The 72,089-nt window shown below is 46.1% G+C and overlaps 1 long non-coding RNA gene across 1 annotated transcript; it reads left to right on the plus strand.

Annotated features, from left to right (window-relative positions):
* The first annotated feature begins 9,601 nt into the window (after positions 1-9,601).
* Positions 9,602-31,341, plus strand: LOC129645055 (uncharacterized). Its single transcript, XR_008711144.1, has 3 exons — positions 9,602-9,739; positions 9,845-9,962; positions 31,066-31,341. It is a non-coding gene; the product is annotated as an uncharacterized LOC129645055 (long non-coding RNA).
* Positions 31,342-72,089: the final 40,748 nt, after the last annotated feature.

Genomic DNA, 72,089 nt, shown 5'->3' on the forward strand with positions numbered 1-72,089 from the left:
CTTTATTGACTATGCCAAAGCCTTTGACTATGTGGATCACAATAAACTGTGGAAAATTCTGAAAAAGATGAGGATACCAGACCACCTGACCTACCTCTTGAGAAACCTGTATCCAGATCAGGAAGCAACAGTTGGAACTGGACATGGAACAACAGACTGCTTCCAAATCGGGAAAGGAGTACGTCAAGGCTGCATATTGTCACCCTGCTTATTTAACTTCTATGCAGAGTACATCATGAGAAACGCTGGGCTGGAGGAAGCACAAGCTGGAATCAAGATTGCTGGGAGAAATATCAATAACCTCAGGTATGCAGATGACACCACCCTTATGGCAGAAAGTGAAGAAGAACTAAAGAGCCTCTTGATGAAAGTGAAAGAGGAGGGTGAAAAAGTTGGCTTAAAGCTCAACATTCAGAAAACTAAGATCATGGCATCTGGTCCCATCACTTCATGGCAAATAGATGGGGAAACAGTGGAAACAATGGCTGACTTTATTTTTGGGGGCTCCAAAATCACTGCAGATGGTGATTGCAGCCATGAAGTTAAAAGACGCTTGCTCCTTGGAAGGAAAGTTATGATCAACCTAGACAGCATGTTGAAAAGCAGATACATTACTTTGCCAACAAAGGTCTGTCTAGTCAAGGCTATGGTTTTTCCAGTGGTCATGTATGGATGTGAGAGTTGGACTATAAAGAAAGCTGAGCATAGAAGAATTGATGCTTTTGAACTGTGGTGTTAGAGAAGACTCTTGAGAGTCCCTTGGACTGCAAGGAGATCCAACCAGTCCATTCTAAAGGAGATCAGTCCTGGGTGTTCATTGGAAGGACTAATGCTGAAGCTGAAACTCCAGTACTTTGGCCACCTGATATGAAAAGCTGACTCATTTGAAAAGAGGCTGATGCTGGGAAAGATTGAGGGCAGGAGCAGAAGGGGACGACAGAGGATGAGATGGTTGGATGGATGGCATCACTGACTCAATGGACGTGAGTTTGGGTAGGTTCCGGGAGTTGGTGCCGGACAGGGAGGCCTGGCATGGTGCGATTCATGGGGTTGCAAAGAGTCAGACACGACTGAGTGACGGAACTAAACTGAAATGAGGTCACCCAAAGTACTTTTAAGAAGAGGGTTAACAGCTAAAAGATGTATGGCTCTTTGCTCAGGCTCCATAACATGATGCCCCTCTGTTACTTCAAACCTTTAGTAAGGTTCTGCTACACACGTAAAGGCTTGTGCCAGTGGCGTTTTGTGAGGGTTGTCAAGAGAGGGTCTTTTTTTCCTGCTATGGAGCAACATAGTGTAGATAGGGGTGGCACGGTCTGCAACAAGACAATCCGCAGATGAAATAGTTCAGTAGGAACTAAAGCTTGGAGTCAAAAGTGACCTGGAAACCATAAGTCATACTTACTCAGAATTCCCAGAGAGACAGGAAGAGAGATTTGTGCTATTCCAGCGGCACACTGGAGTTTGAGCCAATGTCTGACGCCTTAGCTTCTTTGGGGCCTGCATTCCCAAGGCCCAGCAACGCACATACCTCCTGAGGGCACTGTGCACTGTGCATACTTGCAGAGATGTCTGTCTGCTGAGCAGTGTTGCTTAAGGCCTGTGTTTTCACCTTTACCCTACTACCTGCATCACACGTTATTCATTCAACTCTTAACCTTGTAAGCAGTTCGCCTCAATTTGGGAGTCAATCTGAACCAAGCTGGACTAATCTTCACAGTGGCTTCGTAAGACCTGCCCAAACAGATAATCATGAAACTGATTCACTTATTCAAAATAACAACAATAACAAAAATCCCTGCTGCTGATATGGCGCTTACTACATACTGGGCACTATTCTAACCATTTTACTTCCTTTTGTTCATCCAGTCTTTATAATAACAATAGGTACTTTTATCATCATCCCAATTTTATAGAGAAGGAGACAGAGGCACAGAGAGGTCAAATAGCTTGCCCAAGATTGCACAGCTGGCAAATATCAGAGGAGCAGTTTTAATCCAGTCTGGCTTCTGAGTCTGAGTTCTTAACCATTAGGCTGTTTTAGCAAACTCCATGGAAGAAGAAAGGGCTAATATAGTGGAACAAATTAAATCCCTAGTTTCCATGAGAGCAGCCAAGGAAGGAAGGCTGGGAGGCTTTTCTTATTAAAAAAAGAAAAAAAGCGTTTTTAGTCTGATCAGTATTTCTGATATAGTCACATTAATAAATAGGGCCAGGACCAAGACTTCAGACATTTGATCAAAATGAAGGAAACCCCCCGAATCTACCCTCAAACCAACCTAACCAGTGAATTGCTCCAACACAATTGGCTCCTGAGGAGGCTACCTGATGAACGGAAGTTTCCCTCTGAATTTTGCCTGTTGGAAGGTCTTCCAGTCCTTTCCCCAAGTGTTGGCGTCACATCTAAACTGTTCGACAGCCTCATCTTCAGGCTGGGCTCCCACTGCTGGCTCCCTACTCACGCTTGTACCCCTCCCAATCGCTTTGAAACTGTGTTTTTCTGAGTCAAGAGGTGTCAGTGAGCAGAAGTTTGCAAAGCAGAAAAGCAGAAGCTGTTTCACACTGTGGAGGAGTGAAGAGAAAAGGCTGGTGGAACTCTCCCAGCCCTAGTCACCCTCACCTTCATGTCCATAGTTTTGTTCTTTCCACATTGAAATGTTTTATTTTCCTTATCCATTTTTGATACCTCAAGAATGCATTCCCCTTTCTAAAGAAATTAAAAATATTCAGGGCAAAGTTTAAATCCCCTCCAACCATCAGCTCTGCACCCAGATCCCTCCGCAGAGGTAACACACTGTTGGCAATTTGGTATGAATCCTTGCAGACCCTTTTCTAGGCTTTCTCTTTTGGATACTTATATGCAGTGTTTGTGATTTGTATTTATTGAAAGTACTGGTGCTAAGGGAAAATATGCACTCCTTTTAGTATACTTGTTAAAATACATACTATGGATACTTATGCTAGATATACTATATATAGTTAATATAGCACATGCTGTAGTTCAGTTGCAGAGTTATGTTCAACGCTGCAACCCCAGGGACTGCAGCACGCCAGGCTTCCCTGTCCTTCACTATCTCCTGGAGCTTGCTCAAATTCATGTCCATTGAGTTGATGATGCTATCTAACCATCTCTTTCTCTGCCACCCCCTTCTCCTTTTGCCTTCAATCTTTCCTAGCATCAGGGTCTTTTCCAATGAGTCAGCTCTTCGCATCAGGTGGCCAAAGTATTGGAGCTTCAGCTTCAGCATCAGTCCTTCCAATGAATGTTCAGGGTTGATTTCTTTTAAGATTGACTATCTGCTTGCTGTCCAAGGGACTCTCAAGAGTCTTCTCCAGCACCACAGTTCAAAAGCATCAATTCTTCAGTGCTCAGCCTTCCTTATGGTCCAGCTGTCACATCCATACATGACCACTGGAAAAACCATAGCTTTGACTATACAGATCTTTGTCAGCAAACTGATGTCTCTGCTTTTTAACACACTGTAGATTATACATATTTATATATAATACTTTGTTGTATGTTTTTAACATAAATGATATCATACTGTATACATCTTGGAACTTGGTTTTCTTCCTTTAACAATATGATTAAGAGACTTCTAATATCAGTACCTGCTGCTGCTAAGTCGCTTCAATCGTGTCCAACTCGGTGCAATCCCATAGATGGAAGCCCATTAGGCTCCTCTGTCCCTGGGATTCTCCAGGCAAGAATACTGGAGTGGGTTGCCATTTACTTCTCCAATGCATGAAAGTAAAAAGTGAAAGTGAAGTTGCTCAGTCATGTCTGACTCTTAGCAACCCCATGGACTGCAGCCTACCAGGCTCCTCCGTCCATGGATTTTCTAGGCAAGAGTACTGGAGTGGGGTGCCATTGCCTTTTCCGAATATCAGTACCTAATAATATCAGTACCTAGTGCCTTTTAACTGTGGCATAATTTTGCATATTATGGATATGTCATAGTTCTTAGCTATTCCCTGCTAAACGGACCTTTAGGTTGGTTTCACTGTTTAATTGCTACAAATACAGATGGTGAGCCTGTCTAATCAGAGCCACGTGAGTGTGTTTCTGCAGTGAACACCAGAAAGTGTAACTACTGGGTCATGGGATATGCACTTTCAAACTTTAGTAGAGAGCAGGAAACTGCCCGTAAGTGCTGTACCATTATATACCAGTTTACAGCTATGAGTTTGTGTACTCACTTACCTAATATTGATATTATTACACTTGAATTTGCCAGCCCAATAGGCAAGAAACAGCATCTCATTTTCATTTTACTTTTCATTTCCCTGATTGCTGATGGAATCGAGCCTCTTTTTGCTGTCTGTTGACTGTTCAGGTTCTTCTTCTGGCCTGTTCTTAGCCTTTGGCCACTTTTCTTTTGAGTTGCTTGTCTTTTGTATATTGTCTCATGGGAGTCTGACTTCCTCAGCCCCTTTGGCGAAGGGTACAGTGGTATTGGTACCTCTCTAAAGTTCTAATCCAAAGTGATGAATTACTTACCTTCAATACCAAGAATTTCTTTCCCTAAATTGAAGAGATGTAAGCCACAAATGAGAGGAAAGGAAATCTCTGGTGTAAAGATTGACTGTTGAACATTTGAACATCAACCCCTTCCTAGACATCCTCCTAAAAAACCAACAAGAACTCTTTTAAATCAAATAGCCCCTCACTGTCAAAGAAAGTGCCTAAAAACCCTGAGAGATCTGCTCAGGGCAACAGTGCTAAGATCCAACAACTTTTGAAGTTCTGTTCTTGCCGCTGATCCCCTCTGTTTAGAGAAAGAATACCTGTAGAGAAAAGAAGTGAGACGTCAGATGAATAAATACAACAATCACAGGATCAGCATTTAGAGCCTAGCAGGATGGGCTCAGAAAACAACTTGATCAACACAAACATAAATGAATCTCTGATCACCCTAAAAAGGACAAGCTGTTTCCTTTTCCCTACTAAGGATTTTCCCTGTGTCCTCTGTGAAACTGACCGAAAAAAATCTGTCTTTTCTTTGTGTTAATAAAGTTGTTTTCTGAGCCCATCCTGCTAGGCTCTAAATGCTGATCGTGTGAATGTTGTATTTATTCATCTGACGTCTCCCCTCTTTTCTCTATTTGGTAAACATTTTGTATTTTGTAGCTGCCGCTAGCGTTTCAGCCAGCCTGGACAAGGAAAAGGAAGTGAAAAGGCAGAACACAAGTCAAAGGAAAATCAGAAAATAAAGAAAGAAAAGACATAGTAAAGAAGAGAATACACATACTCCAAAAAAGGAGAAAGAAAGATAGTTGAGGGAAGCATTCTTTTGTCATTTTCCATATCTGGTCAGTCAACAAGTTCTGTCTGTTGTCCTTTATATTGATTCTCTAACAGAGCTTCGTTTCTGTTCATACCACTTTCTTTTAGACCATAGGACATACCGTGGGTTAAAATAAAAGCCAGGTCATGTTCTCTTCTTGTGCCTGGATGATTCCGATAGCTCTATGACTGGCATGCACGTCACCTAAATCTGCATCAGACTCTGCTGTCAGAGTATTGCTCTCTCGCGCTGCTCACAAGCCTTCCAGCATTTCCTGGCTCCAGCTTCATCATATTAAATTCTGCCTTTCAGCCTGGCTCTTACTTGCCTTCACTGTGTCACCTCGCCGGCATTGCCCTAATCAGACTGTCTCGCCGATGTTCCCTTCTCATTCTGCCTTTTGTGTTTCTGCCTTTTAGAACACCCTTCCAGCTGGGCATTTCCTCCCTGAATTCTGCCTGCTCTTGAAGGTCAGTCAAGTCTCCCCTTCTCTGTGAAATTTTCTGTCTGTTCCACCTTTATCTTCCTTCTCTCATAGACATTTCAGAGCCCAAGTTGCATAATGTGCAGCATTGGGTGGCAAAACCCCTGAAGGTGGGGAAAGAGTATAGCAAGTCTTCGGATTTACAAGGGCTTTGCCCTGTCTCCCACGCTTCGTGGTGAAGCGGGATGGCAGCCGTTCCCCTCTCTGGAGCTCTGTTTTCTTGTCTGTGAACAGGGGAAATGCTGTTTAACCTGAGAGGGTCAGTGGAAGAAGAATGTAGGTGAACAGATAGGCATCTGGTACTTAACACCACACCCGGCCCACAAAGAAAACACCCCAGATAAGGCAATATGTTGCTTCCTGTTCTCATACCCTTCCAAGAGAAACTCTTCTTCCCACAGCTCCAGTGTGATGCCCACTGTTTTGGATGCTTTTGGGATACAGGTTAAAAAAAAGTGCCTGGTAAAAAGTGATTAAGTAATACTAATTAAGAAAAAACACCTGATAAATACAAGGTCTGGAGGTAAGCAATGCCAGTGCCGGTATTGAGGCTCACGATGTCAGGGCTCTGAACCAGTACCTCTGAGTCACTTTGGTTAGTACTGGAAAGCCTGAATTATCTTCATGGAAGGAAGAAAAGAAATCTCTTTTTACATCTCTCTTTTATTTGGGAAGAAAATCTTTGCTAGTAGACTTCCTTTTATACCTTATTGGCCAGAACTATGTGATGTATGCACTTCCAGCTCAAAGGGAGTCTGGGTAAGTGTGTGTCTGGCCAAAGGGAAATGCATTTATAGTCATCAGTCTGAACTAGTCATGATTCTTCCTCTGGGCTCAGGCACATTCCCGCTTGATACCAGAAGGGAGTTCTAGGGGATGGCTATAATGTAGGTGTTGACCATGACTTTCCTCTGGGCAACTTGAGATGCCACCTGGGTTCTTCTAGCCATGACTGGTTGTATTGGAGCAAACATTGACCTAACCTGGATCAATCAGGTTCTCTCCCATTAGAATATGAATTAAGAGCTCAGGAGTCAGTGGTTCCCGATTCCAGTGCCTGACATTCTGTGATAGAGCTCAGCATCTTTCCAGTAAGTCTCCTTCAGGGGGTTTCTGTTGCTTGAAATCAGAGAGCCTGATTGAGCCTTAGACTGACTTAAACAGTCCCAATTAATAATCACTAAGATAATAACTATTACCATATTAAATGCCCTCTTTTGTTTCTTAATGGTTTCATGCATGTTTGTCTCTTCGTGCACGTCCCTCAAGGCAGAAATCAGCTGTGTACTTACTTCCCATAGTATTGGCCACAGAGGATGAAGAGTCCCCTTAATCCTTTTTGAGTAACTGTTTGATTGGTTGGTTGCTACTCTTTTCTAGTTAATATTTTTAACACTTCCAGAAGTAGATAAAAACAAAGACATGGTGATATATTATCCATCAGATTAGCAAAATGCCATTCCAGATTGCTGGTTTGATTAATTTAAAATATAGCAAGTTGACAGAAGAACAAAGCGACATAAACCAATATAAAAACAGTTGTTGTATTATGGTCTAACAGGTAGTATTATGGATCTATTATCATCATACTAATCTTTCAAATTTTCTACACAGGCCATGAAATTACTTTCAGAATTTGAAAAGAAATAAGTTCATAAGAGGCAATCAGGGAAAAATGTATTTGGCCACTTAGTACAAGTTTCTTAATTTCCTTCTTTTTTCTAAGGGTATGCTACAAATAAACTTTAACATTAGAGACACTTTGGCCTTCATTAAACAGTGTTCAATTTGAATTTCGACTTTTAATTCCAGAATAATATTAATCTCGGGCTTCCCAGGTGGCTCAGTGGGTAAAGAATCTGCCTGCAATGCAGGAGACACAGGCAATGGGGGTTCGATCCCTGGGTTGGAAAGATCCCCTGGAGGTTGACTTGGCAACACACTCCAATGTTCTTGCCTGGAGAATTCCATGGATAGAGGAGCCTGGCAGGCTACAGTCCATAGGTTTGTAAAGAGTTGGGCACTACTGAAGTGACTGAGCATGCGTGCATTCAATATTAATCTCAGAGGAAAGTTTAACCCAATTTTAAGCACACATGATACCAAATCACAAGTGTTCCCTTAAGGAACTTTAAAAAAATTCTATTTAATTGAAAACAATTTAAAAAATGAACAAAAGATTGCTTGGCTATGTTTTAAGCCAAAAATCATTTGAGTTTTATTGACATCTCACTATTGTTTAAAAGGAATGCTACTTTGTTGACAGATTGTCCAAATGTTTAATGGACATTTCTGCAAAAGCCTGACAAGTAAAAACAAAATTTCTCCAGAATCCAGTATCACAAAAGCTTTTGTTTCAAGCTACAAATTAGACAAATCTGTTTTTCTCCTAACACTCTGAACATTTTATATCAAACAGCCCCGGTGTAAAGTAAATATCCATGTCTTCAAAAAACAGATTTAATATTAGAATTCTTTTTGTTTGTAAAGAGAGCTGGATCCAACAGGTTCCAGATGTCACGACTGGACCACAGATGAATCCACAATAACAATGAGGGGAGTACATTTTTGTGTTGTTTTGATTCCAAGTAGAAACAATCTCCACTTACAAATTCACATTAGGGCCACAAAAAACCATACTCTTATTCTCAGTAAATGCTATTGTTTTAGCAAAGCGCTTCAAGACCTGATGTTATATAAGGCCCACACCTTCCTATCACAGCCTTGGCAGCAGATACACAGACTCCTCATCTTTAACAATCCGCCACTGTTGATGTTTCAAGGGTCATCAGGGGCCAGTGTTCACCCAGGCTACCTTCAGAAGTGCAGAGAAGAGGCAGCTTCTGTAAATTTAACTTTCTTCAACAGGGTCCCCTGGGGTAACAGGGACAAAGGAGGGTGTGAATGAGGCTGAGCGAGCTCCTGTGGGTAACATTTCCGTCTCTCTTAGCAGTCCCCTTTAGGGTGAACTCATTTGATTTGGGTCTTGGGATCAGATTTCTTTCCAGGGAAGCTTTCTTACTTCCTGTTTCTCTCATAAATGGCAGCTGGTAGATGCAGATTTTCTGAGGCCTCTTGTTGGAGGGGGAAGAAGGGCCTCTGATCCAGGCTGGCTGCTCATTGGTTGGAGCTGTAGAGTTGGGGGACGTGGCGATGACCCCTGGCGGGCCTGCCTGGGTCCCTGGACATGGGTAACTCCCTTGCTGTGGGGCCTGATACTCCTGTAGGGGCGGGTCTAGGCAGCACCCATCCCGAAACCATGCTGCGAGCCCCACCACGGTCCACACTACAAAACACAGCAAGGAGATGGGGCCCTGGGGGGACTTGGGGCTGGCCCTGCCCTAGCCCCTGCCTGGCCCAGTGCAGCCCCATCACTCTGCGTGCCCACCAGCTTACCTCTCAGCCTGGGGCTTTCCCTCTCTTCTTTCGGTGTATCCTGACCCTCTGGGGCTTTGTCCTGGAGTGGAGTGTCAGGATACACGGGTCTCACAGCCCATGCTCCCCTGTCTTCTCCCCACAGGGCTCCTGAGCAACCGGGGGCAACTTTTCTCCGTCTTGCCAGGTTCCAGAGGCTCTGTCGCCCTTTCCTGTAGAGGCAATGGGAATGGAGGAGAGCCAGATCACCCATGAAGGGGACATGAAAATACAGAGGAAGCGTTTACATATTCTAACTGTTCCTTGAGTGTATCTCTGCAGGCTTGATGGAATTTATGCACAGAACAACAGTGGCATAAATACGATTGAAGTTGCCTTTTTTATCGTATAAACGCCTGGAGGCGGGGAGTCCAGAGCAGGTATGGCTCCAGGAAGTCCCCCTTGACTCAGGGTTGCTTGGGTCTAATAGGTCCACCATGTGTGACATCTAGTCTCAAGGGCACCTTGTGGTCCAAGATAGAGACTCCAGTTCCATCCATCATGTCGGCACTCTGGCCAGTGAAGAGAAGGACGAGAAGACAAGGAGCAACAGGTGACTGCCAGCTGGCTTGGACGGAAGCTTTCAGAGGCCCCTGTAGGACGTGCTAAAGCACAGTCTGTGCTGTCTTCAGCATGACCATCAGCGTATCTGTTGTAGGCCGTCCGGAAGTTCAGAGGGGCACGATGCTGCTGCGGGAATTAGGTGAGGACAGGCACACTGCAGATGACGCTGTTATGTGGAGCCGATGGGACGCTCAGATGTAAATGTGCATGAGGTTTGTGTTCAGGACTGAAATTTGAATCCATTTCTTCTTTCCCTATATTTTCCTGCATCTCACTAAATCGAAAGAATAACACTGTCATACATATTTGACATGATTATATTTGACTTTGCCTTTCCTTCTTAGCCTTTGTTTACTATTGGCTTTAACACACAGATTGTTTGAATTTGTAGGTTCTTATTTGTCCAACCCCTTTTTGAAAGTGTGGTACTACTTTTGCAAAAAAGTTGTTATACAAACTTGTAGTTCTACTAGATAAGACACAGCAAATTATTTTAAAGCAAATTTTTTATTTAGGGAAGGAACACTTAAAATGGTTTTCCTTGCTTATCTAACTAGAGATTCCCACTTCTCTAGGGAAGGAGTACAAAGAAACTCTTTCCTGCCCTGTTAATATCAGGCCTTTAACATGGGCTATATTGGTACACATTAGGAAGTCAAATCATGAGGAGTTAAACTGAAAATAAAATATTTAAGTGTGATCAGGTACAATTAGTATTTTGGACATTAGTAGCCTCATATAAAGAAAAAAGGATTTTTTTTCCTGAGGAAAAATAAGCTTGAACCAAGAATAGAAGTAAGAGTACAAGGCTAGTGAAAAATCGGATCAGATTAATATTAGCTACTGTCTCTAATGTATAATAGAAAGCAAGCGTCTATTTCTTTGTGTAATTTTGATCACCTAAGATTAATACAGCTACACACCTGGATGAAAACCAGCTGGCATTAGGGTATTTACCAAGGGAGGAATGCAGAGGTGTCAAACAAGGAAGCTGGGAAAGCTACCACTCCCAAGAGTATAATCGTGAGGTTTCACAGGAGATAAGTGTGATCTAATCAGATACCTCATTTGAGCACAGGAGTAGGGGCACTGTGGGGATTGTACAGACCAGACCAAGAGTAGTATAACTAGCTGAAGCCCCACAAAAGAAAGATCACGGCAGACACTGTAGGCTGGCTTACTCAAACTCAACCTCTAACCCCCGTCTCCCTTACCTGTCTCAACTGCAAAGGTGGCAAAAGCTGAAATGCTTCTTTTCCATCCTCTGTTATGGCAAGTGGGACACACGACACACTTCGGGTTAGTGAGATACAGGCAGAAGCTCTTGAGGGGGCAGCCCCGACTGTGTCACCTCCTGAAGAAAAGGCACAGCCTCCTGAAGGGAAGCCCCTTGCCCGCCATTCTTTCTCTTTCCCTTCCACACAGTCATAAGGCTTGGAGGGGCAGCAGCCATCTGAGGACTGTGAACTGACGAGTGCAACGTGAAAATCATTATTAAAGATGGTGGTGGTTTAGTCGATAAGTTGTGTCCAACTCCTGTGACCCCATGGACTGTAGCCTGCCAGGCTCCTCTGTCCATGGGATGCTCCAGGCAAGAACACTGGAGTGGGTTCCCATTTCCTTTTCCAGGTTATTAAAGATGGAGGAGTAGGAAAAGAGAAAATGCCTGGGTCTCTGATAGCATCATGGAACTTTGCTACTAGCTCTGCTTAACTTAGAAGGCAGCGTTAAATTAAAAAAAAACAAAAACAAAAAAACTCCCTTGAATACCTAGTCATTTAAGTCACCAATTGAGGGGGTGGGGGTGGGGGTGGGTTCTGTTATTTGCCTACTTCCTGCCTGCCTAATCTGCTTGCCAATGCAGGAGACGTGAGTTTGATCCCTGGGTCAGTAAGATCCCTTGGAAGAGGAGATGGAACTCACTCCAGTATCTTTGCCTGGGAAATCCCATGGACAGAGGAGCCTGGAGAGCTGAAGTCCATAGGGTTGCAGAGAGACAGATACAACTGAGTGACTGAACGCACAGGCACACTGTTATTTGCAAGTGAATGCCATCTTAATTCTTGCTTGGAGAATCCCCATGGACAGAGGAGCCTGGTGGGCTATGGTCCATAGGCTATTGTCCATGATTTTCACGTTGCACTCAAAGAGTCGGACACGACAGAAGCGGCTTACCATGCGTGCAGTGTTAACTAATATAGCAATCAGAGAAAGGGAGGGCTTTAGATTTAAGATGATAAACAAAAGCATGCATGTTTGAGAGAACTTGTTGAGTCCTTTCAACTTATTATTAATACATCCCCTGCTGACTTTGGTTGGTTGATTGTGTAGTTTTATATCCAGGATGTGGTACTTACTCTATATAATATAACGAGTTAACATCAGTGTATGGAGGAAATCATGAATAGAGAAAGCTGGTGGCTCAGCCTTCTGGGGCCCTCCAAGACTTGGCCTGGGGTTGGAGCTCGCCACGTGGCCGCTTCCTGAGACAGCTCCCCTGCCCTTGACATTGCCTCTGGGTAGGGAGTAGAACAGGCAGTTAGCGGAGCACTGTGCTCATTGCAAGGAAGGAGCCGAGGGCGTTCTCAGAGGGAAGAGTCTGAGACCCCGACTGCTACTGTGTGAGATTCAAAGTTAGAGGAAGATGATGCGGTGGGATGGGGTGGCTTTGACCAGGCGATGTGATCCCGGTACAGAAGGACCTGTATAGTCTCAAAGACTGAGGGGAAGAGAAGGCGCGACTCGGTGACTTAGGACCCGCACCCGGTTCCATTTCTTGTGGGGCTTTCTGGCTCCGGTCCTGCAGTTGACTTACTTATTGCTTGCCGAAATTCAGGGCTCCTCACTGTAGTGCCCCTCCAAACAAGAGGTGCGTCCCCACCTCATGAATTTGGCCGTGGCTCTGAGACTTGACTTGCTTTGGCCAATGACATACAGGAGGAAGTGATGTGTGTTACTTCTGGGCGAGGCAATGAGCCAGTGTCTGGCTCAGCCTGCTGTGTCTTTCCTTCTGGGCAATGTCCCAGAGAGGAATTGCTGTCCTGGGAATCCTGGAGTCAGGGTGAGACGGAACAGAGCTGCAACAGGCCACGGGGGCGTATAACGTTGTGAGAAATAAACCTTCCTTATTGCAAGCCCATTCAAGTTTGCGGTCTTTTGTTTCTGCAACATACCTCGCCAGCCTGATTCCTCAGTTGGGACAGCTGAAGACATCTAAAGCTCAAGATAGATCCTTAGTGTGGCTGCATGCTCTGGGTGGCCTCATCTCCAAAACAGGGTGCCCTAGAGGGCTACGTTTGTGCCAGGTGGGGGAAAATTCACAGGATACTTACTGGTCAATGTCTTTCGTCTTAAATGTCTAAGAAAAGCATCAAATCTGTGGTTGTTTTTAGTTTCATGGGATAATTTATTATTAAGAAACGGTATGGCATTTCTGAGCTCCCTGCTGTTGTAGGATAACATTGTTATGGAAATCAGGTTCTTTTGGTGGGGGGGGGGGTGCTTTTCACCTCCTCCTTCCCCCAACCCAGGTAGCCAGACGTGAGCCACCCTCTCCTCTGGGTGGACAGAGGCCCCCCAAGACAAGAAAATGCATACTTTAGTTCTTGAATTCAACATGTGCTGGTAAAAGGTAGACAGTTGCTAAGATGGTGAAAAGCAGGATAGTTTAAAAGAACCCCGGGGATGGAAGAAATACACTGGGAGCGGATGTTGGAGGAAGCACTTGAAAGGGTGCAGCGTACCTGGGAGAGACCAGGAGTTCTCACCAGAATGAGTACGGTTTCCAGCCCAGGAGGCCCTCTCAAAGCCAGGTACAGGCCTGTCCATGCCTCCTGTTGCGGTCCAGAGAGGAGAGCACCATGCTCTTCAAGCCTGTGGCATGAGTGACGGCCCTCTGTGATCCAAGATCTTGTTCAGGGCCCCCTCCGTCTCATCGCAGCAGGATGACAGCCAGGATGTTCAGGAGCCTGCTGGCATGCAGAGTCGGGGTGGATCCTAGTCGAGGGTGGTGGTGGTCATGGGGGCTTGAAGAAAAGGCTCCTGCCTGAACTAACTGTGCCCAAAACAGATGTGGTGGAAGTCTTCCCTCATGCCCTTGCTCCCCAGGAGGTCACCCAGCCTGATGCATGGATGCAGGACGTTTAGTCTGCATTTTGCTGTGAAAAGAAGTGAGCGTTAGTCGCTCAGTCATGTCTGACCCTTTGAGACCACATGGACTGTACCCCGCCAGGCTCCTCTGTCCATGGGATTCTCCAGACGAGTACTGGAGTGAGTTGCTATTCCCTTCTCCAGGGGATCTTCCTGACCCAGGGATTGAACCCAGGTCTCCCACATTGCAGGCAGATTCTTTCCTATCTGAGCCACCCTGGAAGCCCCATTTTGCTGAAAGAACACCCAAGTCTATGTAATGCATTTTGTCGTAAAAATTATTTTTCATCTTAAAATTGTAATTTGGCCCAAGATAATAAAAACCATACTTTCGTGTAAAGGCGTGGATAGGAATGCTTCTAGCAGTATTATTCATAAGAGCCCAAAGTGGAAACCACCCAAATGTCCCTCAGCTAATGAATGGCCAAACAGAACGTGATGGTTCTGATTCTCCACACATCAGAATATATTCATCCGTGGAAAGGAAGGAAGTACTGGCTCGTGCTACAACATGGATGAACCTTGAAAACATTAGGCTAAGTGAAGGAGCCAGACGGAAGACCACTTCGTGTATAATTTCACTTGTAAGAAATATCCAGAAACAGCAAATACATACAGACAAAAATTAACTAGCGGTGGTCAGGAGCTGGGGGGAGAGGGACGTGCTGAGTGGCTACTCACGGGGATGGGGTTTTTTGTGGGGTGATAAAAATATTCTGAAATTGGTCCCGATGGTGGCATGACTTGTGAATATACTAAAAACCACTTTAAGAGACTGCAGTAATTATATTTCAATAAAAATAATTTGTAATAATAGTTCTCATTGCATGTAAAAATACACGATATTTTTATATAACCCTGCTCTCTGAGGATCTGAGATTGAAAAAAGAAAGTTTTAAACCAAAAGCAGGCTCAGTGGTTAGCAAATTGTGTCAGTCTAAAACAAGCAAAAAGTAAATCCTTCAAAGTGAAAATGAAAAATCACAGACTTTGCTTTCTAAAATAAAAAAGAAGGAAGTGAGCTATTCAGGATGAAATAATTGAATTTTGGAGAAGTCTGTTTCAGTAACCCCCAAATACAGCAAATCACAGTGATCATATTGTTCTTCCTTTTCTGGTAAAGGTGACCATTTTTCAGATCATAATGTTGTAAAGACAAAATTTAAGAACATACGAGGTGTTATCCTTGATCAGCAACAGTATTTCTGAGACTGAGCAGGCACCCAAGTTTTAAAAAGTCACAAAATATTATTCTTATAAAAAATGTTGATGAAATATATTTTTAAAAGTAAAATAAATGATTTTGGTTTGTTCATTCTTAACATAAAAGTGATTAACTTTTGGTTTTATTGACTAAAACATACAAGTCAAATTTTGATCTTTGGCTCAATTACCTGATCTGTGTGTTCTAAATTTTGCTGTCTTCACTAATCTGGGTATGCATGAGCTCTAATTAGTCTCCTGTCAATAAATCACACCTTCAGAGTGTTCTGTGGTGAAGCAGGTTTGGGAGATGCTGCCAGGGCGTAATTCTCCGCACACCTTTACGCCAGAAAGTTATATTTAGGGATGTGTTAGATAATGCTTGGAGGAGGGAGTGGCAACCCACTCCAGTATTCTTGCCTCGAGAATTCCATGGACAGAGGAGCCTGGTGAGTTACAGTCCACAGGGCTGCAGAGTCAGACGCAACTGAGCGACTTTCACTCCCTAGCACTAGGTGATGTTACAGGAGTGAATGATCCCCAGATCTCACTGTGTATTTCTAAAAAGTTGATTTTGAGCTCACACTCCAGATCTTAGGCACGTCAGTGGGAGCCTCCGCTCACAGCAGCTTGACGACGGTTAGTATCCACATTCATGTCCATGAGCTCCTTGGAAGGCGTTCGCATGTCCCGCGTGGGCAGTTACATGTGCTGCCCAGGAGAACGTGTGTCTTTTCTACTCACATGTCATTGACCAAAGCCAACTACACGACCACACCTAATTTCGCTGGGGTCAGGGAGCTGCACTCTTTGCATGTGTTGAAAAGGAAAGAAGCCGGCTATTGAGCAGCCCTAATAGCCACCCTCTAGTCCGGCCACTGTCCAACAGAGGGATAATACAAGCCCAAATGCAACTTCCAGTTTATTAAGCCACACTAAAAGAAAAGGACTTCCCTGGTGGTCCAGTGGTTAAGGATACACCTGCCAGTGCAGGGGACATGGGTTCCATCCCTGGTTCAGAAAGATTCCATGCTGCAGGGCGACTGTAGCCGTGTGCCACGACTCTGATGCCCATGCTCAAGAGCCCGAGATTCGCAATAAGAGAAGTCACCACGATGAGAAACTCACATGCAACTGGAGAGTAGCCCCCACTTCAGCTGCAACTAGAAAAAGTTCACATGCAGCAATGAAGACCCAGCACAGCCAAAGATAAATAAAAAAAAAACAAAATAAATTTTAAAAAGAGAAAAAGGCAGGTGAAATTACTTTTAATAATGTACCTTACCCATGGAATTCTCCAGGCAAGAATACTGGAATGAGTTACCGTTTCCAACTGCAGGGGATCTTCCTGACCCAGGGATTGAACCTGTGCCTTCTGTGTCTCCTGCATTGGCAGGCAGATTCTTCCCCACTGAGCCACCTGGGAAGCCCTAATAATGTACTTTATTTAAACCAATTTACCTAAAATATTATCGTTTCAACATGTAACCACAATAAGTTATTGAGAAACTTTATTATTTCTTGGACCTACGGCTTTGAAGTCTGTCTTCCCTTACAGCCTAGCTCAACTCTTATCAACCCTATTTCAGATGCTCCATAGCCACATGTGGCTTCCATACTGATGGCATATCACCAGTGTCATGGCTCAAGAACATAGCTTTAAACACTACCACAAGCGTGGAATTTCCTCGAAGAGACTTGTTTTAAATCTTTAGAATTTAATTTAAAAAATAGCATGTATATTTTCATATAAAAACAATGTGTTAATGAATTATTATTGCATGACAATTGCTCGGGGAGGATGGGCCATGGTAACTCCCTTGCTCTCTGCTTCTTGCCAGCATATTACCTGCAACCCCAGAGGGACTAGGCCGGGACCTGGAGGTTCCTCGTCCAGTTTTGGGGACACTGACTCGCTGGAGGGTCTTGAGTAAGTCGTGTGGACTCACTGAGCTCAGTTTCCTCATCTGTAAGACGGCCTGTTTAAGTGAAATCATCGCGAAAGCATTTTTAAAAACAAGATTTACGTATGTGCTTATTAGTTTTTGGCCATGCTGGGTCGTCCTTGCTGCATGTGGGCTTTCTGCAGTTGCAGCGAGTGGGGCTACTCTTCGTTGCAGTGTGCAGGCCTCTCGTCGTGGCTTCCCTTGTGGCAGAGCACAGAATGCAGGCACGTGGGCTCCAGGCACGTGGGCTCTGGGAGTTGCCACGTTGGGCTCACGAGTTGTGGCGCGTGGGCATAGTTGCTCCACAGCATGTGGCATCCAGGGACGGGACCCGTGTCCACTGCATTGGCAGGTAAATTCTTGGCACTAGACTGCCAGGGAAGCCCTCGAAAGCACTTTTTCAAACCTCAAAGTCTAAGATTCTAGTTAGGATAACACAGACTATCATGACAAGGACTGCATTTTCTTTCTTTCTTTTTTTTTTTAAAGAAAAAGTGGCCTTAGAAAATTCCCCTGGCAGTCCAGGGGCTGCCAGGATTCCATGCTTTCACTGTTAAGGAGGGCAAGGGTTCGATCTCTGGTCGGGGAGCTAAGACCCTGCGAGCTGCACAGCGCAGCCAAAAAAAAAAAAAAAGAAAATTTTTAAAAATTAAAAATAAATAAAAGAAGGAAAAAAGAAAAGAGAATTGGCCTGTTGTATACTAGCTTGCAGAGTAACTCGTTTGGGGCTCCTTTTCCAAAAGAGAAAATGGCTATGTTCTTTCTACCTCCACGGTTATCCATCTAAACTTTTATCATTACTGAGCAGCTCCCGGGAAAAGCTAATCCTGCAGCCCCCTGGGCTGTGTGGCTTCTGAGCCTTGCCTTAGGTTTAGGGATCTGAAATCAAGACCTTGCTGACAGCGGGTGCCTGTAATGAATTCCCTCTTCTGGCTCTGCGCCCTGGAGTCCCACTGGGCATTCCTGCTCACGGCGGGCTGGGATAAAGTCCAGGGTCCATAACCGATTAATGATCCACAGGGGTTTTGGAGGCCCGGGTAATTATTTGAACAGTAAAGGCGAGGGGAGCGAGACCTTCCTGCTTTGTCGTAAGGCAGTGAACTAGGCTGCGGACGGAGGGGCCTGCACTCCCCAGGGCCCCTGGGCTGTGCCGGCCTCGGGTTGGCTGTAGACGGACCGCAGTACAGGGAGAGAAGGCCGGAAAGGCCCAGGCACGGGCTTTGCTGGGGTCCCAGCTGCTGCACCAGGCGGGGTCTTCCTGCGGTCTGCTCTCAGTACAATCACAAGGAACGTTCCGGTTCCTCTTATTATTCCCCATCTCTTCTCAGACAGGTCACCAGGATTAATGAGCAGAGTTCATTTACTGTCGCACAGACCTTTGGGAATAAAGGATTTAGAACCACGTGACTAGTGAATACAACTCATTAATTGCGTGCCAGGCAAAACGGTTTATTTAGAAATGTTAATAATGGTTCTCCATCATATGACATTGAAGGGAGACAGTATTTTCTAGTGTCTTCAAGCCTATGTAAAAGTATACATCTTTTTTATGAGACTCTCTAAACTGTTGGGCCCCCTGTTGTTCAAGGAGGTAAGAAATCAGGAACCGAAAAACTTCCTGCTTAAAGAATATTTGGACTCCAGAATGTGGGCTGGGACATTGATTCCAGCCAGCTTCTGCAGAAACTAACCTTCAACAGTTTTCTTACCCCTTTGGGCTTAAATTCATACCCAGTTTGAGTTTTCCGTTAAGAACTAGCCCTCGTGTTTTAAAACATACGATAAAGGACCAAAGAGGGTGCCGCTCAGTTTTCCTTCCAACTGAGACACCTTATCAGTAAATTCCTGCATTCCTGCGGCAGTTTCCAGCCAGCAGGACAAAATGAGAATTCATGTGAGTTCAGGTGAGGTGAAGTGAGGCTGTTTACTTGAAAAACACCCGTGCCTTGGTTCTGTTACAGCTGGGTATTTATTTCTGGCGCTGTCTGCCAGCAGTCCCGTTGAGCGGGCGGGCGCTGGGCTGAGCCTTTGCCAGGAGCCGACACGTCCTCCTTCTCGCTGCACAATCTCAGAGGGTCTCAGCGGTCTCACCGGGCACTGCGTCCAGCCCGCCTTCGCGGAAGAGGGAGGGGACTTCCGGGCTGCTGCGGGCCGGGCCCTCCGGATTCGCGCTCCTCCTCGGGCCGTCGCGGGCTCCTGACCCGCAGCTGCCTCTCCCGTGTGTCTCCCCGCTGGGCTCGCCTGCACACCACGTCTCACAGCTGCGGCCGTCCCGAGCATGCTGAGCGCTTTCTCACACCCACGCCGCCCCTCGACGTCCTCTCAGACGGAGACTGAGATCATCCTCCGCTCCCTTTTCGCCTGCTTGCTAGATGACCCTTCCCTTGTTCCTCGAGACCCCCGAGGCTCTTCTAAGATCCCCTGCTCCCACCCCCACCGCCCTTGTCCCAGGCAGCTACCCTTCCCCTGTTGCCCTTCTCTCCCCAGCACAGCTCTTCTTACAGGGTTTTGGTGAGGGAAGGGGCGCTGGGGGTGTTCAGGATATGCCACCCCCAAACATGGCACCTTGGTGGGTTGAATATTTTCTGCTGAAGGAATATAAGAACTCTTTGACCTTCCCCTGAAGAAGGTCATAAGACCCTCATGTGAGAGGTGTCCTCTCTATACCTGGGAGAAAGGAAGATCTTTATCTCCAAGACAGAGAAACTCGGGAAGGAATCCGAAAGAACAGGTCTTACAAAGTTTCCCCCAGGTTACAACTCAGCTGCCTACTCTTAGCACAGTACTGGCTCCAATTTCTTTAAGTTGGACGAAGCAACAGGCTACTGTAAACTGTATAGATGGAGTTGAGACAGCCTAACTGTGGCTCATTTATTTGCTCAGGAACAGGTACTGAGTTCCTCTGAGAGTTGAGGTTATGCGAGTGACCAGCTGAGTGTGGTGGAGAGGACAGAAACGAGTTGAAATCACGACTCTGATTTTAACTTTAAGCCTTTCTGCAGTTATGCTTTCTGCAGACGAGCGATTAGCAATTCCAAGGCATAGGATTGTTGAGAAGATTAAACGAGATAATGCCTGTGAAATAGCTGCTGTCCATGACACATTGCAGACACGTTATAACTGTCTCTGCCCACCTTTAGCTGGATGTTGGTGGTTTCCTGTATGCTCTAGGTCAGGTTCCAAGAAGTGGGCCTGAAATGGGAATTCTCATGAAAGTCCTTTATTGAGGAAATGTACTTCAGGAGAAACCTATAAGGGAGGGTGTGCAGGCAGATAAGACAGGGGAAGAAGCCACGCGAGGACACGCACTCAGCAGCCTTGGCCTGACTCATGGCAGCTCTGTAGCATCCACAGCTCCACAGTCTCTCCCCGTTGAGACAAGCGGGTTGGCTCTTTGCACTTCATATCATTCAGTTGTTAGCTGTCGGCTACCCTGGTTGGATTGGGGGAGTCACTTCCAGGGACAAGGGGATCCTGCCAGCTGAGGTCTATTCTCAGGACAAGGGAGGCATCTGTGAGCTATTTGCAGTCAACCCTCAGGGAAGCTGGGGCATGGGTGCACGGGCCTGGCAGAGGGCATCTGGGCAGCGTACCACAGCATCTCCTACAACACAGCCAAAAATAGACAGCTGTATTTGAACTAGGCCTTAATAACAGAGGTGGAAATGTGTACGAAGAGACAAAGGAGAAGTCTTCACTGATTTCCAGTTGGGAGAGCATCACTGCCCAAGACTTGGGAGGGAAACTGGGGTTCTTTCCTTTGGTGTGTGAGATCCCTTGCTGGGTGCTGGATAAGACCACAGTGAGTATGCGATGGGCATCCTGTTTGGCTCAAATTTGGATAACGTGAATGGGGAAGAGAAATAAGGTTGGAAAAATCAACTGAAAGCAGGCTGGACAGGGGATGTTTGGGATCACAGGGGATGAGCAAGGTAAGACTTAACAACGCATGATTAAGCTGTGCCATGGGACACATATTCATCCAAGGGCCAGGCCGTGGGAGAAGAAGGAGTCATCAGCCCTGGGAAGGGCAAATTCTGGAAGGCCTTCATGACCTCTGAGCCACATAAAGCTGGAGAGAGACCATGCCTTTGGCAGAAGCGGAAGAGGTGAAGACCTTGTCCCCAGGAGACTGGGTGAGTGAGTACACAGATAAGACGAGCGCTGGGGACCCCGGAACCCGCCTCATTCTGCTCCCACGGGCAGTTGGGCTGGAAGGGGCCTTGACAGGTGGGCAGAGGGGATGGGCTTCCTACATGGGCACTAAAGGGCCAGTGCAGATGCTCAGGCAAGAGGAGGCACTCTAAACGTGGTGCTTAAGGTTTTCGGTCTCTGAACAAATACCTGGGGAAACGTTAGCTTTTACCTAATTACTCCTAATATTAACATGTCACATAGACACAGCACTATTATCCATAGCAAATTAGCATGAGTAAAGTATTATTATATAATCGACAGGCATTATTCAAATGTTTCCAGTTTCCCTACGAATGTCCTTTGGACTGTCTCAGGACCCAATGCAGGACCCCACGTGGCATATGGTGGCCGTGTCCCCGTGGTCTCTCTGATCTGTGACGGTTGCTCAGTCTTGGTCTTTCATAACTGTGATACATTGGAACAGTCCAGGCCAGTCAGCACTTATTTGGTGGAATGGCCCTCAAGTTGCGCTTGTCTCATGTTTTCTCATGCTTGCACTGAGGTTATGACTTTTTGATAAGAATACCACAGAAGCGATGAGGTGCTTTTCTCAGTGCATCTTATCAGGGGGTACATGATATTGATATGTCTTATTACTGACAATGTTAATTTTGATCACGTGGCCAAGGTAGATCTGCCAAGCTTCTCCACTGCAGAGTTACTGTTAGGGAAAGAAAATGTGTCAAATTAGAGTTCACGGGATCTTACTGGGCTCTCACGTGTCCAGTCGGATTCTGTGTTCCCTTTTAGAGTGGGCTGTTCACTCATTCAGTTATTGTGTACTCACCGTGTGGCCGGTTCCATGCTGGATCTCACCGTGAACCCAACAGACACAACCCCTGCATTGTGGAGCCTGGCGGGAGGAAACTTTAAGCAGAATATTGCCAGATGGAGTGGAAGCACGTGACAAGGGGTTGTACTAGCCTGGGAGGAGGGGAAATGTGGTGGTCTGGGGAAGATGGTTGTGCTGAGACCTGAGGGGCAGTAAGAATTTTCCAGAAGAAGGGTTAACTCTTAGGATCAGTTCAGTTCAGTTCAGTTGCTCAGTCGTGTCTGACTCTTTGCGACCCCATGAATTGCAGCACTCCAGGCCTCCCTGTCCATCACCAACTCCCAAAGTTTACTCAAACTCACGTCCATCAAGTTGGTGATGCCATCCAGCCATCTCATCCTCTGTCATCCCCTTCTCTTCCTGCCCCCAATCCCTCCCAGTATCAGGGTCTTTTCCAATGAGTCAACTCTTCACATGAGGTGGCCAAAGTATTGGAGTTTCAGCTTTAGCATCAGTTCTTCCAGTGATCACCCAGGACTGATCTCCTTCAGAATGGACTGGTTGGATCTCCTTGCAGTCCAAGGGACTCTCAAGAGTCTTCTCCAATACCGCAGTTCAAAAGCATCAATTCTTCAGCGCTCAGCTTTCTTCACAGTCCAACTCTCACATCCATACATAACCACTGGAAAAACCATAGCCTTGACTAGATGGACCTTTGTTGGCAAAGTAATGTCTCTGTTTTTGAATATGCTGTCTAGGTTGGTCATAACTTTCCTTCCAAGGAGTAAGCGTCTTTTAATTTCATGGCTGCAATCACCATCTGCAGTGATTTTGGAGCCCCCAAAAATAAAGTCAGCCATTGTTTCCACTGTTTCCCCATCTATCTGCCATGAAGTGATGGGACCAGATGCTATGATCTTCGTTTTCTGAATGTTGAGCTTTAAGCCAACCTTTTCACTCTCCTCTTTCACTTTCATCAAGAGGCTCTTTAGCTCCTCTTCACTTTCTGCCATAAGGGTGGTATCATCTGCATATCTGAGGTTATTGATATTTCTCCCAGCAATCTTGATTCCAGCTTGTGCTTCCTCCAGCCCAGCGTTTCTCATGATGTTCTCTGCATATAAGTTAAATAAGCAGGGTGACAATATACAGCCTTGATGTACTCCTTTTCCTATTTGGAACCAGTCTGTTGTTCCATGTCCAGTTCTAACTGTTGCTTCCTGACCTGCATATAGGTTTCTCAAGAGGCAGGTCAGGTGGTTTTGTATTCCCATGTCCAACTCTTTGTGACCCCATGGACTGCAGCCTGCTAGGCTCCTCTGTCCATGGAGTTCTCTAGGCAAGAATACTGGAGTGGGTTGCCATTTCCTTCTCCAGTCACTTAGCATATTGACCTCCAAGTCCATCCATGTTGCTGCAAATGGTGAAATTCATTTTTTATGGCTGAGTAGTATTGCAGTGTGTGTGTGTGTGTGCGTGCGTGCGTGCATGTGCGCGCGTGTGTGTTTGTGTACATACCATGTCTTATTATCTGTTCATCTGTTGATGGACACTTAGGTAGCGTCCATATCTTGGCAATTATAAATAATGTAGCTGTGAACATTGGGATGTGTATATCTTTTAGAACTGGTCTTTTTGCTTTCTTTCAGATATATACCCAGGAGTGGGATTGCTGAGTCATATATGATAGTTCTATTTTTGTGTTTTAAAAAGCCTCCATACTGCTTTCTGTAATGACTGCACCAGTTTACATTCTCACCGACAGTATACGTGGGTTTCCTTCTCTCCATATCCCAGACAGCGTTTGTTATGTCTTGTATTTTTAATAATAGCCATTCTGACAGGTGTGAGGTGATATCTCATGGTGGTTCTGCATTTCCCTGATGATTAGTGATTTTGAGCATCTTTTTATGTGTCTGTTGACTGTTTACATGTTCTTCTTTGGAAACAGAAATATTCAGTTTTTCTGCCCATTTTTTAATCAGGTTGTTTGGGTTTCTTTTTTTGAGTTGTATAAGCTATTTGTATATTTTGAATATCAATCTCCTATTGGTCATTTGCAAGTATTTCCTCCTATTCAATAGATTGTCTTTGTGTTTTATTGAAGATTTCTTTAGCTCTCCAAAAGCTTTTAGGTTTAATTAGGTCTCATTTGTATATTTTTTTCTTTTATTTCCTTTACTTTAGGAGACAGGTCCCCTACCCCTGCCCCCCCCCCCAAATTACTGCAATTTCTGTCAAAGCATGTTCTGCCTGCTTTACTCTAGGAGTTTTATAGTATCCAGTCTTACATTTCACTGGTGAAGGGAATGGCAAACCACTTCTGTATTCCTTCCTTGAGAATCTCATGAACAGTATAAAAAGGCAAAAAGATAGGATACTGGAAGATGAGCCCCCTATGTCAGTAGGTGTCCAGTATGCTGGAGAAGAGCAGGGAAATAGCTCCAGAAAGAATTAAGAGGCTGAGCCCAAGTGGAAATGATGCCCAATTTTGGATGTGTCTGGTGGTAAAGGTAGAGACCAATGATACAAAGAACAATATTTCATAGGAACCTGGAATGATAGGTCTGTGAATCAAGGTAAATTGGATGTGGTAAAACAGGAGATGGCAAGAGTGAACATCAACATTTTAGGAATCAGTGAACGAAAAAGGGAAAAAAAACAACACCAACAATAAAAATTAGTGAAGGAAAGGGAAGTCTGGCATGCTACAGTACAGCTCAGCTCAGTTCAGTTGCTCAGTCATGGCCGACTCTTTGAGACTCCATGGACTGCAGCACACCAGGCTTCCCTGTCCATCACCAACTTCCAGCTGGAGCTTTCTCAATCTCATGTTCACTGAGTCTGTGATACCATCCAACCATCTCATCCTCTGTCGTCCCCTTCTCCTCCCACCTTCAATCTTTCCCAGCATCAGGGTCTTTTCCAGTGAGTCAGTTCTTCCCATCAGGTGGCCAAAGTATTAGAGTTTCAGCTTCAGCATCAGTCCTTCTAATGAATATTCAGAGTTGATTTCCTTTAGGACTGATGCTTTGATCTCCTTGCAGTCCAAGGGACTCTCAAGAGTCTTCTCAAACACCACAGTTCAAAACAATCAGTTCTTCAGTGCTCAGCTTTCTTTATGGTCCAACTCTTGCATCCATACATGACTATTGGGAAAACCATAGCTTTTGACTAGATGGACTTTTGTCAGCCAAGTAATGTCTCTACTTTTTAGTATGGTGTCTAGGTTGGTCATAGCTTTTCTTCCAAGGAGCAGTTCAGTTCAGTTCAGTTACTCAGTCATGTCTGATTCTTTGCGACCCCATAAACTGCAGCACACCACACCTCCCTGTCCATCACCAACCCCCGGAGTTTACCCAAACTCATGTCCATTGAGTCAGTGATGCCATCCGACTATCTCATCCTCTGTCGTCCCCTTCTCCTCCTGCCCTCAATCTTTCCCAGCATCAGGGTCTTTTCAAATGAGTCAGCTCTTTGCTTCAGGTGGCCAAAGTATTGTAGTTTCAGCTTCAACATCAGTCCTTCCAATGAACACCCAAGACTGATCTCCTTTAGGATGGACTGATTGGATCTCCTTATAGTCTAAGGGACTCTCAAGAGTCTTCTCCAACACCACAGTTTGAAAGCATCAGTTCTTCGGCACTCAGCTTTCTTTATAGTCCGACTCTCACATCCATACATGACAACTGGAAAATCTAAGGAGCAAGCATCTTTTAAGTTCATGGCCACAGTCCCCATCTGCAGTTATTTCTTGGAGCCCAAGAAAATAAAGTCTGTCACTGTTTTCACTGTTTTCCTATCTATTTGCCATGAAGTGATGGGACCAGATACCATGATCTTAGTTATCTGAATGTTGAGTTTTAAGCCAGATTTTTCACTCTCCTCTTTCACTTTCATCCAGAGGCTCTTCAGTTCCTCTTTGCTTTCTGCCATAAGGCTGGTGTCATCTGCATACCTGAGGTTATTGATATTTCTCCTGGTAATCTTGATTCCAGCTTGTGCTTCATCCAGCCTGGCATTTTGCATGAGGTACTCTGCACATAGGTTAAGTAAGCAGGGTGACAATATACAGCCTTGACGTACTTCTTTCCCAATTTGGGATCAGTTTGTTGTTCCATGTCTGGTTCTACCTGCTGCTTCTTGACCTGCATACACATTTCTCAGGAGGCAGGTCAGGTGGTCTGGTATCCCATTTCTTCCAGAATTTTCCACAGTTTGTGGTGATCCACAGCCAAAGGCTTTGGTGCAGTCAACAGTACAGTACCTGGGGTCTCAGAGAGTCAGACATGACTCAGTGATTGAACAAGGACAACTTACATTTAGGTCTTTAATCCATTTTGAGTTTATTTTTGTGTATGGTTTTAAAGAATGTTCTAATTTTATTCTTTTACATGTAGCTATCCAGCTTTCTCAGCAGCACTTACTGAAGAGCCCGTCTTTTCTCCATTTATAGGGTTACCTCCTTGGCTATAGATTAACATCATAAGTGCATGGGTTTATTACTGGGCTCTCTATTCTGTTCAGTTGATCTGTATGTCTGATTTTGTGCCAGTACTGTGCTGTTTTGATTATGGGAACTTTGTCTGAAGTCTGGGAATCTCTCACCTTCTTTCTTAATCTGAGTACCTACACTTCTTACTTGTGCCAGAAACAAATCAATACCACCCATCATATGAGCTCTGAATGGAAGGAGATATAGTGGGCAGTTGCCAGGGAGAATAGTTCTTATGTTTGTGTACAGGCTTCATCACACCTTTTTAGTGTCTTGTTAAAGTTGAGTGAAACTTTCAAGAGCAGAGTGGGAATACTGCTGGGTTGGGTGTCAGAAGGCCTGGTTTTCTAGTTGTGGTTTCCAGTTCCTCAACAACAAGATGAGCATACTATCTGTTTTGTGTACCTACTACAGTTGTTTTAACCACCAAATTAAAGTGTCTAAATGTATATTATAATCTCCAAAGTACTCTACAGATGTTAACTACTTTTATATAAGTCATCATGGAACAAGACCATGCATTTGTACCATTTTTGCCATTTATTAAAAATTATTATTATATATCGTTTTATTGACTCCCTCAATAACCCTATAGCTTAGGTATAATTATCTCCACTTTACAAATCAGGAACTAAAGCTCAGAGAAATTTAATGCCTGCCTCTACCAGTCAGCTTGGGCTGTCATAACAAAATGTCATAGACTAGGTGGCTTAAACAACAAATTTATTTTCTCACACTTCTGAAGGCTGTAAGTCTGAGATAAAGGTGTCCGCGTGGTTAAGTTCTGGCGAGATTCTCTCCGGCTTGCAGACGACAGATGTCTTTCTGTGTGTGTCCTCATGTGGCAGAGACAGAAGGAGGGGGAAGGAAAAGAGAGAGAGAGCTAGAACAAGCTCTTTGGTGTATCCTATAAGGGCACTAATCCTTTATAAGGAATTATAAGGGCCCCACCTTCATGACCTCATCTAAACCCCATCTAACATAAGCCCCATCTCCAAATATCATCACACTGGGGTTAGGGCTTCCACATAGGAATCTGAGGGTCCATAACACTCCTTCTCCATTTCAAAGTCATGGAGCTCACAAGTGGCAATGCCAGAAATTAAATCCAAGTTTTCCAACTCCAAATCTTGAATTCTTTCCATAAAACCAGAGGCATTTCACATAGTTTTGAAACTAACTCCATCAAGACTTTTACCTATTATATCATAAGATACCTCTTATGATGGATTCCCTTTAAATGAAGATTATGGTGTTTCCCTGTTCACTTAGCCTGGCTCTTGTGGAAATTGAATTTGAGAACATTTCTTCCCTGGTAGTAGATATACCCATTTGAATGCAGAGTTCCAAAGAATAGCAAGAAGAGATAAGAAAGCCTTCCTCAGTGATCAATGCAAAGAAATAGAGGAAAACAATAGAATGGGAATGACTAGAGATCTCTTCAAGAAAATTAGAGATACCAAGAGAATATTTGATGCAAAGATGGGCACAATAAAGGACAGAAATGGTATGGACATAACAGAAGCAGAAGATACTAAGAAGAGGTGGCAAGAATACACAGAAGAACTATACAAAAAAAGATCTTCATGACCCAGATAACCACAATGGTGTTATCACTCACCTAGAGCCAGACATCCTGGAATGCGAAGTCAAGTGGGACTTAGGAAGCATCACTACGAACAAAGCTAGTGGAGGTGATGGAATGCAGTTGAGCTATTTCAAATCCTGGAAGATGATGCTGTGAAAGTGCTGCACTCAATATGCCAGCAAATTTGGAAAACTCAGCAGTGGCCACAGGACTGGAAAAGGTCAGTTTTCATTCCAACCCCAAAGAAAAGCAATGACAAAGAATGTTCAAACTACCACACAATTGCGCTCATCTCACACGCTAGCAAAGTAATGCTCAAAATTTTCCAAGCAAGGCTTCAACAGTATGTGAACCGAGACCTTCCAGATGTTAAAGCTGGATTTAGAAAAGGCAGAGGAACCAGAGATGAAATTTCCAACATCCGTTGGATCATAGAAAAAGCAAGAGAATTCCAGAAAAGCATCTACTTCTGTTTTATTGACTATGCCAAAGCCTTTGACTATGTAGTTCACAACAAACTGTGGAAAATTCTGAAAGAGATAGGGAATACCAGACCACCTGACCTACCTCCTGAGAAATGTGTACTCAGGTCAAGAAGCAACAGTTAGAACTGGACATGGAACAACAGACTGGTTCCAAATAGGAAAGGAGTACGTCGAGGCTGTATATTGTCACCCTGCTTATTTAACTTCTGTGCAGAATACATCATGAGAAACGCTGGGCTAGAAGAAGCACAAGCTGGAATCAAGATTTCCGGGAGAAATATCAATAACCTCAGGTATGCAGATGACACCACCCTTATGGCAGAAAGTGAAGAACTAAAGAGCCTCTGGATGAAAGTGAAAGAGGAGGGTGAAAAATCTGGCTTAAAATTCAACATTCAGAAAACTAAGATCATGGTATCTTGTCCCATCACTTCATGGCCAATAGATGTGAAAACAGTGACAGACTTTATTTTCTTGGGCTCCAAAATCACTGCAGATAATGACTTTGGCCATGAAATTAAAAGACGCTTGCTCATTGGAAGAAAAGCTATGACCAACCTAGACAGCATACTAAAAAGCAGAGACATTACTTTGCTGACAAAAGTCCATTTAGTCAAGGCTGTGGTTTTCCCAGTAGTCATGTACCAATGTGAGAGTTGGAGTATAAAGAAAGCTGAGCGCTGAAGAATTGATGCTTTTGAACTGTGGTGTTGGAGAAGACTCTTGAGAGTCCCTTGAACAGCAAGGAGATCAAAGCAGTCCTAAATGAAATCAACTCTGAATATTCATTGGAAGGACTGATGCTGAAGCTGAAACTCTAATACTTTGGCCACCTGATGGGAAGAACTGACTCATTGGAAAAGACCTTGATGCTGGGAAAGATTGAAGATGGGAGGAGAAGGGGATGACAGAGGATGAGATGGTTGGATGGCATCACCGATTCAATGGATATGAGTTTGAGTAAACTCTGGGTGTTGGTGATGGACAGGGAAGTCTGGTGTGCTGCAGTTCATGAGATCACAAAGCGTTGGACCTCAACTGAGTGACTGAACTGAACTGAACTCCCTAATGTGGATGGTCTTCATCCAATCAGTTGAAGGTCTGAATAGAATAAAAAGGCTGAGTAAGAGAAAATGTCTTCTACTTGACTGTCTTGAAGATGGGATACTGGTCTGCTCCTGTGTTCATACCTGGACTGAAATATAGCTTTTCTTAGATCTCCAGCTTGCCAACTTTCAGACTGGAACTACATAATTATCTCTCCTGCGTCTCCAGCTTGCTGAGGACAAATCCTGGGGCTTGTCAGACTTCATGATCACATGAACCAATTCCTTATTTTCTATCTATCTAACTCTCTTATGCATCCACCCACATATCCCACTAGGTCTGTTTCTCTGGAGAACCCTAATATAACTCTTCCATGTATATCCTATGTTGGCTTTATACAATGTCAACTTGACAATGCTGGACTACATTTTCCAGAATTTTCTTCCTGAGATGTTTAAGGAGGGGGCCACAAACACAATTTTTCCAAGATTTGGAAACAGTGGCCATGTGGCTTTTATGTGGAGGGGCTGGAACTGGGGGCTTTTGCGGGGGGCGGGGGCGAGTGTAGAGGCACCAGGTGACGTGGATCATGAGCTTTTTTGCTCCGAGCGGGACCCCTGACTGGTTTGGCGCCCCAGCTGGGCCTGCAGAGTTTCCACCTGCCCCTGGAGCTCTTTGACTTTCCTGACGCGTGAACCAAGTGCACGGTGAGCTCTGTGACCAAGGCACGGGGCTGGAAAGGGGGTAGGCCCTGATAAAGAGCCACTTTATTATCTCCCTCTTCTTTTCCCAACAACCCGCTGTGGGCTTCAGGTTGTAACACCAGACATGGAGCCTCACAGAGGCTGCGTAACCAGATCCACGAATCGCAAAAGGTCATACCCCTAAATAAAGTCCTTATTATTTCTCTCTCTCCTGGTGTTCAGCTTTCCTGACGAATCTTCACTGGGTGATTCGTGGCTGAATCTTCTTGAATCCCTTAGACGCCTTCCCTCCTTTTCCTCATCCGCTTATACGGACAACCGCCCACGCCAACTCCTTCCTTCTCCCCCACCCCTAGTGAGGAAACATGGCCTTGAAAGATGGAGAGTCAGCTTCAGAAGAGGTCTGCCGCACAGAATCTAGATGTAGCCCTGCTGTGGGAACATGTCAGCTCTGACCTCTGTGCTGACCTGTGTTAGCTGGGTCCTCTGGGAAGCAGACCCTCAGGAGGAATTAGGATCACAGGGGTTTACTGAGTTAGCAGGCGCTAACTCTAAGGAGCTGGCTGAGCTGAGGCAGGCTGTGCAGAGTCTTGGTGGGCTTGAGAGCCGCCGCAGAGTTTACAGCTTTGTTGAGAATCTGAGTCTAGAGGAAGTAGTCACAGGCTTTGTTTTTAAACCCTTCAAGTACCTTCTGATTATGTATTTTTTCAAAATGTTTTTTTTGTACAGAAATGTGTATTTGAGAGACTTCTCTGGTGGTCCAGTGGTAAAAAATCCACCTGCCAGTGTAGGGGATGTTGGTTCGATTCCTCTTCTGGGACGATTCTGCATCCCACGGTGCACTAAGCCCATGCACTACAGCTACTGAGCCTGTGCTCCAGGGCCCAGGAGCCGCAACTGCTGAGCCTTCCCGCTGCAGCTGCTGGAGCCTGGGCCCCAGAGCCTGTACTCTGCAACAAGAGGAGCCACCGAAATGAAAAGCCCAATCACTGCAGTGAAGAATAAGCAAGCCCCCCTATCTACAGCTAGAAAAAGTCCATGCAACAGCGAGGACACAGCACGGCCCAAATGCATAAATTTTTAAAAATTAAAATAAATAAAATAAAGGTGTCTCAAAAGCAGGGAAGCTATTTTTTTTTAAAGAAAGATATTGTCTATTTGAACCAATGAAAATTATTTACTGTTCACCTCGTCTCTAGTTCTAGAAAGCCAAAATGTTTTATGTTTTATACAGCAAAATAGAGATTATCAGGAGCTAAGATTAAAGCCTTTATTTCGTGGTAGAGGAGTAAAAAAAAATTCTCCTTGAAAAATTGGTGCGAGTAAGATTGAGCTATGATAAAGTGAAGCCTCTTCATTTTTTAATACATTGTGAGCCTGCACTGTGTCTGATGTTGGAGCTTAAAATAGAGCAAAAGAAACATACGCTGCGCAATAGACATGGCCACGTCTATAAAGAATCAGTACTGAGTTCTAGAAGAGGCCAAATATAGAAGGCAGGGCCAGTGAGGGGAACTTTTACTTAGGCGGTCGTGACTCTGATGAGAAGTAGATAGAAGAGAGTTATAAGCAGCGATGAGAAAGAACTTGGCCCGCTCAAAAAAAAAAAAAAAAATTGCAAGAAACCCAGAGTGGCTGGAACGCGTTGAACCAGGCGGAGGGAGCAGAGAGATGAGGCTGCAGAGGGGGAAGGGGTCGGGGTGCTCCAGGACTTGCAGGCCCACCGCGGAGCCTTCAGGCAGAGTCACTGAAAGGCTGGAAGTTAGGAAACGGCCCGATATGACTTAGGATTTTAAAAGCTAGCCCTGCAGAGAAAGAATGAGAAGGCAGCAAGCCCGGGGGCCCTTGTGACAGTCCAGGGGAGTCCAGAGGAGGGGTGACCGAGGCCTCAACAAGAAGACCTCATCAGGGAGTAGGGGGACACATCTGAGCTCAGTCTGCAAGGTACGAGATTCACAAGAGGAAGACTCCTGGCTTTAGCTACCCAGTGGGTGGAGGGCCAGAGAGGGATGTCTGCGCTTCGCGTCCTCGCTGCCGTCACGGGACGTCGACGCCAGGAGAGCTGGGAAATGAGCACTCATGCTGCCTCCTGGGCCGTGGGCCTCATGTGGCCCCAAATGAAGCTGAACTCACAGCTCTCAAGTTGTACATCTTTTTTTAGTTGACAGTTATGGTGACCAATGAAGCGACCCAGAGTGGACTTCCTTCCTTCAACTGGGCTCCACAAGAAGCTGGAGCTTTGGCACCAGCAGCAGCCCCTGAGCCCATCCGCCTCCTCGGGGAGTGCAGACTAATTTGGCTGTCTCTCTTGGTCCTTGGGTTTCCCTGGTGGCTCAGCTGGTAAAGAATCCTCCTGCAATGTGGGAGTCCTGGGTTTGATCCCTGGGTTGGGAAGATCCCTTGGGGAAGGGAAAGGCTACCCACTCCAGTATTCTGGCCTGGAGAATTCCAGGGACTGTAAGTCCATGGGATTGCAAAGAGTCAGACACGGCTGAGTGACTTTCACTTCACTTCATCCAAACTCAGTATTGAACCACTCATTCTACAAAGTGGCACTTTACGATGTGGATAGAATATCAAGAACAATGGGGGAACCATTTGCTCTTTTTCTTTGCTGACTTTTGAGGGGTTGGTCCTATTCAATGAACATTTGAAAATTTCAGTTTAGGCTTATCTGTCAGTTGCAGTTCCTCAGCACTAATCCAAAGATGGACTTAAGTAAAACGTCAGTTTTGAAAGGTGGACACCTGAAAAGTGAGCTTCAGGTGAATCTGGTTCCAGGGAATATGGTAAAGCAGCATTTGCCACGCGGGGCGCCTCTTTCTGGAGGGCCTCAGTGATATGGTGCCCCCAGGGTGTGCGGTTCCCTTATCCAGTGCCTCTCATCCCAAAGAGGAAAGTAAGAGTGTCCAGAAGAAACCTGGAGCCGTGGATGGGCCTTCTAGCTGCAGGAAATCAAAAGTAAAGGCGTGGCCAAGTTGTTCGGGTGCTACAACCCCAGAACCAGGTGAACTCGCACACACCACCGTATTGTACAAGTTTTGTAAAGTGACTCAACAGCGAATGGTTTGTTCCACAAAGCTTGCTCTCCAGCACTGCGGTTGGGCCCATTTGCCCAAAGTTTATGCTAGAGGTACTGGTGGGAGAAATGAAGTATCCCCAAAGAGTAAAGAGGCTGGGACAACATCTCTTACCGTCCCCTGAGTTGGAGTAAGGATTGTTCCTTACTCCAAATCCTACCCTAGCATTTCCCAAACTTGAACCACAGGTCACCTGCATTAGAATCATCCCTGGGGCTCCTTACAAATGTTTGTTATGTTAGTTGGGTCCTCCAGGAAGCAGTTCCTAAGGAGGAATTAGGAGCACAGAGGTTTATTGAGCAGCAGTGCCTGCGAGGGACACAAAGAAGAAGCTGTGGCACTGGGCATGGAGCCTTCACACCCCAGTGCCTGCTTGGCACCTGGAAAGTGAGAGAGAAGGAAGCGGAATTGGGCAGAGAGTGCTGAGAGCATGGCGCAGGTCCGCCAAGTCTCAGCCAAGCCAGTGGGAAGCTTCAGAGCAAAGACCGCCCAGGAGAGCCCCACTCTGGGCAGGAGTGACCATGTCCTAGACCCCCACCAAGCTACATTGGTTGTGGCTCAGAAATGAAGGTGGATCTTGCAGGTGCCAGCTCCTAGAGGTCTTCAGCTGACTGTACTCTGCAGCTGAAAGGCAGGTTTTTTTCTTGGTAGGAATTGGAGGGGCTCTTCTCTGTGGCTCCAGGGCCAGTGTCCCCTGCCCACCCTGGGGCTCCTGCATTGGAATCTCTGAATGGCCCTGGAACCGGACCCCTAACAAGCTGGCCAGGTGATTCCCATGCCCCCTGAGGTTTGAGAAGCTCTGTGAATCTGCATACATTCAGTTGGGTATGGTGTTCCTTCATGTCACAGTTCGCCCCAAGATTCACCTAGGTCTGTATCTATTAGGCATGCTTTTGGTTAAAAACAGCAGAGCACCTGACAAGTAGAGGCTTAAGCAGAAAGATATATATATTCCACAAAACAGAAAGTCTGAAAGTAGGTCTGAAAGCAGAGACATTACTTTGCTAACAAAGGTCCATCTAGTCAAGGCTTTGGTTTTTCAGTAGTCATGTATGGATGTGAGAGTTGGACTATAAAGAAAGCTGAGCGCCAAAGAATTGATGCTTTTGAACTGTGGTGTTGGAGAAGACTCTTGAGAGTCCCTTGGACTTCAAGGAGATCCAACCAGTCCATTCTAAAGGAGATCAGTCCTGGGTGTTCATTGAAAGGACTGATGTTGAACCTGAAGCTTCAATACTTTGGCCACCTGATGCGAAGAGCTGACTCACTGGAAAAGACGCTGATGCTGGGAAAGACTGAAGGCAAGAGGAGAAGGGGATGACAGAGGATGAGAGGGTTGAATGACATCACTGACTCAATGGACACAGGTTTGGGTAGACTCCAGGAGTTGGTGATGGACAGGGAGCCTGGTGTGCTGCAGTCCATGGGGTTGCAAAGAGTCGGACACGACTGAGTGACTGAACTGAACTGAACTGAAAGTAGGTAGCTCCAGGATTTGGTCCAAAGGCTCAACAGCATCATCAAAGACCCAGGCTCTTTGTGTCTTTCTGCTCTGCCATCCTCGTGGTGAGGCCTCCCTTTCTTATGTTTGTCAATTCACAGTCACAAATTGCTGCCATAGCTTCAAACCTGATATCCCCAAACATATGGAGATTCAAAGCAGGCAAGAAGAGGTTGAAGAGAGCTTTCATTTGATCAGAGATCAGACTCTTCCCCAACTGTACCCCAACTAACTTCGTCACATCCAGTAACTTCGTCACATGGCCACCTGTAGGTGCAAAGTGACAAAAAAACTGAGTTTCTAGAATTGCCAGAACCGGCTTAGACCCTTCATAATTCCGCTCCTGGAGGTAGGGACACACATCCCCAAAAAACCAGAATTGTATTAGCATGAAAGAGATGGAGAGAGAATGGCTTTTGTAGGTAATGAGTAATATTTACTACAATTCCTTTAAATTAAAAAAAAATAGAGGGATGTGCTTAGGTGTATAATCGGTTGAAATTCCCTGAATTTTTTTAACAGTCCAACTTCTCACTGAGAATGATCTTTTTAAAACAAGTCGCACATTCATTCATACCCAACTAATATTTTCTAGCAGCTATTCCGTACCAAACACTGGGCATAGAGCAGTGAAAAAAATAGACCATATCTGACTCTCCTGGTACTTAGGTGCTAGTGAATGCAGACAATATACAAAGTAAACAGATTCTATAGTCTTTTTTTGAAGGCTATAAATCCCATGGGGAAAAAATCAGGTGGGGAAGTGGAATAGGGAGGGATGAGGGCCTGTGGTTTTAAGTTGAGTGACTAGGAAGGTTTCCTTGGGGGAAGGGCTTAACAAGGGAACACGTCATACAAGCATGTGAGGTGGGGGCAAGGCAGAAGCAGGGGTCCAGGCAGAGGGGACAGCAGACCCGAAGCCCAGCGAGGAGGCCTGTGTGGGTGCAGGGGAGAGAGCAATCGGAGGACACAGAGGTGAGTGAGAACCAGAGCATCTAGCACCATGAATGGCCCTTAAGGGGGCTTCCCTGGTGGCTCAGAAGGTAAAGAATACCCCTGCAATGAGGGAAACCTGTATTCGATCCCCGGGTTGGGAAGATCCCCTGTAGGAGGGCATGGTAACCCACTCCAGTATTCTTGCCTGGAGAATCCCACGGACAGAGGAGCCTGGTGGGCTACAGTCCAGGGGATCGCACAGAGTCAGACCTGACTGAGCACAGCACAGCACATGCCCTTTAAGGACCTTGGCTTTAATCCTGAATAAAATGAGCAACCACGGAGTAGACAGGAGACACGCTTTGACTTGGGTTTTGCGGGGATTACTCTGGCTGCTGTGTTGCAAGGGTGGGGGCGGGGTGGAAGCAGGAAGAACAGTTGGCAGGTTCTTATAATGACTGAGGCCAGGTGATGGTGGCTTGGACCAGGACACCAACAGTGGAGCTGGAGAGAATTCCACAGAGCCTGGAGATACTTTGAAAGTCAAGTCAAGGATCTGAGGTAGTCGGGATATGCATAAGAAAGAGGAGAGTTGAGAAGGACTACAGACACTTCAACTGCGCACTGACTAAGCAACAAGGAGACGGATCAGCTGTGAACTGAAACACGAAACACTGTGGGAGATCAGGTTCTGAGGAGATCATTGCCTGGTTTTCAACATGGTGGGTTTGGGGATTTCTGTCTGACCCGTAAGGGCCCTTGTCCAGGATGCGCTGGCTCTGAGTGTGGAGTCTGGGAGAATGTTGGGTTTGGAAAGACACATTTGAGCATCAACACTATATGGATGTATTTAAAGCTGTGAGAGTGGCTGAGCTCATTGAGAAGGGCGTGTGGATAGAAAAGATGTGAGGACCCGGACTGATCTGGTACTTTAATCCAGGTGAAACTAGCAAAGGAGACTGAAAAGTGGCCAATAAAGAAGGTGGAGAACAAGAAGAGCCTCGGAGGTCAAGTGAGGAAAGTGCTTCAAGGGCAATGAAACAATTAATATGCAAAGTAAAACAGAGACTAAAAAGGGACCCTTGGATCTGCTAGACGGTGGTCATTCGGTGACCTCAACAAGGACAGCTGAGATTAGGGGCTGGGGTCAAAAGTGTGACTGCAGAAGACTAAGGGAGAATTGCAAGAAAGGACTGAACACGGCAAATCAGGTAACTCTCCTGAGGAGTTTTGCCCTAAAGGGTAAGAGAGGAATGGGATGATAGCTGGAAGGGTCAGTGGGGTCAAGAGAGGGTTCGCTTGCTGTTTAATTTTAGGATAAGAGAAATCAGGCCTGCGTTTGTGCTACCAGGAAAGATGGGGTACGGGGCTGGGATACAGACACAAGAGGAGGTGCCAGCCTTGGATCTACCCAAGGCCATGGGGCATCGGGAGGGAAGGCAGAGGACACAGGGACCCAGGCTTAGATGTGATGACGGGGGTTTGCCGAAGGTCTCTTCTGGTCGCCTCTATTTTCTCAGTGAAAAAGGTCATTAGCTGAAAGTGTCAATAGGGAAGGCCGGGCTGAGAGTTGAAGGACAAGAAGTGTGACATTGTCATGCAGGAGAAGGAACGGGCCTGGGAGTTGTCCTACGATCGGCGGCAGCATGGCGGTCCCACTGGCAGTGTCCTCTGGCCAGATCTGTAGCCACATGGATGCAGACGCAGAGCAGGCAGAGAGCTGGATTTAATCCTACTCTCTGAGGTTTTGCCAGGTAAGAACAGTGAAGCAAGGGATGGGGACAAGGGCATGGAAAGTGTATGAAAGACACAATTTTAATAATTGATTGTAGAACTCTGGCTGAGAAAAGTCGGAAATGATGCTGTGAAGCAAGGTGACAGAAAGTTCTGAGTTGTGGGAACAATGGATTTTAGGTCCCAGAGTGTAGGAGAATCCCTGGAGTTGGGGTATGTGGTAGAAAGAACAGGGCCCCCATCTCTCTCACCCCGAGATGCCCCCATCCTGATCCCTGGAACCTGGCCCAAGGGGATTAAGGTTGCAGATAGAATTAAGGTTGCTAATTAGATTATCTTAAAATAGGAAGATTAACTGAATTAGATAGATCAGGTTGGTAATTAGATTATCTTAAAATAGGAAGATTGTCTGAATGGGGCCAGTGTAAGCATGGCATCCTTAAAAATGGAAGCAGGTAGTAGATGAGCTAGGCCAGATGCAAGTGGAGAAGGTCAGGGAGACATGACTTAAGAAGGACCCAGCTTGCTTGCTGGCTTTGAAGGTGGCAGAAGGTGGACATGAGCCGAAGACTGCAGGTGACTTCTTGAAGCTGGAAAAGACCAGGAAGCGGCCCCCACCCAGAGCCCACAGTAAGGAACACAGCTCCGTCCCTGTCTTGATTTGAGCCTGGGGAGATCCATCGAAGTCCTCACTGTTACTCCTCTCTTCGTAAAGATGTGGGAATAATACTCCTTCTGTAGTAAATAGCACTGAGAAATGTCGCACCCTCCAGCATCACCGCCCCTACTATGGGCCTTCCTTCTCCACCCAGCAGGGCTCCCCAGCACTTTATAATTACACGTTAATGAAAAACAGAATCCTTCCTCGTTTTTATTTTGCATTTCATTTCCAGAGTAATTTGATGTGTGTGTGGAGAAGGGCGGGTGTGAGGAAATGTAAACAGTGCTCATTTATTACAGCTTTAATTTAGACCAGATCTCTCCCTAATCCAATTCCAAGTAGCACAGTTTATACCAGCGAGCAGTAAACACTAATAAAGGCCAGCTGCAGGAACGGGGAGGGCCGCGTCTTCCGCTGGGCATGCCTGCTAGCGAAAAAGACAAAAACCTCGAATACATTCACAATTTGCCACACTGTTTTGACCTACACAGAGAACCCATGACAGAATGTTGGTTCTAACCAATTAGTTCCGTGGGGTGTGTTCTTCCAGCTGTTGGCTTGACTGCCTTACCTCCGACTACATACCCAGGGCTATACCCTTGACTTGTTCGCTTCCATATAAGCCCTGCAAAATCTCAAGTGCACCATCTGAATGTCCAGCTCCTTCCCTCTAGTATCCTATGTTACTGTTCTGTGGTTCTCTGGCTTAAAGGACGATATTAGGAGAGGAGAGAGTGGCCACGCAAAGTTCCGCTCAGGCTCTGGGGTCGGGCAGAGGGCATCTTGGTCCACAGGTGAACTCTGAGAGACCCCATTTCTCCATCTGTGTGATGAAGGTGGGAAGAGTTGAACCAGCCTCACAGGCTTATTGTGAGAACTTGATGAGCATACTGATTTTAAAAAGTAATTTCCATACTCCCTTTCCCCCAACCTTGGCCATCTTGGGTTTAACTCACAACTTTTCATGGACTTAAAATTTGACTCTCAAGTCACTACTTTCTATAATACTTTCCCAAATTGTTAATAAAGAGGAAATAGTCAAGGTACTAAATAGTTAGGGTACAAGAAATGGTTTAACCTACAGAAATCACTTACATTTCTTTACTGGCAATGAAATATTAGAAGGGGAATGTAAAAAAGACTTTTAAAAAATCACCAAAAAAATTTGCTAATAAGCCTGACCAAGGAGGTGAAAGACTTATGTGCTAAGAACTATAAAATATGAAAAAAGGAAATTCAACATGATTCAAAGAAATGGAGATATCCTGTAATTTTTGGACTGGAAAAATCAGTATTGTTGAAAGAGCCATGCTACCAAAAGCGATCTACAGATTTAATGTGATTCCTATCAAATTACCCAAATAACATTTTTCATAGAGCTAGAACAAATAATCCTAAAATGCATATGGAACCATAAAAGACCCAGAAGTGCCAAAGCAATGCTGAGGAATAAGAACAAAGCAGGAAGCATAACCCTCCCAGACTTCAAACAATTCAACAAAGCTACAGTAATCAAAATGGCATGCTATTGGCACAAAAACAGAGACACAGATCAGTGGAGCAGAGTGGAGAACCGGGACGTAAACCCACCGATTTACGATTCACTGTGTGGGAAACACAGTGAAGCCACCGATGGAAATTAATGTTCAACAAGGAGGCCCAAACATACAAGGGGGAAAAGACAGCCTGTTCAGCAAGTGGTTTTATGAAGGCTGGATGGCGGCATGTAAATTAATAAAGTTAGAACACACCCTCACACTATGCACAAAAATAAACCCAAAACAAAGACTTAAACATGAGACAAGCCATCATAAAATTTCTAGAGGAGAATGTAGGTAAAACGTCCTCTGACATAAATAATATCAATGTTTTCTTAGGCAATAGAAATAGAAGAAAAAATAAACAAATGGAACCTAATCAAACCTTGCATAGCAAAGGGAACTGTTAACAAAATGAAAAGACAACCTACACGATGGAAGAAAGTGCGTGCAAACAACGTGAGAAGCAGGGCTTAATCTCCAAAACATATGACCAGCTCATCATCTCAACGACAAAACACTCCAACCCAGTCGAAAAACGGGCAGAGTACCTAAATAGACATTTCTCCAAAGAAAACATACAGATGGCTAACAGGCACCTGAAAAGAGGTCCGACAGTCACTAATTATTAGAGAAATGTGAATCAAAACTACAGTGAGGTGCTGCCTCATACCAGTCAGAATGGCCATCATTAAAAAATCTACAGATGAGCTTCTCTGAGGGTCCAGTGGTTGACTCTGAGCTTCCCATGCAGAAGGTGCAGTTTTGATCCCTGCTCAGGGAACTAATATCCCACGTGCTGTATGGTATAGCCAAAAATAAATTAAAATTTTAAAGTCTACAAATAACAAATGCTGGAGAGGCTGTGGAGAAAAAGGAAAACTTTCCTACACTGTTGGTGGGAATGTAAGTTGGTACAGCCACAATGGATGGAGGGTCCTCAAGAAGCTATAGAATCCCCATGTGATCCACCAACCCCACTCCTGGCCATATATCTGGACAAAACTGTCTGGACAAAAACAGTATAATTTACAAAACTGTACAACATACACGCCTGTGTCCATCACAACACTACTCACAATAGCCAAGACATGGGAACAACCTGAATGTCGATCGACAGATGAGTGCGTAAAGATGCGGCACATACCCAATGCACTACTGCTCGGCCAGAAAAAGAGTGAAATAATGCCATTTGCAGCAACATGATGGTTGGACCTAGAGATTATCATAAAGTGAAGAAAGAAAGAGAAAGACAAATACCAATTGATATCATTTAAGCGTGGAATCTAAAATATGACATGAATTTTCTACAGAACAGAAACAGACTCACAGACATAGAGAACAGACCTGTGTTAAAAGGAGATGATTCGTGGGGAAGGGATGGACTGGGAGTTTTGGATGAGCAGGTATAAACCAGTACATACTGAGTGGATGAACAACAAAGTCTTACAGTACAGCACAGGGAACTGTATTCACTATCCTGTGATAAACCATAATGAAAAAGAATATGAAAAAAGAATGTGCACGTACGGATAAATGAATCACTTTGCTGTACAGCAGAAGTTTGGAGAAGGAAATGGCAACCCACTCCAGTGTTCTCGCCTGGAAAGTCCTATGGACAGAGGAGCCTGGTGGGCTACAGTCCACAGGGTCGAAAAGAGTCGGACGTGACTAAGTACACACACCCACGGCAGAAACTAATACAACATTGTAAATCAACCATACTTCAAATAATAAAAGGAGATATTGATTTTCTTTATAATTATATAATGAGAGAAAATACATTTTCCTCAAAGAGCTTATAAATATTCTTTAAAGATGGAGCTTCACTTTCCAATAAAGTAGCCACTAGCCACAAGTGGCTATTTAGATTTAAATCAATTACAATTGTTCTTTTAATTAAAATTTCATTTCCTCACTTGAGCTAGCCACATTTCAGGGCTCAATAACCACATGTGGCTACTGATTACTACACCGGGCAGTGAAGAGATTATAGAACATCCATCACAGTTCTGTTGTATCCTTGATAACTGCCTTAAATTGGTATTAAATAAATCCAAGAGAGAAAGTCAGAGAGATGGGGACACCATATTGAAAGACAGGGTAGGAAGATAAAGAGAAACTTTACTGAGTTCATAAATTTGTGAAGAACTGGTCCAGCATTCTGCTGTAATAAAACCACTATAAATATGAACAAAACTGCCCAGAAATGGTCTGCAGAGGGTGAGAAGGAAAGCGTAATGGATATTTTTAAGCTTTTGGCAATTTTACTGGAGTACATTATTTTGCATAGCGGAGATACCCTTGTTCATCACTCATATGTTGAGTGCCTACCCTGTGCCAAGTGAGGGGAGAACAAGCCGTGTGTATACCTGCAGCAGAGTGTCTAGGGCTGTGTAATAGGTCGGCCAGGATGGGGACCGGGAACATGGAGGCAGGGAATAGGCTGGAGAGAGAGGGTAGGAGTAAACTGATTGACTGGAGAAGGCGCTCTCAGAAGCCTTGAAGCGGAGTAAGAAGAGGGTCTGCTAGGGCACAAGTCTTGAGGCCAGGCTGCGCTGGAGCATCCAAGAAGCGAGACAGGGAAGGGGTTGGAGGGACAGAGTCAGGGCTGCGAGGTAACGGGGACTGGAGGATCACATTTAATTTATAGGGCCCTGTTAGTCCTGGGCTCTAGTGGGCATGAAATAGGGAGTCAGCAGAGAGTTTTCAAAGCAAGATAGCTGGATCTGACTTAGGTTTAAAAGAGTCTTCTGGACTGCGTTGAGAGGCTGGTGGCTTAGACCAGAGAAGTAATGGTGAGACGTGGTGCTTTCTGGATAAACTTTAAGGTGGAGCCAACATGATGGGTTGATGACCTGGATGTGTGGTGTGAGAGAAGTAGAGGAATCAAGATGACTCAAGTTTTAGACCTGAGTAACTTCAAAGGTGGAGTTACTGTCCACTGATGTTGAAGCCTGTAGGTGGAGCGAGGGTTTTCTGGTTTGGTGGGGAAGGGAGGATCCAAAATCCAGGCTTGGATGAAAGCGACCTAAATGTCCTTTGACCGATGAATGGATAAAGATGTGGTACTTACATACAATGGAATATTAGCAATAAAAAAGAATGAAATAATGCTACATGCAGCAACATAAACGGACATAGAAATTATCTTACTAAGTGAAGTCAGAAATTTAGAGATACCAAGGGAACATTTCATGCAAAGATGGGCTCAATAAAGGACAGAAACGGTATGGACCTAACAGAAGCAGAAGATATTAAGAAGAGGTGGCAAAAATACACAGAAGAACTGTACAAAAAAGATCTTCACGACCCAGATAATCACGAAGGTGTGATTACTCACACTCACCTAGAGCCTGACATCCTGGAATGTGAAGTCAAGTGGGCCTTAGGAAGCATCACTATGAACAAAGTTAGTGGAGGCGATGGAATTCCAGATGAGCTATTTCAAATTCTAAAAGAGATGCTTGAAAGTGCTGCACTCAATATGTCAGTAAATTTGGAAAACTCAACAGTGGCCACAGAACTGGAAAAGGTCAGTTTTCATTCCAATCCCAAAGAAAGGCAATGCCAAAGAATGCTCAAACTACCACACAATTGCACTCATCTCACACGCTAGTAAAGTAATGCTCAAAATTCTCCAAGCCAGGCTTCAGCAGCAATATGTGAACCGAGACCTTCCAGATGTTCAAATTGGATTTAGAAAAGGCAGAGGAACCAGAGATCAAATTGCCAACATCCACTGGATCACTGAAAAACCAGGAGAGTTCCAGAAAAACATCTATTTCTGCTTTATTGACTATGCCAAAGCCTTTGACCGTGTGGATCACAATAAACTGTGGAAAATTCTGAAAGAGATGGGAATACCAGATCACCTGACCTGCCTCTTGAGAAACCTGTATCCAGGTCAGGAAGCAACAGTAAGAACTGGACATGGAGCAACAGATTGGTTCTAAATCGGGAAAGGAGTACATCAAGGCTGCATATTGTCACCCCGCTTATTTAACTTCTGTGCAGAGTACATCATGAGAAACGCTGGGCTAGAAGAAGCACAATTTGGAATCAAGATTGCCGGGAGAAATATCAATAACCTCAGATATGCAGATGACACCATCCTTATGGCAGAAAGTGAAGAAGAACTAAAGAGCCTCTTAATGAAAGTGATAGAGTGAAAAAGTTGGCTTAAAGCTCAACATTCAGAAAACTAAGATCATGGCATCCAGTCCCATCACTTCATGGCAAATAGATGGGGAAACTTTCTATTTATAATAGTGGTTGACTTTCTTTTTCTGGGCTCCAAAATCACTGCGGATGGTGATTGCAGCCATGAAATTAAAAGACGCTTACTCCTTGGAAGGAAAGTTATGACCAACCTAGATAGCATATTCAAAAGCAGAGACATTACTTTGCTAACAAAGCTCTAGTCAAGGCTATGGTTTTTGCTATGGTCATGTATGGATGTGAGAGTTGGCCTGTGAAGAAGGCTGAGCACCGAAGAATTGATGCCTTTGAACTGTGGTGTTGGAGAAGACTCTTGAGAGTCCCTTGGACTGCAAGGAGATCCAACCAGTCCATCCTAAAGGAGATCAGTCCTGGGTGTTCATTGGAAGGACTGATGTTGAAGCCTGAAACTCCAACACTTTGGCCACCTGATGCAGAGAGCTGACTCATTTGAAAAGACCCTGATGCTGGGAAAGATTGAGGGCAATAGGAGAAGGGGACAACAGAGGATGTGATGGTTGGATGGCATCACCGACTCAATGGATGTGGCTTTGGGTGGACTTTGGGAGTTGGTGATGGACAGGGAGGCCTGGCGTGCTGTGATTCATGGGGTCGCAAAGAGTCAGACACAACTGAGCAACTGAACTGAACTGAACTGAAGTCAGAAAGAAAGACATATCATATGACGTCACTTATATGTGCGATCTTAAAAGAAGATAAGAATGAACTCAAGTACCAAAGAAGTAGACTCATAAACATAGAAGACAAACCAGAGGAAATCACAATGTGGGGACGGATCAATTAGGAGTTTGGGTTTAGAATATACATGCTACTATATATAAAATAGATGAACAACAAGAACCTACCATATATATCTGTTCTTTTTTCATATTCTTTTCCATTATATGAAAAAACAACAGATATATAATGAATCACTTTGCCAAACACCTGAGGCTAACACAACATTGTAAATCAACTACATTTCAATAAAATTTTTTTTAAAATTCAGTTTTAGATAAGTTGAGTTTGATATCTTTAAATAGACACTTTGGATATAGACCCAAAGTGCTTCCTTGATAGCTCAGTTGGTAAAGAATCAGCCTGCAGTGCAGGAGACCCCAGTTCAATTCCTGGGTCAGGAAGATCCTCTGGAGAAGGGATAGGCTACCCACTCCAGTATCCTTGGGCTTCCCTGGTGGCTCAGCTGGTGAAGAATCCACCTGCAATATGGGGGACTTGGGTTCGATCCCTGGGTTGGGAAAATCCCCTGAAGAAGGGAAAGGCTACCCACTCAGTATTCTGGCCTAGAGAATTCCATGGACTATATAGCCCATGAAGTCCCTAAGAGTCGGACACAACTGAGTGACTTTCACTTTCACTTTGAATATAGATGGTTGATATGAATGTGAAAATTCCTTAAAAGAAATCAAGTGTTTGGAAATAGAATAAGATAAAATTTGACAGGCTAGGAATTGGATTAGAAACCATACAATCAGATAAAGGTAATCATTATAAATTATCCACATTACTCATTAGCAAAGAAATACATGACGGCTATGAGTTGGATCCTTTCCTCCAACATGCGCGCAGTTTGAGAGCGAGTGGGAAGATTAGGACAGAGTTGCACTCCCTGTTTGTATGTGAATCTTGAATTTTGTTAAGACCTGTTTCAAGCAGTATACACATGCACCAACACCCATAGATCCAACAGCATCTGTGTCTGCCTCATTCAGCCAGACGCCCTCGTGCCACACGCCCCTCAAGGAGCACTTGAAATGTGACTGGTCCGGGTTGAGATGGGTAGATACACATGTGAGGTCAGAGATTACTATGAAAAAAAGAATGCAGAATAACATTAATAATCTTCAAAATATTGATTTACGTGTTAGGATGTTTTGGGTATATTGTGTTAAATAAAATGCATTATTAAAACCATGCACCTATTACTTATTTCTTTTTACCTTTTTAAAAATGACTACTAGAAAATTTGATATGGTCCCCATTATATCTCTTGGACATCACTAGTCTAAAGTACATCTCTTAGGGTTTAAACTTTTTAAAACAAATGGCTTTTCTTAGGAAGAAATAACAGATATGGATATGCCTGCAGTTGGTGACGCTTTTTCCGTTGTGAAGAAGAGGACACAGAAATCATTAGTGACACGGGCTGTATCCTCCAGGAGGCTCTGAAACCAGTCCTAATACAAAACCTGCGTTACAAGGTCTTAAGTTGCTATTCTCCCCCGCCCCCACCTCCACCCCCCGAAACTAGCAGATGAGAAGCGGTGATTACGTCCACATTGTCTGACTCCTGCTGCTTGTGATTTAAGAGCTGGTTTCAGGCGACTCAGCCCCGTGTTGTCCTCCCTGAATAGACACTGAGGGCTGGGCCAGGCCCTCAGCTCTGCGGTATGGCTTGGCACCTCCCTGCCAGCTCAGAATTGCAAGATGAGAAGGAAGAGAACCCCCTGGAGAGTGTGGGGGGTGACCCCTGCTGCTCTCTCAAAGGCCTTCTAAGAAAAGACTTCACAGAAAATCAATTGCTCTCATTTAAGACCCTTTCTTTAACTCCCTATATTCCATTGTAGGCTTATTTTTTTTCTTAGAAGGGGGACAAAGCGACCCGTGAAAAAATTGTATTGCTTCCTGTGGGGCGTCTTTGAAAGCAAGTTTATGAATTCCTAATATGCATTCCTATTAGTCAGGAGTCTCAAAGAGAAGAGGGTGTCAATAAAAATCCTCCCCTATGGCAGATGACAGCGGGGGTTTTTGAGACAGGGAGAATGGGCATTGTTGGAACAGAATGGTGTGGGCTCAGGAGAGACAAGGGAATTGGAGGGAAGGAAAAGCGTGCAGGTGAGGCCCAAAGCTCCCTCCCCACCCCTGAAGGCTGCGAATAAGGCCACCAGGCCCTTGCAGGCCTCCGCTTCCCTGTGGCTTGAGCCTTTCATTCGAATCAGAGCAGATTTCTGCCGGAAAGACCAGCTCCCCATTAGTTCATGAATTTCCTTCCTTTTTCTCTCTCTGCCCCTAATGCTTTGTATTTTTAAATCAACATCTTGTCAGTTACTTTTACCCCAGGGTGCTGTGCGGTCCAATGAGGCGACTTAGCAGCAGCAGCAGCAGCTATGCGGTTAAGCCGATGGGTTCCCAAGGCAGACCAAGCCAGGGTCCAGGGCAGGCCTGCTGCTTCCTACCTGTGTGACCTCAGCGAGCAGCCCCACTCCCCAGCCTCTTCCTCCTCTAAATGGGAGCTCTGCCGATGGCCTCTGAAGACCCTGGGGGGCTGTGGGAAGGGAGGAGGTAGCACTTGCGTGGTGGGGTGACGGTCTGGCACACGGGCAGTGCTCAGAAATGTTAGCTATCATTCAGTTCAGTTCAGTCACTCAGTTGTGTCTGACTCTTTGCAACCCCATGAACTGCACCACGCCAGGCCTCCCTGTCCATCACCAACTCCCGGAGTCTACCCAAACCCATGTCCATCGAGTCGGTAATGCCATCCAGCCATCTCATCCTCTGTCGTCCCCTTCTCCTCCTGCCCTCAATCTTTCCCAACATCAGTGTCTTTTCCAATGAGTCAGCTCTTTGCATCAGGTGGCCAAAGTATTGGAGCTTCAGCTTTAACATCAGTCCTTTCAATGAACACCCAGGACTGATCTCCTTTAGGATGGACTGGTTGGATCTCCTTGCAGTCCGAGGGACTCTCAAGAGTCTTCTTCAACACCACAGCTCAAAAGCATCAATTCTTTGGTGTTCAATGTAAGTCCAACTCTCACATCCATACATGACTATTGGAAAAACCATAGCCTTGACTAGAGCTTTGTTAGCAAAGTAATGGCTCTGCTTTTGAATATGCTGTCTAGGTTGGTCATAACTTTTCTTCCAAGGAGCAAGCGTCTTTTAATTTCATGGCTGCAGTCACCATCTGCAGTGATTTTGGAGCCCCCTCAAAACGAAGTCTGCCACTGTTTCCACTGTTTCCCTATCTAATCACCATGAAGTGATGGGACCGGATGCCAAGATTTTAGTTTTCTGAATGTTGAGTTTGAAGCCAATTTTTTCACTGTCCTCTTTCACTTTCATCAAGAGGCTCTTTAGTTCTTCTCTTTCTGCCATAAGGGTGGTGTCATCTGCATAGGTGAGGTTATTGATATTTCTCCCAGCAATCTTGATTCCAGCTTGTGCTTCTTCCAGCCCAGCATTTCTCATGATGTACTCTGCATATAAGTTAAATAAGCAGGGTGACGATGTACAGTCTTGATGTACTCCTTTTCCTATTTGGAACGAGTCTGTTGTTCCATGTCCAGTTCTAACTGTTGCTTCCTGACCTGCATACAGATTTCTCAAGAGGCAGATCAGGTGGTGTGGTATTCCCATCTCTTTAAGAATTTTCCAGAGTTTGTTGTGGTCCACACAGTCAAAGGCTTTGGCATAGTCAGTAAAGCATAAGTAGATGTTTTTCTGGAACTCCCTTGCTTTTTCAATGATCCAATGAATATTGGCAATTTGATCTCTCATTCCTCTGTCTTTTTTAAATCCAGCTTGAATATCTGGAAGTTCACAGTTCACATACTGTTGAATAGCTATTATTACAATTCTAAAAATCAGGTACAATTTTAAGGAACAAACTGTAAAATAAGCATGTCTGTAGTTAACAGACATCAGAATGTCACACTGACTTATTTTGGCATAGGGCACTCAACAGTCTATATCTGTATGCCTATAGCTTGGCTAATAGGCATGAAGACCAATCAATGGATCATTGCTTAGATGTGGATAACCCAGAACAGGAACAGTGTGCTTCTTAATTCAGATACATACACACACACACACACACACACACACACACACACACACACACCACACATGATCCCCTTCTCCTACTAAAATAGCAAGTATGAATAAAATCAATGATTCCTAACATTTTTTATATAGTACAAAATGTAGCTGGCTGCTGCTGGTTGGATTAAAAAGTCAATCCCCCTATGGAGCCAGGTAAGAGGGAGAGCTGTCCTGGCATCCATTCAGAATAGGCCCTCTCTGTGTTGAATACATATTCTGTAAAAGTGCTTTCTAGGACTGTTACAGGGATTAAAGGCTCGTGCATATAAACCGTAGCTCAGTGGCTGGCATGTGTTATCCATTATTCCTAATATTCTGGCTATTAGAAACCCTTGACTGATTATAACTGGTGCTTTCAGCTGCTTAGACTCAAGAGCATCTTCGGTGTTGGGTCACAGTCCTGCCCTGTCCTCAAATCACCCAGGAAACCTTGTGTCTAAAGGTTTCATAAAATCTACACCTTTTCGAGGTTCCCAGAGTGTTTGTGTTGTAGGGAACCCAAGAACATTTCCGGCAGCTCCAACCCAGGCCCCTGGAGCTCTAGCTGTTGGAGGTCCCACAGACTGTCCCTCCAAAGTCAGGCCAAGAACACAGTAGAGTCCACTACAGTTCGCCCATTAAAACCTTTGCTGCAACTTTCCAGGGACCCTCCTTGTCGCTGTGCAATATTTTAGCAGGAAGTTTGCAATATGGCACACTGGAACACTGCCAGGCTCCAGTCTTCAGCTTTGGCTGGACCACTGTGGGCAAGGGAGAGGGGGGCTCTTCCTTCCTGTGGGCCCCTGTGAGGAGCAAGCTGGGCTGGAACAGGAGGCCACGCACGGGCTGGGAGGATCGCAGGCCATTCCATGGCGGCAGGCAGCAGGGCGAGAGTGATGGCTGGACCAGGCGTGGTCCAGAGGAGCCGAAGAGCACGCGTGTGAGCTCTAAACTTAAAGTCCTCCGCTCTCCAGACAAGACATGCTGCAAACTGAAATGGATGAGTCTGAAGCTAGGCAGCCCTGCGTGTGTCTATTTCACTCTCGTTCGGGCACCTGCTTCCTTCCTTCCTCGGAGGCCACGGTGGGGGTCAAGGGGGTAGGGACGGGGGGGCAGGAGAGGAGGAGGGGGAGGTGGGGCCGTAGTGGGCTCAGGCTGGCGGTTCTGGGGTTAGAGAGGTTAAGAGTAGGCGGTGGGGAGGGAGCAAAGCAAGGGGAGCAAGACAAACTAGAATAGTGATGCCCATTGATTGAGGTGCCTGTGGGAGCAATCAATGCACAAAGCACTTCCTGTGTATTTTCCCACTCTGTCTGGGGCAGGAACATGATTATCCCCAATACTCAGGTGAAAGAAAGCATCTCCCTGAGCTTAAGGAATCACTGACTCAATGGACATGAGTTTGAGTAATCTCCAGGAGTTGGTGATGGACAGGGAGGCCTGGCGTGCTGCAGTCCATGGGGTCACAAAGAGTCGGACATGACTGAGTGACTGAGCGACTGAACTGACTGACTGAGCTTCAGGCACTAGGCTGGAGAGCCAGGATTTAAACCACAGCCAGGCAGTCTCCAAATCCATGATGAGACCCTCTCACCCACCAGTTCATAGTCCCTTAACTCATGCAGAGAAGTGGGAATATGTCCATTCAAATCCAGCAAAAGGAAAAAAATCTAGGGGGCTAGGCAGGGGAGGAGACAGGAGCAGGGATCTTGCTTGGCAGAAAAGTTTACCAAGAGGTTGAAGAAAGTTCCAGAGAGTAGGTGAAGTAGAAGACAGCTCATGGATCTCCCTCTGAGAAACGAGGGGGCCTCTCGAGTCAGCCGGAGGTGCTCCTGCTAGGAGAAAAGGAGAGTGGGGGCAGAGGGCAGCAAACCCCTGGATTCCTGAGTCCAGACCCTGTGGGCACTGATGGATTCTGCAGTCACGCAGCTGCGATTGATGAGGCCGGGGTGAAACAGGAGCTCAACACAGCCAGATCTCCTTCTCAGTAAAGTTACAGTCTCCTGGAAGGACAGGGCAGGCCCAGGACACAACTCAGAAAAGAAACTTAGGGAGTCAGACCAAGGGTTGTCGGTGCTAACCGGAGAGGGAAGTCATTTCAGATGTGACGTCTGAAGAATGGGTACGATCTTGACCCAAGGAATTGGCAGCCATTCCAGAGAACAGGACGAGGAGCTGGACAGTGTGGAGGGTATGTGAAGAGAACCATCAGCAGTGAGGTTTGCCTTGACCATCGGTGAGGGGAGCAAAGTGGGAAACAGTGGCAGAGAGACGGATTAGGCTGAAGCTGGAGGACCTTGTAGGTCCCTTTGTTTAGAGGCGGTGGAGACTCACTGAAAACACTTGAGTGAGGGATTCCACGGTAAGTCCTTTGCAGAGGAGGATCGCTTCTACTCTTCCTAGTCTGTTGCTGCGCTGGGCAGACGGAGGGAGAAGGTGAGGAGGACCATGGAGGAGGCTTCTGCAGCAGTTCCGGACAGGAGGCAGCGCGGGCCGACCCTGGAGCACGGCCCCCGCCCTCCGTTTCCTCCATCACAGCTTCTGTAACACCCATAATTACCTCGCCCCTTGTACAGTCCAGTCGTCACCGTCCCGACCGTGAGCTCCATGAGGCCAGGCTGGGGCTCTGTTCCGGTGCTGTGTCTCCAGAGCCCAGTGCAGCTCCTGGCACGTGGGGGGTATTTTTACCTCTTAGTGGACGAATGAATACGAGTGGGTAACTTAGGACAGGGTGTAAGATAGGATTCAAGCACTGATATATAGGGCATACAATTGGCTGGATATGACAACTGATGGTCTGTGCAAGGGCAAAGACAAGGCCAAGAGATAGAACCCATACATTTTTCCTGGGAATAAACCCAGTAATACAGACAAAGGAAGAAACGGGAACTTGGTAGGAGTATATTCAGTCTTAAAATCAACATACTAGAGGATCTACCAGCTATAAATGTCAAGCAGGCATTTGGGCACACAAGTCTGGAAGCCAGGGTAGAAACGAGGGCTACAGGCGGGGGTGGGAGACTCGGGCTGCTCCCCCAGGGTCCTGTTATCCTTCCCTACTGGCGATGGCAGCGCTGGGTGTCTGACTTCCTAGCCCCCTGAAGTCAGGCGTGGCAGTGAAACTGGATTAGCTAATGAAATCCGAGTCAGATACGTGCCTTACTTCTGGGTGGAAGCATGTGAGAGCTGGTGCGAGCTTCTCCACGCTTCACCAGCAGCGTTCTGAATGGTACAGGTGCCTTAGACCGGGTCCTGAAGTGGGCACAAGGAGAGCACCCTGCCAGCCTGCAATGGACACAGTGAAAACGAAGTAAACTTTAACTGATGTTTGAGCCACTGAGACTCGGGTGCTGTTTGTTACCCTGTCCTGACTGATACAAGAATCACACACACAAGGAGGTCATCTGGACGGTTCAGCATGAGTCGGTCTGCTTATGAGTGCTTGGTCTCCACACGTTGCATTAAGTGCTGGAGTTACCATGGTGAGCAAGACAGACATGGTTCCCAGGGGGAGAGAGTGTCGAGAAAGCGAAGAGGAAAGAGAGCAGGAGGAGGGTGAGGGGCGCTCCCGTCGGGGAACCAGAGGAGAGCGCAGATGGTACCAGGCTCCAGGCAGGTCCTAGGAGCAGGAGCCTCGGGAGGGCAGGCTGGGCCCTGCCTGGGACCCTCAGGGAGCAGAAAGGGCGGGAAGAAGTGGGCTTGCGTCTCCAGTGCGGACGCTCTGGGTGTGGCCCGACACCAGCTGCATCGGCAGTCCTGGGAGATGCAGACCTTCTGAGTCGGGGCTGGGCCCAGCAGTCTGTGGTTTACCAAGCCCCCTCCCCAGCTGATTCTGACACTCACTTAAGTTTAAGAACCACACTCTGGTGCTGCTCGAGAGCCCCTGATGAAGTTCCTTAAAAGAGCCATCAAGGGAATTCCCTGGTGGTCCAGTGGTTCGGGAGGAGGAAATGGCAACCCAGTCCAGCATTCTTGCCTGGAGAATCCCGTGGACGGGGGAGCCCAGTGGGTTGCAGTCCATGGGGTCGCATGGAGTCAGGCATGACCGAGCGACTGAATAACAACCAGTGGTTCGGACTCTGAGCTCTCACGGCCTGGGGCCTGGGTTCGGTCCCTGGTCAGGAAACTAAGATTCCCACCAGCTGAGCGGCACAGCCCAAAACAGGTAGTTGTCAAGAGAGTAACGAAGGGCCTCTGAGGCCACCAGAAAGCCTAGCTGTGCTCCCTTCTCATGGCTGCTGTGAGAATTACTGTGAGTAGTGAACCGGGGCTCATCTGAGAGGGCAAGACTCCAGGGAGGGGTCAGGGAGCATGAGGATGCTCTGCTCTGGTTCCTTTTAGTGAGGAACAGCTGGGAAAATGGGCTTCCCTTGGGAGCACAGACCACGCATCAGGCTGGGAGCCCTTCTGCTTGGAAGCGTCTGCCTCTGTCCTGCACTCAGCGGGGAGGGTGTCAGCCCCGTGGGAGAATCCATGGGGACAGAACTGGGAGGGGCTTGCAATGTGATTGGCCCTGTGGGGCTTGCCCCTCTCAGGATCTCCGTTAATCTTCGTGACGACTCCAGGTAGATGCATAGTCCTCATACCTTGTGGGGCTTCCCTGGTGGCTCAGATGCTAAAGAATCCTCCTGCAATGCAGGAGACCTGGGTTCAGTCCCCGACTTGGGAAGATCCCCTGGAGAAGGGCATGGCAACCCACTCTAGTATCCTTGCCTGGAGAATCCCATGGACAGAGGAGCCTGGTGGGCTACAGTCCATGGGGTCCCTAAGAGTCAGACATGACTGAGCGACTAACACTTTCACACCTTGTAGATGAGGAAATGAGGTTTAATGAGATTTAATGAGGGTAAGGAACTGGCCTGTAGGGGTCACCAGTCTGAGTGATTGATAGTCTTCACTTGTCCAACTCCACTCATCTCTGGATCTGTCAGTCTCTGGGTACCCACACAGCCTGGGTGGGAGCTAAGCTGCATTCTGGAGGATGTGCAGGTTTGGCAAAGGACAGAGAATATGGAAGAACATTTGAGATACAAAGTAGAGGCCTGGGAAGCAGCAAGTTTTGCATGAAGCCTGTCAGTGTTAAATACACCAGTGTGTGCTGAGCACAGCTCACGAGGAGGCGTGTGTGCGGTACGGTGGTGGCAGGTAGGAAGGTGCTGGATCACACAGGATATACACGCTTCGACGTACACTTGGGGAAAGTAGACACTGGATGACCTGCAACACTTCTAACGAGTGCAGAGGGTCTGTTACCTGCAGGAAATCAGTTCCTTCTTTCTCTCCAAATCTCACTTTATGTCACCTATACCAATTTAAAAATGGACCTAATACTTCAATTAGTTGATTTTCTATGAATAAAACTCCATAATAAAGATATTGTGATAAAATCAACAAGGAGAAAGAAATGTCATAAAAAGTAATTCTTCGAAGAGGTAACTGGTTTCATTTATTGAAAGCTTAGTATAAGCCAGGTAACTTAGTATAAGCCAGGTAATTTATACACAATATTTCATTTATTCTGTATACCAACCCTATGAGGTGGACAGTGGTTTCCATATGTTATAGACAGGAATGTGAAACTCGGAGAGGTTAAGTCACTGGCTAAACCATCCAGTTAGATGGTGGCAAGGAGTCAAAGCATCCAGGCTCTGAACCCCGGGGCTTCTGTCTCTGGTGATCCGTGAAAGTCACAGCCTGAGGGTCTGCAGTTGGCAGGGCCACGAGGAAGGCGGTCTCCCGGTGTGACGGGGCTGGAGAGTGCTGACCCCAGAAGCCCTTCTGCTTCTTTTTACCTGCACCTGAGGTCTGATCAACCTACGAGGGGCGACCCCAGGGTCACCTCTTGTGACTTTTTAATTACATGATGGAGGCCACTTGACAAAAATGCAAGCCCTCGTAATTACCAAAGGGTGATTTTCATCAATGGGGCTACATATCAGAATGGAAGTTTTCAAATTTGAAAGTCTCTTCAGTGCCCTGGCTTTTCCTGGGTAATGTCATCCTCTCAGACTAATCTGGTGTTGCCCAAGAAAGGCAGGACAATTTGCTGTGAGGGACAAGCTGAAGTCTCATTTCAGTGGAGAATGTTGCAAAAAATGGAAAGAATATGCCAGCTTTTCCACATTTGCTGGCGTCACTTCTATATTCTTGCTCTTCCCCTATCAGCAGGGAAAACAGTCTTCCCTCTTGTCCTGTGCAGGGCCATCTCATCTACACCCAGTCCCTGGAGTCTCCTCTGACACCTTAAGGACGGGGTAGTTAGGATGGGCTAAGTTATGCTGTGGTAACAAACAGCACCCCCCACCCCCCACCCCCCAAAATTAGTGCTTTAAAACAAAAAAGGTCATTTCCTGTCTGTGACATCGTTCACTACAGGTGAGCAGGGACCTTTGCTCTGCGTCGTCGTCTTTCAAGGCCGTGAGCCAACGGACACTCCACTGAGAACTCCACCAGTTGCTGTCGGCGGGGAAAAGAGAATGTGGAGAATGATTTCCTGGCTCTAAGGTCCCCCACATGTCACTTCTACTCACGTGCCCACACCCAACTTCAAGGGCAGGTGGCATATCCCACCATCTGCCAGAAGGAGGAGAACCAGCTACATCAGTGAACAGCACACCCCCAAGAACCAAGCAAACTATTGTTTTCAAACAAAAGGATAAGATTCTGTTCAAGATGAATTCTAGTTCCCAGTGACTGGGAGAATGCAATTTCCTCATTTCGTTACCTATAGACTATGAGATGGCCAAGATGGAGTCTGCTTTTCTTTCTTTCAGAAGGGCCCTGGGCATGCAGGGAAGGAAACAATGGGAGCCAGAGGCTGTGCCAGAAACATCCCTAATCCTGGCAACCAGGCAGCCAGGCCAGCGTTTGACATTCTGTTTCCTGCTGAGGAAGCCGAGGTGCCGGGAGGACAAGTGTGTAGCAAAGGCTCAGCCTTATCCAAAGAGGGTGGGCATAGTCTCAGCTCCCAGCAAATGATGGTGGTTTGAAAAGACTGCATGCCCCGATGGCTTCAGATCTTTGTTTTTGATACCCCAAGCAACATTTCGTACCTCAAAACTCTTTTTCCTCTCTCAAAAAGCACAGCTCTTGTAAAAGAAAGCCTTTGCTTTTCTGTCATGAATTTCAAAGGCCTGCTTCAGTTCAGTTCAGTTCAATTCAGTCACTCAATCGTGTCTGATTCCTTGCGACCCCATGGACTGCAGCACGCCAGGCCTCCCTGTCCATCACTAGCTCCTGGAGCTTGCTCAAACTCGTGTCCATCGAGTTGGTGATGCCATCCAACCATCTCAAAGGCCTGCTTAGAAATCCAAACAGCCCAAAATTGGACTGGAAATTCTCTGCAGCCTCTCTCCTCAGGAGGAAACCCACAGGCCTCAGCCTGCCCTCACCAGGCAGCAATAGTGAAAATGCAGACAGAGTAAGAAAGTGTCTACAGGAAAGAAATTACACAACCTAAAAGTTGAGACTCAAGCCCGAGACACAGCCTCTCAGACAGGGACTGCTCTAAAGAGGTAAGGGAGGAGCAGGGTACATATGAACTTTTGCAACAAAGACCAGATAGTCAGAATATCAGAAGGTTGCCGCTAATTAAAGAAAAGCAGACATCACAGGTTAATGAATTTATCACTTTTCTATGAATATGGGAAGGCTTCCCTGCTGACTCAGTGGTAAAGAATCCGCCCACCAAGCAGGAGGTGCGGGGCCAATCCCTGGGTTGGGAAGATCCCCTGGAGAAGGGAACGTCAACCCACTCCAGTATTCTTGCCTGGAGAATCCCATGGACAGAGGAGCCTGGTGGGGTACAGTCCATGGGGTGGCAAAGAGTCAGAGACGACTTGGGGACTAAACAACAATGGCGTGTATATGGGAAGACATGAGTCTGGGCTCGTGGCAGTCACTCCTTTGACATGCATCTCGGCTCTCTGGGGCCGGATCCTGTGCCTTTTTCTGCCTCCTCAGGTGCATCTTTGGGGGTGGCTGCAGCAGCTGGCTGCTAGATGGCAGGCATCCTGTTTGTATCTTAAGTTTCCTCAGGGGTCCCCACTGGGGCAGCTGTAACATCCTTTGTTTGATATGGCCGGCTGCATTTTCCATTGACAGACGTCATTACGGGGTATGGGAAACAGCAGCTAATATATGAACGTATGACCACCCCACCCCCACACCGGTATCAGAGAACTTTCCAGAGGAGCCGGTCCTTCCCATATCCTCCCCACGACGGCCTCTTTAGCTATCGAGAGACACAGAAGGGCAGACTTCTAACTCAAGGAGTCACAGCAACAGATTTTCTCCTGATCTCTCTCCCTACTGGACGAAAAGGCCCCCAGACATGGCTTGTTTTCTTCATTGCCCAGTAGTATTCCCCACGAGAATGGGGATTTTCTCATAAAGGTAGGGGTGGAATCTAGTTCTTCTCAAAGGTCACATGAGTTGCTGTCTCCCTCCACCCCCTGCTTTTTCTCCATTGAAGTCAGGCTAGTGATCAGTTTTCCAGCGTAAGAAGTTATAAGCTGGTTCATGGCAAACCCACATTTAGCATTCCATGGGTTACATACCTTTATCCTCAGGCTAGCTGATCCAGCTGATTACTGCTTGTTGCTGTTGATGTGAAGGTTAAGACTTCAGCCTCTGCAGGCTCTGATTACCTTTCGGCGTTCAGGCCCTTTCTAAAATAGGAGCACCAGCGGGACCACGCGTTAGAAATAGGCAGAAACAAAAAACTTACACAGAAATTCAAAGCCTTTGTGAGGGAAGAGGCAAGGAGAAGGCGTGTTGTTTCTGAAAGTTAAATAACAGAAAGTTTGGAAAAATCATAATAACCACCTGTGTGTTTGCTTTTCCAAAACATGCTATTTTTTAAAATTTCAAACACAGAGAAAAGTTGAAAGAATTTTAAGTTAGCACGCATTTACCCACCCCCTAAATTCTACCACTAACATTCTGGGGTCCTGGCTTCATCACACATCTCAGTGTCTCTCCACCCCTCCATCTGCCCAGGACACCGGTCTTTCACTGTTAATGTGTCTCCGTCTCCAAAGCCAGCACCACCACATCTTCAGATCTCCCTGGTCTCTGTTTCTGTCCTCGCATCTTCTCTGACTCCTGCCCTCCTGCCTTTCCCTTATGTGTGCTAAGTCGCTTCCGTCCTGTCTGACTCTTTGCCACCCCATGGACTGTAGCCCGCCAGGCTCCTCTATCCATGGGATTCTCCAGGCAAGAACACTGGAATGGGTTGCCGTGTCCTCCTCCAGGGGATCTTCCTCACCCAGAGATGGAACCTGTGTCTCTTATGTGTCCTGCATTGGCAGGTGGGTTCTTTACCACTAGTGCCGCATGGGAAGCCCTCTCCTCTCATGAGGGAATCACCATTCCCTTGTTTGACTGCATTGGGTCCATTCGACTATTCCAGGATCACACCTGCAAAGTTCCTTTTGTTATGTAAGGTGGCTGTTCGTCTGCTTGGGCTACTATAATATAGAAAGTGTTCATTGCTCAGTCATGTCCAACTTTCTGTGATCCCATGGGCTGTAGCCCTCAAGGCTCCTCTGTCCATGGGATTCTCCACTCAAGAACACTGGAGTGGGTTGCCACGCCCTCCTCCAGGGGATCTTCCCAACCCAGGGATTGAACCTGGGTCTCCTGCTTTGCAGGCAGATTCTTTACCCTCTGAGCCACCAAAGCAGGGGGATGGATACAATTCAGTTCATAGCAGTGACATATTTATGGGTTTTGAGCATTGTGACCGTGACATTTTCAGAGAGGGGAGCTGTATTCTACCACAGGCACGCATACCTTTTATTATTTTTAGCACTCTCTAAAGACTTAGAGTCAAGTGACGATTAGGAAGTCAATATGTAGACAGAGGCAAATGTTGATACAAAAAGAAAAGACAAAGGACTGACCCTTGGGGCAGGGTTGGAGGTCAGGAGATGAGTGGGAGCAGGTGAAGAAGCCGCAGGAGGAACAGCCAGCAAGCGTGGGATTCCAGACGCTCAGCTGGACTCCACTGCTGCCAGTGGGCGGAGAGGTCAGGGTGAGACTGGACCACAGGTTGGGCTTAGCGAAGTGGAGATCACAGGGCAGGCTGTCAGGTGGCATGGTAGTGGGGATGCGGTCTACCCCCTTTTAAGGACACTCCCCTTAAGAAGAAGGGGGGTGTCTGGCTGGAGTGGCTTCAGGAGAGACAGCACCTGGACTGGCTACAGAAGTAGGTACAGAGGAGAGGAAAAGCGAAAGTGACATCGCTCAGTCGTGTCCGACTCTCGGGACCCCACGGACTGTAGCCCGCCAGGCTCCTCCGTCCATGGCATTTCCCGGGCAAGAACACTGGAGTGGGTTGCCATTTCCTTCTCCAGGGGATCTTCCTGACCCAGGGACTGAACCCGGGTCTCCTGCACTGCAGGTGGATTCTTTACTGCCTGAGCCACCAGGGAAGCTCACAGAGGAGAGGAGACTACATCAAATACCTTTTTAAGAAGGAATCCTGGTAAAAGAGTAGAGAAAAACATCTCATAATCATTTTGATTACTTTGCAAATGCTGACCATCTCCTTTCCCACGCTCCAGCAGGTGGAGGCCCAGAAAGATCACGGACTCCGCCCTGCTCGTTGGATGCCCTCCGGCCACGGCACAGCGGGGCGGCCCTGATGGCGCCTCCTGAGCGCCGACATCCTGAGTCCTGTCCCGGCTGCTCACGCGCTTCCCTTCTTCCTTCCTCCTCCTCTTACTTTCTTCTTTCATCTCATTTTTCATGTATTTACTCATTTTTTCCTCTTTCATTCCACAAACACATAAGCCCCCACACCTTTGAAACCTGGATCTACAAGATGGTGGTGCGAATTAGCCAACAATAATATTCTTTCCCTTTTTAAATAAAATTTTCCATCTTGTCTCCTCCTATACGTGAAAATGGAAACATTCGTAAATTTCAAAACAGGTCGGTTTTATCTGCCAAAAGCACAGTCCCTGATTTAATCACAGGCTTTCCTCTAACAGTTTTACATGGAAATGTCCTTATTATATAGTTTTTAAAAGACATTTTTAGAGAACAGAAGCTGGGAAGGCAATAGATAAATAATTTATATGATGAATTTCATTCACCTAAAAAGATAATCCATTCTCTTTTCATTGTTAAAACTGCCCTCAGGGAACTCCCCAGCGGTCTAGTGGTTAGGACTCTGCACTCTCACTGCAGGGGACACGGGTTCAATCCCTGGCCTGGGAACCAAGAGCCCACAAGCTGTGCCACATGACCTAATAAGGAAAGAAAGAAAGACGGGACTAACCAAAAACTTAACAAACAAAATAAGAAAAAGCAAAACTGCCCTCAGGAATGAATGGGAAAATTTCATGAATATTTCCACTTTGTTTTCAAGGTTTCACATTTCTGAATTTAATTCTTTCTGGAATGTTCCAAACCCCAGAATCTTCCTTTTCCCCATTCGTAAGCCCACACCCTTCGTTCTTTCTTTACACTTCACCCTGTCTCCTCCTTGGCATCCTCATGATTTCCTGCCCCAGGGGTGGCTGGCATTAGGGAGGGTACACACGCCCGTGAAGCCTGCTACGTATTCTTCTCTTAACCATCCCATCTCCATTTATTCTTTCCTTGCTGTTCAATCTCTGATTAGAATAATTGCATTCTTGTTTGTTAGGATAATTTTCTCATATCTTACAATTTCCTCTCAGAGACTTAAGACTCAAAGTATACACTGAAAACTTGCTGGTTTGAAGAAAGGACACAGAAATAATTTTTACAACTTTACCTTGATATTTACCTGGCCAAATATTAAATCTTACGAACCCCTGGGGCATTGTATTCCGGTCTGGATGCCACATCTTGAGAAGGACAGTGATGAATTAAAATATGCCCATCGGTGTTAATCAGGAGTTTGAAAGCCATGACATGAGGAATTATTGAAGGATCTTGGGATGTTTTGTTTAGAAACAAGTCTTGGGTGGGAATGGGGTGTGAGTACACAGAGGTGGCAGGTTAAGGGACAGCTCGGCTGGGATGCGATTGGCCACTATGGGCCAAACCGGGAGGCTGTCCCAGGAGGGTCCTGGAATGAGGGAAGGGGCAGTCCGTGGGGAGGCACTCAAAGGCCCTCTGGGTGTCATTAAGCTTGGCCATCCACAGAAAGAGGTATCTCACCCATTCCCCACACCCACCAGTCCTTGGCTTTTGCTACTTTTCCCAGTTAGAGCTCAGAAGTGGAGGTGGTCAATGGTCTCAAAGGACTGAAGATAAGCCCAGCCAAAACTCACAGGGCAATTTAAGAAAACAAGTGCTGTGAGAGAATAACCGCAAACAGAGCAATCTGGAGCAGCATGAGGAGACCTGCTGACAGACGCGAGTGGGACTCTTAACCCTCGGTTCAGTTCAGTTCAGTTCAGTCGCTCGGTCGTGTCCGACTCTCTGCGACCCCATGGACTGCAGCACGCCAGGCCTCCCTGTCCATTGCCAACTGCCGGAGCTTGCTCAAACTCACGTCCATCGAGTCGATGATGCCATCCAACCATCTCATCCTCTGTCGTCCCCTTCTCCTCCTGCCTTCAATCTTTCCCAGCACCAGGGTCTTTTCCAATGAGTCAGTTCTTCCTAAGTAAGACACTGAAAGTATAAAACAAGAATTGGTGGTTTTGAAGGAGAGTCAACCAAAGATACTGGATATACAAAATATAATTGCCAAAATAAAGACTGGGTTGAAGAAATTAAAAAGTGAAAGTGTTAGTTGCTCAGTCACGTCTGACTCTTTGTGACCCCGTGGACTCTAACCCTCAAGGCTCCTCTGTCCTGGAATTCTCCAGGCAAGAATATTGGAGTGGGTAGCCATTCAGGGGATCTTTCTGTCCCAGGGATTGAACCCAGGTCCCTGCATTGCACACAGATTCTTTATCCTCTGAGCCACCAGGGAAGCCCTGAAGAACCGAATAATGCCAAATGGATAGACTCTAGCTAACCGTTCTGTGCACGAGAGATCACTGTATGTGTGGACATCATAGCCTGGAGGGGAATATGGATTACTCCTCATTGTCTCTGGAAAACTGGCTTGATACATGGGGAAAACTAAGATGAGGTCTATACCTTGTTCTATAAACAACAACAAAAAAACTTTTTGGCAGTGAAAAGTCAAATATGAAAAGGAAAGCTATATATCTATTAGAAGAAAGGGTGGAACATTTCTTGTGACATCAAAATGGAGAAAGATTTCTTAAGATGCCAAAAAGTGAGTGAAAACCATAAAGTAGACAGCTGATGGAGTTAATGGCAATTGGATTAAAGATTCCTGATATGATAAAGTGAACAGACAGGCGATGGATTGGAGATGACAAAGTGGTAAAAACTGACATAGACATATTTAGAAAATACACTGGACTCCTGCAAATCAGATAAAGAAAAGGATGTTGTAGCTATATCCTGCCCACCTCCCTGTGGAGTCCTCTGGCTCCCCCAGCAGCTGTGACAGACAGTTGGTTCCCACCTCTGTGTGGGGACCTCTCTCTCTGGGTCCGAATGTTCTTTCAGGCACTGTGGGAGATGTTCAACTTAGGTGCAGTGCAAACTGGAAGGGCTGATGGCTGACTCTCCCTACAGGTGGCCCTCAGCAATGAGGATGAGGGGTAACATACAAATAGCCCAGTTTCTCCATTTGCTTGTGGGACAGTGTTGGCGAGTATCCAGCGTGGGTCCTCAGAGGGTCCCCAGCAGGACGGAGCCTTGGGTGCCCACAGCAGCAACCTCCTCATACCCACTGTTTGTTTGTTTTGATTTTCTTTTTCCTTGTCTCACCATCTTTACTCCCTCGCTTGAATAAAAGACTTGCACTCAAGTCTTTGAGGGTCTTCTTTCAGGGGAGCCCAAATTAGGACAAATGTAATAAGCATTTCATAGAAGGGGAAACAGGAAAGCATGGGATGAGATGCTCAACTTCAGGAATCAGAGAAAGAAAGACTGTACAGGGCTCTACCAGCCTACCCTCAAAACTTTGGCAAGCGTTAGACTGGAAACAAGATTTAATGATCCCTGGTTGGAATCAAGATTGCTGGGAGAAATTTCAGTAACCTCAGATATGCAGATGACACCACGCTTATGGCAGAAAGTGAAGAAGAACTAAAGAGCCTCTTGATGAAAGTGAAAGAGGAGAGTGAAAAACCTGGCTTAAAGCTGAACATTCAGAAAACAAAGATCATGGCATCCGGTCCCATCACTTCTTTGCAAATAGGTGGGGAAACGATGGAAGCAGTGACAGACTTTATTTCTGGGGGCTCCAAAATCACTGCAGACAGTGACTGCAGCCATGAAATTGAAAGACACTTGCTCCTTGGGAGAAAAGCAAGGACAAACAGACAGCATATTAAAAAAGCAGAGACATCACCGCTTTGCCAACAAGGGTCTGTTTAGTCAAAGCTATGGTTTTCCCAGTAGTCATGTATGGATGTGAGAGTTGGATCATAAAGACGGTTGAGTGCCAAAGACTTGATGCTTTTGAGCTGTGGTGTTGGAGAATACGCTTGAGAGTCCCTGTCAGTAAGATCAAACCAGTCAATCCTAAAGGAAATCAACCCTAAATACTCATTGAAAGGACCGATGCTGAAGCTGAAACTCCAATACTTTGGCCACCTGATGTGAATAACTGACTCATTGGAAAAGACCCTGATGCTGGGAAAGATTGAAGGCTGGAGGAGAAGGGGACGACAGGACGAGATGATTGGATGGCATCACCGACTCAATGGACATGAGTTTGAGCAAGCTCCGGGAGTTGGCGATGGACAGGGAGGCCTGGCATGCTGCAGTCCATGGGGTCGCAAAGAGTCGGGCACAGCTGAGTGACTGAACTAAGCAACTCTGGATTTTATAAAGTGCTTCTGAGACTGTGAAGAATGGATGAGCAGGGATGCAGGCATTCTGGAGAGCGATTCACGGTGCCCTGGAGGTGTGTGCAGCTGTGCACCCTGAGCCTCACAGGCGCCTCTGCACGGGCCTCACGGAGGCACTCACACCCCCATCCCGCTTGCTCTACGGATCCATCTGCAGTGCTCCTGCTGATCCTGCAACATTCCCTAACTCCATTTCTCTCCTTTTTAATTTCTCTACTCTAATACCCTTTTTTCCTTCCTCACATTCCGCTGATGACCTCACTTTTTGCTGAACTACGAAAACAGGAGCAAACAGGAAATATTTCTGTGCACTCTTATCATCGAATCTATCAGCTGATCCTATGTCTTCCTTCCTTCTGATCCTGACTCCACCCATCTCTTTTGCCTCCTCCAGAACCTGGATTGTCCCCTCTTTCTTCTGCATCATCGGCTTTGCCCCTCCCTGTTGGGTCATTCACATGAGCAAGCTGTCGAAGCCGGCATGCAGGTCTGACTTTGTTTTTTCATTCAGTTTTGTGGGAGAAGGGGACTTGTACGTAAGGTCAGTCCAGCCTCCTCAGAGTCACGTTAAATGAGGCTAACAGCGTAGGTAGAGAACTAGTTAGGTGTGCATTTGTGATTTTTATCACTCTGTTTGTTTGTTTGTTTGTCCTCCTGTAGGAGGACTTCCTACAAGAAGGAGAGGAAAACGAGGAGGAGGAGGAGAGAGAGGAGAAAGGAGAAAAAAAAATAAAGAAAACTTCCCTCTTTCATACATTCCCCTCTATACTTTTCTCCACTTTTATCCTCTCCTCTACAGCAAATTTTCCCCAAAGCACTGTCTATAATTCTCAACCTTCTGCTTGACTGGGCTCTTCAGTCTTCTGACACAGTGATGGTTTCCTGCTTCTTGAGCCCTGTCTTCATTGCCCCAGAGACAGATTCCTCGTGCTGGTTCTTCTGACTCACAGCCTGTCCTTCTCGCTTTCCCTCGCTGATTCCTGATGGCCTTTTCCAGACTCCATGCGTTTGTGGCCCTGTTATCTTTTCAGGCTACACTCAATCCCTAGGGAATCCTGGCTTTAAAGATCGTACACACCAGAATGACTTCCCAAGTTTCTATCCAGCGCAGACCTTGATCCCAGACTCCAGAAGCCGTCTACCTACTTGTCAGCTCCGCTTGGATGTCTGATGAGCATGTCAGATGAAAAGTGCTCAAAGCCAGATTATTGCTCTACCCCTGAAACCTGTTCCCCTCTGTCTTCTTCCTCTCAGTAAATGGTGACCCGTCCTTCCAGCTGCTCAAGTCAGAACTCTCAGGGTCATCCTTGATGCTTTTCCTCCTTCTCACGCCCCAGATCCAAGTCACTTGCAAATCTTATTTGCTCCACCTTCTAAATGTGCCGTGGCATCCTACACCTTCCCCTTACCACTCCCCCCCCCCACCACATTCGGGCACCGTGGTCTCCTCCCAGGACCCCTGTGATGGGTTTCTAACTGGACCCCCCTTACCCTCACTCCACCCCAGCCTGTTCTCCACCCAGCTGCTGGGGTGTCTTCCTAAGGTCAGTGAGACCTCGCTACTCTTTTCCTCTAAGCCCTCCCCACTCACTCAGACTGGAAGCTGGAGTCCTTTCCACAGCCCTCAGGACTCCATCTGATTTGACTCTGGCCTCCCCGTGTGGCCTCATCACTGATCAGCCTCCCCTCGCTCGTTCTGCGTTGGCTGCACCCGCGGCTCTCCTTGGAGCAGTCCTGCACTCGGTTACCTCAGGGCCTTTGCACCTGCTGTTCCTTCTGCCAGAATGCCCCTTCTCCACATATCAGCACTGCCTACTCCCTCACTTCATTCATGTCTCTGCCAAATTCCTCTTTTTCCTGAATTAGTCTCTTTTTTGCACTTATCATAACCTAGCATTATTTATTTGTCTATTATTATCTCCTACAAAAAGAAGGGGAAGGATTCTATTTTTGTTTATGCCAGATGTCCAGAACTTAGTAGTATGGAGCATAGAGTAGACACCTGATGAATGCATGTTGAATAAAGGAATAAACAGGCAAACAAACTGAGAACTAGAAGATTTTCATCCCAGAATTTTTCATAACAACAAAAAACTTGAAACAACCTCACTGCCCTTCAGTGAGAGAATGGAGCAGTAAAATGCAGTCTAAGCAAAAAAAAAAAAAAAAAAAAAATTCAGATGCTACAAGGAATAAAAGATATAATAGAAAGATCTGTATATCAAGTGGATAGGTCTTAAAGAGAAATTGTTAGGGTGGAAAAGCAAGAAGCAGGGTAAGAGACACAATATAATAATGTGTGAGTCCTGGGATTGCGAATGGAGGATAGAAGAGAAGCTTTAAGAAAAACAAACAAATAATACAATTCGATAAGGTAGAAGAAGGGCTCTTCCTTTGACCCGTGATGATAGTGTGTTATACACTGAGGATTTTGTTCAGTTCAGTTGTATGAGAGAAAAAAAAAAAAACAAACAGAATTGTCCCTGGGCAATATTTGCTTTCCTGGGGGTATGGGGCCATATTCCTCAGGGCTGCAGGCAAGACCAGTGGGACCTGATCAGATCAGGGAAGGCTTCGTGGAAGCAAAATATCATGTCCTCTGAAGGGTGGGAATGATATAAACAGAAGTAAGAGGGCTTCCAGGGGGACAGAAAGATATGACCAAAATCCCAGAAGGAGGATAGCTGAAGTTACTTCAGCTATTGGTTCATAAGGTTGGGGAAGTGTTAGAACTGAAAAGAGAAAATTAAAAATATCCACTAAGATCAGATGGTAGAATGTATTGGATAAAGTTCAGGAATTTAGACTTGATTCTTATACTGATAATATTAATAATTTCTGACATTTACAGATACTTAGTATATGTCAATGGAGAAGGCAATGGCAGCCCACTTCCGTACTCTTGCCTGGAAAATCCCATGGACAGAGGAGCCTGGTAGGCTGCAGTCCATGGGGTCGCAAAGAGTTGGACACAACTGAGTGACTTCACTTTCACTTTTCACTTTTCACTTTCATGCATTGGAGAAGGAAATGCAACCCACTCCAGTGTTCCTGCCTGGAGAATCCCAGGGACAGGGGAGCCTGGTGGGCTGCTGTCTATGGGGTCACACAGAGTCGGACACGATTGAAGTGACTTAGCTGCAGCAGCAGCAGTATATGTCAAAACCTTTTCAAAAATGCTTTATGTTTCCTTTCACTTAATTTTCACAGAAACTCTGTAGCATGTGTGTGTATTTTCAGCAGCCCAGTCATGTCTGGGACCCCATGGACTGTAGCCACCAGGCTCCTCTGTCCATGGAATTTTTCAGGCAAGGGAACAGGAGTGAGTTGCCATTCCCTTCTCCAGGGGATCTTCCCGACCCGGGGACTGAACCCAGGTCTCTTGTGTCTCCTGCATTGGCAGGTGGGTTCTTTACCACTGTGCCACCTGGGAAGCCCCTCTATAGCATGGGCTGTAATGTTACCTTTATGCTGACAATGAGAGAAATAAGACAAAGAAAGGTCCGGTAATGTGCCCAGGGTCACACAACTGTGCAAGCCAGGGTTTGAATGCATGTAGTCTGATGCCAGATCTCTCACTTAAAAACAGTGGTTTTTGTTGGAATATAGTCGATGACAATGTTGCGTTAGTTTCAGGGGTCCAGCAAAGTGACTCAGTTATGCTCACACATCCACTCTTTTTCAGATTCTTTTCTCATATACAGAGTGTTGAGTAGAGTCCCCTTAGCTAAGCTACACAGTGGGTTCTTACTAGTTATCTATTTTATAGATAGTAGAGTGTATATTGGAGAAGGTCATGGCAACCCTCCTCAGTATTCTTGCCTGCAGAATCCCCACAGACAGAGGAGCCTGGCAGGCTGCAGTCCACGGGGTCACAAAGAGCCGGACGCAACTGAGCAACGAAGCACAGCACAGTGCGTATATGTCAATCCCAGTTTCCCAGTTTCCCAGTTTCCCCCTCCCTGCCTTCCCCCTTGGTAATCATAAGTTGGTTCTACCTGTCACTTTTAACCCCTGCACTAACTCTCCTTCAGCGAGCAGTATAATGGACCTGGGATTTTGGCCCGGTGGGCTGCCAGGCATGTGCAGAATGGCGTGCAGGGGGCAGAGGCTGAGCGGTGGCAGTCTGTGGCGGGGGGAGTGTGCCAGTGTCAGTACGGACAGACGGGGAACCCACTAGAATGCTGCCAGTGAAATGAGACCTAAAGGAGCCGATGGGGTAGCCAGTCAGGCCGCAGGTTTCTGTTCTTGCCCTACTGTGTGCTAGGTGCCGGGCTTGCCTCGGCTCTGGGCTCAGCTTGGTGAAAAAGATGGACACAGGTGATTATGTAACACAAGTGATTAACTAGATGTAGAGGGGGCTGCCGGGTAGGGAATGCAGGGGCCCAGCCGAAAACGGAGGGGGACAGGTGGTCTTCGTATGGAAACACAGCTGAGCACTGGACACAGTGGGTGGGGGCGGTTAAGGGTGCTGACCCCCGTGCAGTGGAAAATCCATGTATGACTTACGGTCAGCCCGCTCCATGAGCGAGTCCTCTGTATCCACAGGTCTGCATCCTCAGATTCAGCCAACTGTGGACGAGGTAGTATGATAGTATTTACCACTGAAAAAATCCACATATAAGTGGACCTGTGCAGTTCAAACCTGCATTGTTCAAGGGTCAACTATATAGCTCTTCTTATTAAAAAAAAAAAATTATGCATGAAGTAGTCTTTCATAACCTTGAAAACATAATATTGAAAAAAATCACTGTTTTCAAATGTCTCTCCATAACCCAAAGATAGACTATTTACCTGTAGAAAGACAGAAGCCCTTTTCAAGTCAGTCATCTTTTATCTGAAAAAGGAAGCGTTTTAATGGTCATCTAATTGGCAGATGTAACAAGAATTACCAGAGATAACCTGTCCCTGGGATGCCCAACCATATCAAAATGTAGGGTCTGTGTTTGTGGATAATGAATGTGTTATCTTCAAAGTTTGAGGAGTCAGCGTGAGTAGACACTTTTAACTGGAAGGTCAAATGTACAGATATCAAGAAAACCCATCTCCAGTCAGAGGTTGCCCAAGATGTGGCAATGTTTTGGAATATATATATTCATGTGAAACATATTTTGTCTTAGTTGTTTGAATCCCTTCGACACCGTTTTACTCGTAAAACGTGAATACACTGCTATCAGCGTGACTGTGACATCTGCTACTGATGTGGACACTTATCTTCCGTTTCTTAATGCAGGGACGCCTATGAAATGTGTCTTTTAGAAAGTTGTGCTTAAACAATATATTAGTAAAGCTGCTGCTGCTGCTAAGTCACATCAGTCGTGTCCAACTCTGTGCGACCCCATAGACGGCAGCCCACCAGGCTCCCCCGTCCCTGGGATTCTCCAGGCAAGAACTGGAGTGGGTTGCCATTTCCTTCTCCAATGCATGAAAGTGAAAAGTGAAAGTGAAGTTGCTCAGTCGTGTCCGACTCTTCACGACCCCATGGACTATAGCCCACCAGGCTCCTCTGTCCATAGAATTTTCCAGGCAAGAGTACTGGAGTGGGTTGCCATTTCCTTCTCCAGGGGATCTTCCCAACCCAGGGAGTGAACCCAGGTCTCCCACATTGCAGGTAGATTCTTTACCATCTGAGCCACCAGGGAAGCCCAGAAGTGCTAAGAAGAAGAAACCTAAGCCCAGTAAGTGGGGAGAAGCTGAGACAGGGATGGGGTTCTCACTGTGGACTGGTGGCAGGGGAGGGTTCTTTGCTAGAGAACCTCTGAGCAGAGACCAGAGGAAGTGAGGGCGTGAGCAGGAGGGGCAGAGGCCCAGGAAGTGGGAGTGCCCTCAACTCATCTAAGGGTGAGCTAGGAGGCCCGGGAGCTGGGACAGGGTGAGCAGGCAGGGGAGCAAGCGGGTGGGGAAAGGGCCACAGGTCACGGGGGCCTGGCAGGCCAGGGCAGGGACTCTATGCCCCCAGGAGGTAGAGAGCCACCACAGACCATACAGATGTGAGCCACACCGTTTGACTTTAGCTTCTGAAGCATCCCCAGGCTTCTGTGTGGAAGCTGGGAGCGGTGGGGAGACTCGGGGCTCGGCCGATGGGGTGAGCACAGGTCAGGGGGCTGAGGTTCTGGGGGTGCAGCGAAGTCACATTCTACATGCATTTCAAACAGAGAGCAGACCGCCTGCTCTGAACCCCTCCCTCAAACCGGGTCGGATTCTCTTGTCGTCTTTTCTCATCGAGTCACCGAGCTGGCACTCATTCCGTTAGTATTGCCGTATTCTCTGAGTGATTGTGTAGAGGACAACATCTGGAACTCTTCTCGTAGGCGTTCTGCTGCAGGGAGAGTGAACCTCTGAAGAAAAAGCAGTCTTCTCTCGGACTTTGAGATTTACTTGTTTGTTTATTTTCTTCCTTTTTTTTTTTTTTAATTGAAGTAGACTTGATAGACAGTGTTCTGTTAGTTTCAGGTGTACGGCACGGTGACTCAACTACACACACGTGTGTGTGTGAAGGAGGCGCCACAACAGGCTCCATCTTGGAAGCAGGACTCCATCCTGGGCCGGACTGTGGACTTTGAGCTCTATGCCCAGTATCAATGGAAACGACACGCCAACTGGAAAACCAGACCCCGATGGAAAAGCCCCAGGGCTCGTACCTAGACTCTCCGAGGCCTAAAAGAATACCCTAATTATCTGTGTAACCCAATAGAATCATACATTCTATTATGCTTATTGGGGCATGACCACAGGCCTATTGATGATTGTCCACTGTTAACTACCTAGGCTTAAGGCATACGAATCACATGTTAACTTAGATTGTATCTTTCTTTTCCTTTGTTCAGACTAGTTTCAGGGAATTTGGGGACGTGGGTTTGGGCACGAATACTTAGGGTATATAAAGTTTTCACAAAAAACGGGTCGGGGTCCTTGGCTAAAAGGAGACTCTGCCTTGGGCCCGCTGGTGTAACAAACCTCACTCCACTATCTGCATGGTCCTTGGGAGGAAGTTTGTTTCCCAGAACGCGTGGTACAACACACACACACACACACACATATAGGGGCTTCCCTGGTGGTTCAGTGGTAAAGAATCTGCCTCAGTGGACGAGGGCACAGCAGCCCACTCCAGTATTCTTGCCTGGAGGATCCCATGGACAGAGGAGCCTGGCGGTCTGCAGTTCACAGGGTCACAGAGTCGGACGTGACTGAAGCAACTAAGCAGCGGCAGCATATATATTTATTGATTCTTTTTCAGATTATTTTCCCGTATATGTTATGACAGAATATTGAGTGGAATTCCCTATGCTATACAATAGCCACCCAGTCCTTGTGTGTCTGTTTTATATATAGCACTGTATATATGTTAATTCCAAATTCCTAATTTATCTCTCTCCCATCCTTTCCCCTTTGGTAACCGGAAATTTGTTTTCTATGTGTTGGTCAATTTCTGTTTCATAAGTAAGTTCCTTTTTTCTTTTTTGGATTTTGAGATGTAAAGCTTAAGCCTTTCCTGGAAGGGCCTAGCAAAGGCAACAGGTTTGGAAGAACAGCAAGGCCTCCTGCCTTCCAAACAAGCTGGGACTGCCCAGGTGGCAAGCTTGTGGGTGAGGAGAGAAGCGGGGAGGCTGGATGGGCTAGGTGGGCCTCGTAGACCAGGCTGGTGCCCATTTCCTCCTGAGCCAAGACCTGGGGCAAGGGAGGGGGCAGACTCTGCATTTGGAAACCTGCCCTGGGGCAAGATCACCAGGCCCCTTGGCCTCGCCACGGCCCTTTGGCCTCACTACGGCCCTTCGGCCTCACCACGGCCCTTCAGCCTCACCACGGCCCTTCAGCCTCACCATGGCCTGGCTGGGCCTGGGAGCAGCCCGGGACCCTCTCTGTCTGCAGTGTGATGTGATGTTCTGTATCTGTCTAAAATGGAAGCCACTAACCACATGTGGCTCTTGAGCCCATGAAATGTGGCCAGTGTGACTGAGGAACTGGATTCTTGATTTTTAAAAGATTTTAGTTAAATTTGTCAATCTCTTAAACTTTTGATTTTATGTTTTAGTATAGTTAATTAACAATGTGTTAATTTCAGGTGGGCAGCAAAGTGATTCAGTAATACATGTACATGTATCCTTTCTCAAATTCTTTTCCTATTTAGGTTGTTACATAATGTTGAGCAGAGTTCCCTGTGCTATCCAGTTGGTCCTTCTTGGTTATCCATTTTAAATATAACAGTGTGTACATGTCAAATCCAAACTCCCTGACTATCCTTTCCCCTGATGCTTCCCCCCCTCGCCGGTAACCATAAGTTCTTTCTCTAAGTCTATAAACCTGTTTCTGTTTTTTAAATAAATTGTATCTTTTTTAAAGAAAACTCCACATATAAGTGATAGCATACAATATTTGCTTTCT

This window comes from Bubalus kerabau, chromosome 2 (genome assembly GCF_029407905.1).
Source record: "Bubalus kerabau isolate K-KA32 ecotype Philippines breed swamp buffalo chromosome 2, PCC_UOA_SB_1v2, whole genome shotgun sequence".
Lineage (NCBI taxonomy): Eukaryota > Metazoa > Chordata > Mammalia > Artiodactyla > Bovidae > Bubalus > Bubalus kerabau.